This window comes from Schistocerca piceifrons, chromosome 2 (assembly GCF_021461385.2).
Source record: "Schistocerca piceifrons isolate TAMUIC-IGC-003096 chromosome 2, iqSchPice1.1, whole genome shotgun sequence".
In the NCBI taxonomy this organism is placed as follows: domain Eukaryota; kingdom Metazoa; phylum Arthropoda; class Insecta; order Orthoptera; family Acrididae; genus Schistocerca; species Schistocerca piceifrons.
The window spans coordinates 278,419,006-278,491,094 of NC_060139.1; the positions used below are offsets into that span (position 1 = coordinate 278,419,006).

The following is a 72,089-nucleotide window of genomic DNA, read 5'->3' on the forward strand; positions in this document are numbered from 1 at the left end:
AGAAGAAATATTGAATTTAATTGATGAAAGGAGAAAATATAAAAATGCAGCAAATGAATCAGGCAAAAAGGAATACAAACGTCTCAAAAATGAGATCGACAGGAAGTACAAAATGGCTAAGCAGGGTTGGCTAGAGGATAAATGTAAGGATGTAGAGGCTTATCTCACTAGGGGTAAGATAGACACTGCCTACAGGAAAATTAAAGAGACCTTTGGAGAAAAGAGAACCACTAGCATGAATATCAAGAGCTCAGATGGAAACCCAGTTCTAAGCAAAGAAGGGAAAGCAGAAAGGTGGAAGAAGTATATAGAGGGTCTATACAAGGGCGATGTACTTGAGGACAATATTATGTAAGTGGAAGAGGATGTAGATGAAGATGAAATGGGAGGTATGATACTGCGTGAAGAGTTCAACAGAGCACTGAGAGACCTGAGTCGAAACAAGGCCCCGGGAGTAGACAACATTCCATTAGAGCTACTGACGGCCTTGGGAGAGCCAGTCCTGACAAAAATCTACCATCTGGTGAGCAAGATGTATGAGACTGGCGAAATTCCCTCAGACTTCAAGAAGAATATAATAATCCCAATCCCAAAGAAAGCAGGTGTTGACAGATGTGAAAATTACCGAACAATCAGTTTAATAAGCCACAGCTGGAAAATACTAACACGAATTCTTTACAGACGAATGTAAAAACTAGTAGAAGCCGACCTCAGGGAAGATCAGTTTGGATTCCGTAGAAACACTGGAACACGTGAGGCAATACTGACCTTACGACTTATCTTAGAAGAAAGATTAAGGAAAGGCAAACCTACATTTCTAGCATTTGTAGACTTAGAGAAAGCTTTTGACAATGTTGACTGGAACACTCTCTTTCAAACTCTAAAGGTGGCAGGGGCAAAATACAGGGAGCGGCAGGCTATTTACAATTTGTACAGAAACCAGATGGCAGTTATAAGAGTCGAGGGACATGAAAGGGAAACTGTGGTTGGGAAGGGAGTAAGACAAGGTTGTATTCTCTCCCCGATGTTATTCAATCTGTATATTGAGCAAGCAGTAAAGGAAACAAAAGAAAAATTCGGAGTAGGTATTAAAATCCATGGAGAAGAAATAAAAACTTTGAGGTTCGCCGAAGACATTGTAATTCTGTCAGAGACAGCAAAGGACTTGGAAGAGCAGTTGAACGGAATGGATGGTGTCTTGAAGGGAGGATATACGATGAACATCAACAAAAGCATAACGAGGATAATGGAATGTAGTCGAATTAAGTCGGGTGATGCTGAGGGTATTAGATTAGGAAATGAGACACTTAAAGTAGTAAAGGAGTTTTGCTGTTTGGGGAGCAAAATAACTGATGATAGTCGAAGTAGAGAGTATATAAAATGTAGACTGGCAATGGGAAGGAAAGCATTTCTGAAGAAGAGAAATTTGTTAACATCAAGTATAGATTTAAGTGTCAGGAAGTCGTTTCTGAAAGTATTTGTATGGAGTGTAGCCATGTATTGAAGTGAAACATGGACGATAAATAGTTTAGACAAGAAGAGAATAGAAGCTTTCGAAATGTGGTGCTACAGAAGAATGCTGAAGATTAGATGGGTAGATCACATAACTAATGAGGAGGTGTTGAATAGGATTGGGGAGAAGAGAAGTTTGTGGCACAACTTGACTAGGAGAAATGAGGAAATGATCTCAGCGACAAATCTAAACTATACAGTGACAACTATTTACGTGTGCAACAACGAGGATGCAGTGGGAATGCATTTACATCGGTTGGACGTAAGTCACATGCAACGAAAATCTGTAATGCAACCATCTGTATGTGGAGTGTTTATAATTATGTTTTATTTATATTTTAGGACAATTAATCTATAAAAACACACCAAATGTCATAAAGAAAGCGTGTAAACCGTCTGAGGATGAATCACAACAATTCTAAACCGGTAACGGTTTCCTTTGAATAAATAAAGGAACTGAAAGTAAATTTCTGGCTGGTTCCTGTCCAAACACCATCAACATTCGTCTTCAAACAACAGTCTCGGTCTCCATCATGTCATCATATGACAAAATTGCATTTCGGAAAGAGTATTGAAGATTTTGACTGGGTTCACGATTCATTTGTGGAGTCGAAATATCTTCTGAATAACTTAAATTTATGCTTAGTGGAGAAACTGGCAGATTTGAAAGCAGACAGAACATTGAAATCAAATTTTTCTAAAGTGTCTTTGGGTACATTTTGTTGACAATAAGAAGTGAATACCCAGCGATCTCCTATAGGTAGTTAATGTATTATTACGAAACATTTGCATCAACTGGACTCCTCAGTATTGACTGAAATAAAAACACCAATGAGAGAGAGAGAGAGAGAGAGAGAGAAAGAGAGAGACTACAATACATCGAAGAAATGAGGCTTCCACTGTCAACCGTTCAGCCAAATCAGCCACTGCAGATATGAGATGTGTTATTTACTTTAACATTCATATTGGAAATGTGTTTTTTCTGCTGTAAATCAAAGTTAGTAAGTTGTTAATAAATGGTTGAGTCTATTCCTGCGGTATAATGACAACAATAATAATAATTAATTACACAACGATGTAAACAAACTTACGTTGCCTTGTTAGTCTTGGAATTTTATCTGGCAAGAGATGTTCAGAGTGCTGAAGAAAGCAGATCTAAAATTCGAAGACATGCGGGTCATACACAGCTTCTATAAAAGAAGAAGTAGCTGTGAATAGGAATTTTCTTCAGCAACAAATTAGGAAAGAGGTGAGACAGTGATATGCTTTTTCCCTACCTATATTAAATACTCACATCCAGAGCTATAGACAAAAGTTCTTGAAATTGCTGAGTTGGGGATCAAAATTAATGTGCAAAAGATATACATTCTGCGTTATGCAAAAGATATTGCTGTGATAATGGAGGCAAAAGACGATCTAAAGAAGGTCCTCAGCACAATGGAAAGAATTTTCTGTAATCATTATGATATGATAATAAACAGGGCAGGGCTGAATAAGAATATGGCCCTTGAAGAATAAGAATTTGAAGAGAGGAGTTAGAAATGACAGGGGAATTTACCTATTTGGGAAGCGACTTTAGGGAGGTAAATCAAGAGGAAGTTCTTGAAATTGTCAAAGACTTGAATAATTAATACAGTGCAGATATTTTAAATATGATAAATAACCTACTGAAAGAAATAATATATTACACTGTAGCTCCATTAACATGCTCTACAAGCTTATGTCTTACTGAGGGTGTTTTTCCTGATCCTCTCAAATTATCCAAAGTAACTCTGGTATTTAAGCAGGGAAGCAAATCTGAACCTCCAAAGTAGAGGCCAATTTCACTAATCCCAGTGCTAGCCAAAGCCTTTGAAGTCGTCATGTATAAACAAATTCATGAATACCTAAAACTGAGCAAGATGTTAAGTGCATCACAGTTTGGTTACAGGAAAGAGAGATCATGGAGGCAAGCTGTAGAACTCTTAGTTAGATACATTTTATCAGCATTGTAGGACCAGGCTCATACACAGGTAATATTGTATGATCTGAGAAAGGCCTTCCATTATGTTGACTACCTGTTCTGCACTCCAAACTAGAATACTATAGAATTTGTGACAAAAATCTAACACTCATGAAATCATACATCAATCAAAAAAGCAGATGATGACAATAAGAAGCGAATACCCAGCGATCTCTGAGATGGTAGTTAATGTATTATTACGAAACATTTGCATCAACTGGACTTCTCAGTATTGACTGAAATAAAAATACCACTTGAGGTTCAACACGGAGTGCCACAGAGATTAAAATTAGGGCCTCTTCCATTCCTGGTACCAGAAAATACAGATGTAAAGATTTATATGTATGCAGATGATACTACTTTTCTGTCTGTAAACTATATATTTGAAGACTTTGTCAAAAGGATGAATTTGATGAAAGGTAGTGCAGAATCCTGGCTCAGTGCAAATGGTTTACTGTTATATGTAAATATGACATAGGATATATTTTTCGGTCTATCAAAGATTGCAAAAATAGAAAAACAAAATCTAAAATTTTTAGGCATTGCTCTTGACAACAAAATAACATGGAATACCTATGTAGAACAAGTAACAGTTAGGTGTAATACAGGTAATACAGTTAGGTGTAATACACTCGCTAAAGAGACTGATGTCATATGTCAATTTGGATATGTAAGGACAGAATATTTTGCCTTTTTTCAATCTATTATATAACACGGATTAATATCTGGGGAAATACTGAAAAAATAAATGAAATTCTTTTAATTCAGAAGAAAGTAGTTAGAGCAATGCCGAGAGCAGATAGCAGAACTCATTGCAAGCATTTGTTAACTAAGTATAAGATATTAACTGTAATTAATTTAAAATAACCTAGAAAGTTTTAATTACATACTCACTGAACTACCAGATTTAAGCATAACAAATCAAGGACATGATTATGATACAAGAACGACTACTACTCTGCTCTTACCACAAAACAGACTAGCAAAAACAAACAATAGTAATGCCTACATGCAATCAAAACATATAACAAACTGCATCAACATGTCTAAAGCATGCCAATCAAAGCATTTAAGGAAAAACAGGACAGCTTCTTGATAGCAAACTCATTGTATTCTTTAGAAGAATTTTTATAAATGCAGAATATAACATTGTAAAAGATGTAAATATGTATTTTGTAATATTAATAAGTAAGAATGTTGATGAAGTCTGTTATGTGTTCAAATGCTAAACGACTAATAAACAATTTGAATCTGAGGCAGGATTAGAAGGGATGGTAGACGCCAGAAAGAAACTGTGAGCAGAATACAACAGGCGAAAACTGCATTTGGTTTAAGAAAGGACTTACTCATCAGCAGGAACCTAAATCTGGAAATAAGGAAAGGGATTATGAAAGCACTTGTTTGGAATGCAGCCCCATATCGCTATGAAACTTAGAGAATTGCAAAACAAGGGAGAACATGTCTAGAAGACAAGGAGATTTTTTACTGCAAAAGGATGATGAAGATCACCTGGAAGATCTCCACCAGATCTCCATGGAGGCACATCCAAAGAGAAAGACGAAAACTTGTAGGATCCGTTTTAAGACACAAAACATCATTGTAAGAATGGCATAAGGAACTATTAAGGGAAGGAATCGTGGGGATAACTAGGATGTCATACACACAGCAGGTCATGAATGATGGGGGATGTACTACATACATGGATGTGAAGAGGAACGCAACAGAAGATGGTATGATGTATCATGCAGCGTAACTTGCTGTGACAGTGCGAGAGAGAGACAAAGATATTGTTTATTACTCTGTGGTGGTCAGCGCTCACATAATTATTCTTAGGATATAGAGTTGGTTGTTCTTGTTAAGAGTAATTTTAGGAGAGGAGAGCCATTCTTGTGATGTAAAAATTCGACGCCATTGCGAGTTTTTGATTCACATTGTAAAATATATGTGTATATGGAAGGAAATCAGTTAATAGAACAATAAAATATTGTTCATTTCAAGAAGGTACGTCTTATTATACACCCACCGATATACTGCTATTGTGATTTACTAATAAACACCAGCTTGAGAACAGTTCCGACGGGAGCATTCAGTTCTAGTGAAATAGTTCGATGTTTTCTTCGGAAAAGAAGTCGCTTCATGGATCATTCAAATCCACAATAGTAACTGGACATTTTTCAGAACTGAAAACAATCTGATTGCTATGCAACAGAGCCCCGAAGAATATTTCTCCGTACTTTGGTTACCACTTTCAGCTCAACACGGTATCTGCAGTATCCGGAGCAGATTTCTACAACAGCAGAAGCGTGTAATCGCTATCAGTTTCACACACCACCCTGTGTACGCTGTATGTATTTACCCACAACAGTGAACATACAGTTACTCACACACATAGAAAGACAATACTAGGTGGTGTGGGGAAACATTTCAGTATAAAGGCCCTGTAGAGCTAAACAGTAATTAGCCTAGTATGAATGGAGTCTTTATAATGGGAATGACATACTGCTGCAAAGCAACCTCTGGGTTGAATACTAATGGGAGGCATAACCACATAATAGCTCATAATTATATTTCAATTCACACTATCTTGAGGGGTGTGTAGGTATATGATGAAAGGCCTCCAGGGTGCCGTAAAATTTAGATTTATTTAAAAAACAAAAAATGAAAAACTGAGCGACCAGAGAATTGGCAAAGACGTTAATTATGAAAGCACGGTAAGGTGAAGACAAATGAAAGAAAAAACATTCTACTTTTACACAGTTTTTTGTTTTTACTTTTATACTCTCTCGTATGTAGAAAGACAATGAAAATGTGAGATTTTAGATCTATGTATCATATGTGTGTGTGAATAATATTATATTGAACAACAGTATCAAGTATTCTTTTATTTATTGAAATAAGTGAAGAACATACAGGGAGGATTTTCTCGATTACGACAAGCGCCGGTGTTCCCGGAGTCTGCCGCCTGCAGCTGCAATTAAAATGTAGCGAATTCCAATGGGCAAAATATACAGATAAGCACAGAACATTTTAATAATGTAATGGTATTATAGCCTACAAAAATGTGTCTTCATACACATAGTCAGTAATATTTATTAATTTATTTATTCTTTCTTTTTTATTACAGCTGTCGACCTGTGTATCTGGACATCAGGGCACTGGTGGTGAGTAGTGTTTATTAACTACTCTTATAGTAATAAATTTCTATGACATTGTAATAAGTCATAAAAACTAATTGCCTGTATTTTCTGTTTGCATGAATCATGACAGAGAGCAAGGAAAACAAAAACACAAAAATTGAGGAGAAATTTAGGAAAGAAATAAGAATTGGATGCAGGACACGTAAAATTTTCCATAGTAATCTGTTTTGTTCACCATAGCAAAGGTAGGATGGCTATGCAAGTTGTTTGCATAGTTACACTTGGTAGCACCTCTTTTGATGTGGATAGAAAACTTTTCCTCATTATTTTCTTCCTTGAATTTTATTTGCGAAAAATTTACTGATTTTTTTTCAGGTTGAAACATATTGTCAATAAGACATTAAGAATTGTGACTCAATACTTTGCACATCGTAACAGATGTAAAACAGGCTTTGGCATCACGTTGATTGCATTTGTCAAGTATAACGGTTAGCATATGAAATTTTTAACATTTTTGTGAAACTTTTATTTTTTTGCATATTCATGCAACATGGCCGAAAAATATATGCCCATTGTTGATAACAGTAGCGAAAACGCAATCAGCCAAGATGGCGTAGAATTGCGAGATCGATCAATTGAAGTTCAGGCGCCATGCATGCCTACTAAAGAAAATTTAAGTAGATCAGAGATGAGTGTCACAGGAGTGACAAATGATACCGATGCTCCACAGCAGAACAACCTTGATGACACAATGTTTACAACTGACGACAGAATGAAATGCAGCTCCCAGAGCAAAATACCTCTCATGGATGAAACATTGTAAGGCGGTTCCAATGAGAATTTTGACATGCTACAAACACCACTTGATCGCAACACAAACATTAAATAGGAAAGTACAGCTGAAAGCAACCAGAGTGGTACAACTGAAGCACTACTATGGCAGTTTTTATCTAAATAAACGTGAGATTTGATGATATGAAACATAATATGAACACCAGTTTCTGTGATATGAAGCAAGATAAGAATACCAAAATGGATAGTTTGACACACAATCTGAACACAGTCACACAAGGTCTAAATACAATGAAACAAGAACAGAAACAACTATTCAAGGATTTACAAGACACAGTCTCATAGAAATTCGATGACAGCCAAAAATTTTCTCACTGAAATCAATGAAAAGTTGAATGATATGAAAACACAGGTAAAGCATGGAGAAAACACCAGAAAAAGTTAACAGTAACATTACATGAATAAAACAGAAGGTAGATTCTTTTAACAACCATAATGATCTAATACAACAGATAAAGAAAATCACAGACGCAAACACAAACATTAAAGCCACATAAAACCAGTTGTGTTCGACAGTAACCACTGTTGTTAAGAGACTAAATAAAGACTATAAAGGTGTACCTCTAACTCAAGATGAGCTTACTTTAAAGGTAACAAGACGTTGACTCAGCATGTGCTCAGAAGGAGAGAGAGAAGATCAATGAAAATTTGAGCGATATCATTAGTCAAGCTGAAGCAGATGCGTTAGATAAGGGTAATACCATTGCAGAGAAGTTAGTAACAGATTGTAGGTTGTACACAGATGTAGTAGAAAAGGCATTAATCTACAAGCCACGGAAAATAGAATCCGCAATCTTTTAGAAGAAAATATTAGTGGGTCTCGAAATATGCATCTAAATAATACACTGGCTACAGTGAACAAACCACAACCTGTTGGTATTTATCCACAAATTGTCACGAGTCTCACAGTGGATACCAGTGACAGTTGTAGAGTACAAAATTTAAACATACCCACAACTCCAATACCTGAACAATTACCAGGCAGAATTACAGGTAACTACAATAGCCACCTAAATACAACCGAAAATGCCATGTGTCTATCAACCATTTTTGCAGACGAAGGTTTGCTGAGACATCGACAGTTTCCTACATTCATTACCGAAGGTAAAAGAATGAATTCCATAGTACTTTTTGTCATATATTTCCACGCAGCTAGATGGAAGCACAGAAAATTAGGTTTGTCATGGGATATAATCAAGGTAATGTGTTTCATGGGCAACTGAAGTGGGCAAACTTTGCAGCACTTATATCCAATTTGAACGAGCTTTCCTCGGCAAATGCTGGTCTGAGGCAGTGCAAGAAAGACTCAGATGCGAGGTTTTCAACTCTGCACCATTCAGTGTCAAATACAGTAGTCTGCGTGGATACTTTGAAAAATACCTGGACAAGACACACTACTGGACGAACCCAGTTATCACAGGTAGAAGTGCTAAAAATTTTGAAAAGTCGTTTACCATTGATCATTAGAGAAAAATTAGTCACAACATCAGAGCATGACACCGAATGTTTTCTGTCAGTGCTTGATTCTATCGGCTTCATCTGTGAGGAAAGACCTGTACCCAAAAGATAGACAGAAAATCAGACGCAACAACAAAATAGTTACCTAAATCACTCAGTAAAATGTGATCTAAATACACAGCAAGGATGGTACTCACAAAAGCAAAATTACATACCCAGAGGTAATGAGTACAGTAACGGGAATGGAAAAATTAAACGATTTAAAAGAAATTTCCAAAACAACGGGGTAGCAGTGGCTGACGCGCAGCAACAATGCCGTGCCTTACACTGTACTGCAGCTGACCTTTGGGCAGCGAAATAACTGCACAGTAGCTAACGACACAAATTGGCGAAGTATCCACACTAAGGCATCGAAAAGCACCAACCAGTCGTAGTTAAGCCTCAGGCTATTGACCTCTCAGGGAGTGAGGGCAGGGCAGAACTACAGACATGTTTTATATGGTTTGACAAACAAGGTGACAACAAGGATGATTTGTATCAGCTTGAGTTAGATATAGTAGATAAAGTCAAGGAAGAACAAATACAATCATTAAGGTGAAAATATTTGCCATTGACACACAGTTAACTTTAGATATAGGTTCAATTACAAACATAAAGTCAAACGCATTTTGTTGTGAATTGAAGAAGAGAGGCAAGTTCACAACATTTCTTGTTCAAAATTGCAAGGTGCAAAGTGCTACAGGCAGTAAGACTAAATTGGTTAAACATCAGGCACTTATTAAATTACAAACTGAACATTTTACTGTGAAGTGTAACTTTCTTATAATAGACAAACTTTTAGCTAATTGTCTTATTTGCATGGACACGTTTAGAACATGCAAAATGCAGGTTGACATAGGTAATAGTAAATGCCACTTTTCTTGTAAATCATCAGATCCTTTCTGTTGATTTACTCAGAACACCTGATAAAACTAACAAAAACAAACCAGAGTCAAATGTGGTGGTACAATATTCCTTTCCAGCTGTATATTTCACAAACAAATTTGATACTGAACAGGAAGCAAACATTGAGGTTAATTGCGAAATGGTAGAGCAGAAACTAAGTGAATCACAGGTACTAAATGAGATGCAATGACAGAACTTTCTAACTTGTTATTTAAATATGCCAATATTTTCAGTAAGGAGCCAGGAGTAATCAACGACTATGAATATAACTTTGACGTCCATCCATGTGAAACATGTTGTGTAATGTGACATCCCATTCTATGGGCAAAACGAGAGGTAGTAAGGGAAGAGATCGATCGAATGATTGATTGGGGAATTATACAACCTTCATGTGCACCCCACTGAAGTCCAATATTATACCAGTAAACAAACCAGACGGTTCTGTAATATTAGTTCTCAATGCTAGAAGTAGCAATAAGATTATAGTACCCAGTATACATATGACCAGACAAGGTGGACGAACAGCTTCTAAAGTTTTACAATACAAAATATTTCAGTGTACTCGACGTCAAGATGTCCTACTGGCAAATAAAACCCCACAAAGAAAGCTGAAAATATAAAGCGTTTGTTTGTGGCGGCAGAAGTTACAAATTCCGTGTTCTACCTTTTGGACTGAAAATTACTGAAGGAGTGTTTATATCTGCATTGGACAAGATTTTAGGACCATAATTGCTTTGCAAAGTCACTGTTTATGTAGACTACATGCTAATAGCCACACCCGCTTGGTTAGAACATATCAGGCTCATTGAACAGGTGCTTCAATGATTTGCATATTACAGAGTAACAGCCAATTTAAAAAAGTCTAGTTTTGGTAAGCAGCAAGTCAAATTTTTAGGACATCTTGTGTCAGAACAAGGTATATGACCTTATCCGAAGAAACTTGATGCCATACGCAATTGTCCATCTCCAAGGAATAAAAAACAACTAAAAGCTTCTTTAGGACTAGTTCGTTTTTTCCTAAGTTTGTGCCACAACAACTGATAAACAGAGATCCATTACTCAACCTCTTACGCAAAAATAGGCGTCGGTTATGTGACAATAAGTGTCACGAGGACTTTAATAACATTAAGCAGACATTAGTTAATGCAAACATTCTTAGCTACCCTGACATGTCCAAGGATTTTTGACTAAGCACAGATGCCTCATCTCAAGGGCCAGTGGCATGCTTATTGCAGATGCGAGAGGAAGAAGGTGACGAACCCAAGGTCACCAGTTATTCTAGTTGCATATTATAAGAAGCAGAAATATCTTACTCTGTGTCAGAACTGGAATGTTTAGTTGTAATATGGGCATTTAAAAAGATTGAATATTTTCTGTGGGGCAAGAATACCAAAGTTTATTGTGACAATCAGACATTGTCATTTCTTTTAACATGGAAACTATTACACCGTCGATTAGCTAGGTGGTGTGTATATTTACAAGAACTCAATTTTGTAATCATTTATATTAAGGACAGTCAGAATGTTATTGCGAATGCCTTGCCCAGGTTACCCCAAGGTTTAGAGGAATTTGTTGAATTAACAGAGTAGGATGCAGAAATCAGAACGTTATTAATGCAAGGTACAGCTCAACAGTTTGATTACTATAAGTTTTGTAAGAAAATGAAAATTATACAACAGCAAGATCGCAGATGGAGTAAATTCATGCAAAACCTTAAGCAAGATGAAGGTGGAAAGGTAGGTAAATGGTATCAGGAGTACAAGGGCGTTTTGTTTCATAGGAAACATAAAAAATCTGATCAATGCCGTGTATGTGTGTGTGTGTGTGTGTGTGTGTGTGTGTGTGTGTGTGTGTGTTCTGGCAGATTATATCGACGAATTTATAAGACACACACATGAAGTATGGGGACATTTTGGAGTAGGCAAATGTACTGAAAAATTGCAACACTTTGTCATTTTCCAAATTTGAGAAGGCGAGTCCTACAGGTATTAAGAAAATGTGCAATACCGGTATGTCAAAATTTCCAATGTGTCAAAACATATTGAGCTACACCCAATACTTACAAAAAATCGTCTAGATACAGTATCCCTGGATATAGCTGGTCCATATCCAAGAAGTAAAGGAGGAGTAAGATACGTAGTAGGATTATGTGATATTTGCTCAGAAGATATCAAAATGTACGCCATTAAAAATGCAACAGCCACAAATATCAGAATAAGAATTGAGGGAGACTATTTGAGAGGAGTAAGTAAAACAAAGGTACTACTAACTGACGATGCTTCATATTTCGTTGGGCAAAAGTGGAAACAGTTTATGACCTTACAGGGCATAAAGCACATATTACTAAGCCTTTTTCACCCACAAGCAAGCCCAGTAGAAACGTCTTCAAGGAATTTAACCTGTTTATTAGGACATATACAACTCACAAACGCACTCGATGGGTATAATACGTAACTCATTTCATGCAGGTGGTCAATAACCTACCACATTCTTCAACAGGTTTCACACCTGATGAATTTGTGTTCGGACAAAACAAACGAATGAGTGGGAGTCGCCCACATCAAAGGTACCCACTACAGAAATGACACTACAATCCAAAATCAAACAAGCCATAGATACACTACAAAACAGGGCCGAGCATAGACGGAAAATTTAAAATACGAAACTGAAACGTGTTACACAGTTTTTTGAAGGGCAATGAGTCATCTTACGGATGCACACTGAATCTACAAAATTTAGAAAAAACTGAACAAGAAGTGGCAAATACTCTATTCAGGACCATATGTAATTTCCATAATACCATATGATGGGATGTACAGGATAGTTTATGAGAAATCGGGAAGAGACAAGGGTCTCCACCTTCAAAAAGATATAAAAGCCTTTATAGAATGATGAAGTGTGGTCAACATTTTTATTGCAAGATAATTGTACATAGTTTACATAATTCTAAGTGTAATTTTTCTTCAGTAATGTATTTTAAGATAAAGTAATGTGTATAGGCATAAGTAATTCTTTTGATTTATACATTTAGGCATAAAAATTAACAGCAATGACAAGTAACACACCACTTCATGCAAAGCGAAAATATAAACGAAATGAGCTTATGGCTCAGCTGTCCACACTCAACAATACATGCTGATGTCTGTAGCAGGAGAGGAGACATTTACTTGTGCACATGTGCGACAGACTGGCAGAAGGCGCAACCAAACTAGGAATGCAATATGTACATAACTTAAATACAAAGTAAACGGAAATACTACGCAAATACATCTATTATCTAAGAACTAAGGAACCTATTGATATATATACACAGAGATTTAATTAAATACTAAGCTATGTAAACATATTTAAAACCAAAAGGAAGGATTATGAAAAACTATACGCGATGTGTAAGCTAAGGGCTAATGACAAAATATCGTGAGAAATGTCAAATAATTTTCTTTGCAGAGTAAATGATCATAATGGGTAACAGAATAATCGAATGTCTATAATTTACACAAAATATGGAAATATCTGCAGACATATACAATGACCCAATATATCAGTGGCCACTGAGCTACGAAATGCAATTAGTTTTAAGATTTTTTTCCATTGACCACTGCATCGTCATGGTGCAGAAGAAGAGAATTACCTCGAGAGTAGCAGGTACCAAATGAAGAAACGGGTCGCACCTCGAGTAAACAATTTAGTCACAAGGATATGTATACAAAGGTCATAAGGCAAATGAAAAATGAAATATGCATTGTCGCAGTGTGTCTCCACGACAGTTATCAGTATCTATTCGCTGTAGAGTACACATAAACATTTACACATGAGATATTACAAAAACCAGTTAATTTTTATCGTGTCACATGAAAGCTTGAATATTGACATTTCCAGGTATTTGAGAAAGATAAGTCTATGATGGTTAAAACGTCATGTTTCACACTAAGCTACACTTGAATTGAAGTAAATAACACTAACACATGAAGAAACAATATGATACTACTTGAGTGATTAATCGGTACACTTTATTTCATTGAAACAAAAGTTCTTGGCAACTAGTACATCATTGTACAAGTAACATTTCCTCATAAATCCTTGAACCAGTAGATGAGTATTTCCCTTCTTCCCTCCCAAACAAAGGAGGCGGCACCAAGTGTAGTTAGGCCAGCAATGTCCAATGTTTTAGTCCTATTTCCAATGTTTTTCTTCCTCTTCTACCTAAGGAAGAAATAAGCTCCCATAAGTGATTGAAGCCTATTTATAAAATGAAACATAAATGTATCATATGCCTCTATTGTGTCATAATAATGTGACATGTAATTAATTTGTACATTTGATGTGAACAAAGAGAAGTTGAAACTAACAAACAAACTGTAGTAACATAACACATTTAATGAAAATTTTATGATATTTTAAAAATTAAGAAATTTATGTTCATATTATAAGCGATGGATGGAATGTCAGTCATGTTATGTATATTGTTGTAACTTAATACTTGTATGAATTTTCATTGGAAACCAAATTCTATATGAAGAAATGAACTTTAAAGACAAGCATTTTATACAATGTTTTGTACGGCTATATGAATCATTCAACAAGTGGCTGACCCATGTGGCCCAGCAGTTCTAGGCGCTACAGTGTGGAACAGCGCGACCGCTGCGGTCGCAGGTTCGATTCCTGCCTCGGGTATAGATGTGTGTGATGTCCTTTTGAACCATTTTTTTTTCAACAAGTGCACTGTCAAGTGTGGTGACATGAACATGCGTGTGCAACAAAACAAATTCTGAGTATCTTAGCTCACAATGCTTGACACATTGACAACTGAACTATTATTGTTTGAGCCAGTATTTACCTCATCAATGGATGCTACTGGTCAGGGATCTCTCCGCTGAAAATGCGTGTACGATGGGTAATAAGGACGCCCGGGCCAGAAAAATGGAGATCTTCTGCCACAGCATCGGATTTTGATCAATAAGCACACATTCACTGCACCAAGAATGAAGACAAACGCGACAGCAATTCTTCAATATATGACACTCAGGTGAAGGTGTGATACTCAATGTGAAATCAACACTATGATAGCGAGTGCACGGACATGCGACAGTAGCTTCTAGCATGTTGACTGTTCGTGTCTAGCTCTTATCTGCCAAATCGACCAGTGCGCCAGCGCCAAACCAGGCAGCGAGAATGAAACAAACTGAACATTACGTGCGCTAAATTCAATATGTAATGGACTGTCATATTATGCATATAACCTTTTAATTTCTCGTAGAATTCTAACACAAATAGGATAAGATGACGTATCCATTCCATTAAATAAAAAAGGAAGCTGACAATAAAGGGCATCAACTCCTATTGGCAAATGTAAATGCAAACAAACAAACAAAAAAAACCACTGCACATCTCCCATCATATCAACGTACAGTGTGGGGGCAATTGTGTAGGTACATCATGAAAGGCCCACTGGATGCCCTAAAATTAAGATTTATTAAAAAAAATAAAAAAAATAAACAGTGAGCGACCAGAGAGTTGGCAAAGACGTTAAATATGAATGTGCAGTAAGGCGCAGACAAGTGAAAGGAAAAAAATTCGAATTTTGTAGAGTTTTTTTTTTTTTTTTTTTTTTGTTTTTACTCCTGCACTCTCTCGTACATAGCAGGATGATGAGATGTACGATTTTAGATATGAAGTATTGCGAGCTATATGTATTATATGCATGGGTGAATAATATTATACTGAACAACAGTTTCAAGTATATTTTTTGTTTATTGAAGTAAGTGAAGAACATAAAAAGAGGATTTTCTTCATTACAACAAGGACAGTGGTTTCGGAGTCTGCCACCTGCAGCTACAATTAAAATGTAAGCGAAGTCCGATGGCCAAAAGATACAAATAAGCACAGAACATTTTAATAACGCAATCGTATTGTAGCCTACAAAAATGTGTCTTCATATGAATAGTCAATAATATTTAGTAATACTTATTAATTTATTTATTCTTTCTTTTTCATTACAGGAGACAAACAATTTGGTGTGCTTTCTTAAGTCTAGGCTCTTCTTGATGTACCGTGTGTAATAAAAGGTTGTGGAATACTGCTCTAGACCACTAATGTGAATCTGGAATTTTAAATTTTACTGCTCACATGCAGACGAGAAACACTAGACTGCTGACATAAACACGTCTTATGTGCCAGTTTTGCAGTGATCCATCCACACGCAATAACTTATCTGCACAGATGTAAATGGTGCCTACAGATTTGAGCCGTTTTGCCCAAGCCTCCAACCACAAATTCCAGGCTTGGGCACATATATCTGCACAAATGTTCTGTCCACACACTGTAATCTGTCTATGCAGACGTTGTGTGCACAGACACTAATGTGAACAGGCTTGTGGACTGAACACCTCAACCACAACTTTGTGGTCTCTTAGGTTATCCATGTAAATAACTGTGCATAGCTTTAGAACGTACACAATTAACGTTTTGTACTTCACAAATGCATACTAGAAAGCTCGATAAAAGAAAGTTAATGTTAATGCACTGAACTTGAATTATTACAGGAAAGATAACAAAACTAAACATGTAAGAGAATTCACGTGCACGTCTTGACGTTTTCATGACAACCACAATCTAACATATACAATCGCGACATTCACTGCTGTGAAAATCGTTACCATCTGGCAGTTGGTGCTACACTAACGCCCGAAGCGACGAGAAAGCAGCAGTAAAATTAAAGTTTTTTTAATCATTTTTCTATTTAATTATCAAAATAATTAGTAAATTTATGCATTCCAAACATTGATCATGAAATACATGTAAAAACACCCGAATCTCCTTGATTCAGTGACGTAAGTTACAACTGAATGATGGAGAAATACTTTCGAATAATTTTATATAATTGCAGCTTACTCCACTGAACACAAGAGACTATAAAAACATATTTCATGCATGAGAAGAATATATTTCTTTTGTTGTCTGTTCTTATTATGACTGGCACTTTCCTTAACACTTATCAACTTTTTATGGTGCCTAACATTTCACACAGTCTTACTCTTCACTCGACTTTCTAATACACAATATTTTTGTAAATGTAATTACTTTTGTAGATTCGTGCCGTTTATGGCTCAGATTCAGCAATAATTGTGAAACTCGATTCTTCTGTGTTGGAAACAGTTTTATTACTTTCGATCTTTTATTATGACGTCTGTGTGGTTTTTTCTTCAGTTACAGGTCTGGTAAGCTCGTCTGCTATGTTAAATAACGTAGGTACTGCATTCCGTACATGTTGCCTATGTTCCACATTCACTGATTTGACTGGAAGTGTAGCGAAGAAAACTTCACGCTTTTGAAGAGATATACGACGCCTTTCTGCAAAAGGTCAGGTCTTTTGCCGTTCACTAGCTATTTTTTGTTCTTATAAACACGACATTCTCCAGAAGGTTACAAGAAAATCGTACTTAAATTGTTGTGTAATGTAGCGGTTCACACCCATTAAGGTCGTCATGAAACCTAAAAAAAGCCAAATGTGGTATCTTATTCCTGTTGTTGCTCAAATTTATTGCGCTAGAGACGCTTCCACTTGTAAAACAAATTCTACATACCAATATAAAATATTACGATTCGCTGCCGCTTTCACAAGACCTCGCCGAACCCGGTAGTGTAACTACCTGGCCGTTTGGCGCGCTGTGGTCACTCTGGCTAACAAAAACGAGGAGTGTCGCGACTGTTGTGCAAGACTGTACGACAACCAAGTACAAAAGTGTATCACTGCCACAACCGGCTACAATGTCCCATAAAGTACTCATTAATATCTTTGGACTTAGTCAGTGCAAGAACTTTGGTAGCATAGTGGAATGATCGAACATTTGTTTGTTATGACAGCTAGATAGGTTAGTTACGTGTTTGATATATTTTTGTTTTTGTTGTCATCGTCACTCACAATGTCACAAGATCTTAGCAGCAGGTAAGTTTATTATTAATAACATTATTAATAATTTTCTTATAATGTGATAATATAATATGTGTTTCTTGCTATTTTGTATTGCAAGCGTTTTCATTACAGGAAACGTGGTCGAAATAACTGTGAAGAGGAATGCTGTGATTTTATGCCATTATCTAAAAGAATTAACAACTTGCACATCAATGGGACTATTTACAGCACTTGCGAACAACATTCTGAACATGCCATTTTTAAGCAGGTGCTAATCCATTAAACTCAAATTTCTGTGATTGCTGCTAGTTCGTGCTTATTTTAATGACTTGCATGTATTATCTATGTATTGAATACGAAATCATTGTTTGTGTATTCATATTAGCAGATAACAGAGAAAGAAACTATGCAGTAGAGGTGATTATCATTTTGCTTGCTGTTTTTAACAGACTTATTGTGGACAATGGATTAGGAAGCAAATGATATGGTACCCGGTGTAACTGTGGCATGTTTAGTGCATTGGAGGTAGCTCAGCCTCTTTGTGTAGTTCTGTTAAAATTGCATAATATGTTCAGCAGGTAACGTGGTTCTCTGAATTACTGACGTGTGAAGCAGATAGCAATAAAAGGCAGAATTTTGTATGGCACTATATTTGCCAATGTAATATCATACATGGCAAGACAAGAAAAAAAATTTATATTTTCAATTCTGTGGTTGACAAATCACTTCAAGAAACTAGTAATTTCCAGTCAGAACTCTGTGTTTTTGTCATTGACTTTTACAGAAGTGTTGCTCAACTTCGCTTATATTGCATTCATATTTCCATCTGTAGGAGTGATTTCTAGTGCTTGTCATGTCCCCTTTGGTAAGTTGAAACTACAGGGGATGGTGAAAAATATGGGAACGCTGAAAGCACAACACAGTACTATGCCTTGCACAGTATAGGAAAACCATTAGCCTTCAGAACAGCTTCCAGTTGTCTCAAAATGTATAAATACAGGTCCTGTACGGTTGACAAGGGAATCTTACATTATACTTCCTGCATAATAGGCTAGTTGCAAGTTGAGTCAAAAATGGTGGAAGTGTATATATTCAGCAATCGTGCATCCATAGCTCCAAAATAGACTTTGTTTCTTTTTTATGCTGCAGTTGGATTATTTCTTTTTAATAAGTTTTGTGTAGTCCATTATGCTCCACTGAGTGCACTTAGTCAGAATCGACTGTCCCCAATGGACACCTTACGTGCTATACAGCCGAGGCCGCAGGCTCCATTGCCCATACAGCACCTCATGGGAGTGGTGCCCCATGGAGATCTTTTGTCCTCTCTCTTTCTGTAAATGATGGTGGTATTATACTTATAAAACTGTTGTGCATCGTATTGGACATAGGATATATATAAAAGAAAATAAAAAAAAATTATTTAAGAAGAGTGATAAAAGAGGATAGGGCAGATTGAGTAGTAGAGGTCCTTTCACCTGCACTACCCAGGGAAGAGGTCTCAGAATATGACCTCGAGCCTGACATCCCAGTGCATTGCCTCCCAAAGTTAATATCTGAGGTATGTTGATATGCTAGTCTACTTAATTCTAGGTTAGTGTTTCACAGGGTTACCATGGTGACTGGTAAATAACCGGCTACACTATGTTATGCATTCTACATTGTGTCTGTGTACTATGTGATATATGATTACAATCAATGGAAACTCTAGGTAGGAATATCAACTGTGTATGAATGCTACTTTCAGTAAAGATAACGTGCTAAGTTGCTGAAAGACACAACTAAAAGACACTTGCACATAAGCCTTCGGCCACAGCCTTCATCAGAAAACGAGAAACACACACCATTCATTTACACACACATGATTGCAAACTCTGGCAAGTTGGGCCAGAATGCCAGAGGTGGCAGTGGTGTGCGTGAAGTGTGCTTGCTTGTGTGAATCAGTGGCATGTGTTTCTCTTTTTCCGTCAAAGGATGTGGCTGAAAACTTATGTGCAAGTATCCTTTAATTGTGCCTGTCTGCGATTTAGCATTTTATCATTACGGTAAGTAGCAATCTATCTTTTTCTATATTTATGATGAATGATTACTATTGAATGTGTTGTGTATGCTCTGTATTGCATCTCTTCTTTTGTTTTATCATGTGTTAACTCATATTTAATGTATGCCGTGTTTTAAAAACATCTGCATTATTATAGCAACAGCTTTAATGCAGTGCCTGGTACAATAACCGGCCATGATTTTATGATAATATATCTCTCTTGTTTGACCTATGTTAAATGTTTCTATATTTGTGTGGTATGCCCTCGGTGTTGATGTTGGTGAAGTGTGTAGCACTGGAGTGCTCATCTGGACTAACCCAGTCATCTCTTTGATATCTGCTATGGTGCATGTAAGGTCTTATTTGTTTACAGAAGGTGTGTTACACCTTGGAGATGTGGTTTGTTAGTTCATTTAATTGTCCCTGTTTGTGTGAGTCCCCATTAGTGTCTTGTAGAGTTTGTGTTGTGACAGAGACTCAATAATATTGAGATCTGGTGACTGTGGCGGTCAGGAGAGATGCAACAATTCATCCATGTGCTCACCGAATCAGTCCTGGATGATGGAAGCTGTGTGAACAGGGACCGTCTCATCTGTGCACACATTGTCACCATTGGGCAACAAACATTGGACCATGTGGGTGGATCTGATCAGTCAAAGTGGTTACATAATCCTTGGGAGCAACACTACCTTCTGGAGTAACAATGGGTCTCATGGGATACCTCAATATGGCTACCCAAATTGTCACTGAACCCCATCATGTTTTGCTCTTGTAACATAAATTTGTTGCTTAAAAGTGCACTTACGATGTCAGGCTTATCCATCAGATTAGACAAGTTGGTGGAACCAATGAAAATAGTGTTCCATAAGCTTCATCATGATGTGGACTGTATGAAACTACATGGCAGCACAGTATAATATATATTGCAGTATGTTGTCATATAAAACAGAATACAGCGTAAACAGTCAATTTTTGATAGTATAATGTAATTGCATTGATAAAAAAACTGTACTCTTCGGCTCCTGCATAACTACAATCTTGGAAATGACATTTCGAATATACCCCACAAAGTTCTCTAAACAATCATTGGCCTATGATACTGATCAACCCACTACCACAGTCAGTTTTTCTGTCACATTCGTTGGGTTCACCAACTCATGATCAAATCATAACATTGGAGTATGAAACAATATCCCAAGAAATTCTGTCATTCTCCGAGAAACGATTACTAAGAATACATACGAAAACCAGTTACATAATAGCCAGATCAGTAATCACCATTCTCACACTATTTACAACAGAAACAGGAGCAGTCAATTCATATCTCGCATAGAAACAAGTCATTCAGCAATTCTCATTGGCTACTTTATCCCATTACCCGATTGACTATGGCCGCCGAAAATGAATTGCCAACATCAGCATGTAGGTGAACAGCTGCCGACACTGTAAGTACACTGTAACCACTTGACCAAAAATTGGAAATAGTGTGCAAGAAGACTCATCCAACCAATTGACTTCCTTCTATTGCTCAATAGTTCAGATTTTATGTCTTCGGCATCAGATTTTCCTGTTACTGGCATTTGCATCACTGACAAGTGATTTTGGATTCCAGCTCACCCTGCAAGTACCTGCTAATGGTGCTCCCTTCATGTTCTTTTGGTACTGACAGCGTTCACGAGTGCAACGTTCAATTCAGCAGCGATTTTTGCAGCCCTCTTCAATAACCATCTGTCGTGATCACTGAACCCATACACTCGTCTGTGTTGTGACTTACCAGATGATGTTTTCCCTCTTTCACTATATGCAGTATAAGTCTTCAATTTGGTGCCTCGCAAGGCACCAGAACCTTAGGTTTACATAGGTTCAGGAAGCACTCACCATATGAGTGCCAAAAATTTGCCCACATTTTTATAGATACCAAGGCTCTACTTTGTATTGATCTATAAAGTTTTTAGCACACAATTGTCATAACTTAAGATCTACATGAGAACTTTCCTTGGTATTCATTTTATTTCTCTGTTGTTCCACTTTCAGATAGCGAGCAGGAAAAATTAACTATTAAATCTCTTATTTTTATTATTGTTGATGTTGTGGTCTTCAGTCCGAAAACTGGTTCTGGTTTGATACAGCTCTCCATGCTACTCTATCGTGTGCAATCCCTGTTCTCTCTGAATTATTACTGCAATATACACCCATTTTAACCTGCTTACTGTATTTTTCTCTTGGTGTTCCTCTACAATTTTTCCTCCTACGCTTCCCTCCAGTATTAAATTGACAGTCCCTTGATGTCTCAAAATGAGACCTGTCAACCGATCCCTTCTTTTTGTCAGTATGTGCTATAAATTTCTTTTCTCCTTGGTTTTATTCAGTATCTCCTCATTAGTTATGTGACCTATCCACTTAATCTTCAGCTCTCTGTTATAGCACCACATTTCAAAAACTTCCATTCTCTTCTTGTCTGAACAGTTTATCATCCACTTCTCACTCCAGATTAGTACCTTCAGAAATGACTGACGAGCACTTAAATTTATATTCAATGTTAACAAATTTCTCTCCTTCAGAAATACTCTGTCAGTCTACATTTTATATCTTCTTTGTTTAGGCCATTATCGGTTATTTTACTGTCCAGATAGCAAAATTCATCTACTACTTTTATCATCTTATTTCCAAGTATAATTCCCTCAGCATCATTTGATTTAATTCAGCTACATTACACTACCCTTGTTTTGCTTTTGTTGATATTCATCTTATATCCTCCTTTCAAGACACTATCTATTTCTTTCAACTGCTAATCCAAGTCTTTTCCTGTCTCTGACAGAAATACAATGTAAGTGATAAATCAAAAAGTTTTTATTTCTTCTCCCTGAACTTGAATTCCCTTTCCAAATTTCTCCTTGCTTTCCTTCAGAGCTTGCTCAGTGTGCAGATTGAATAACATTGGGGATGGGCTGCAATCCTGTCTCACTCCATTCTCAACCATTGCTCCCCTTTCATGCTTTTTGACTCTTATAACTGCCATCTGATATCTGCACAAGTTGTAAAAAACATTGTCAAATGCTTGCTGTTAAGTCTACAAATGCTATAAATACAGGTTTGCTTTTCCTTAACCTATATTCAAGAGAAGTTGTAGGGTCAGTATTGCCTCGCCCATTCTCGCATTTCTGTGGATCTTCCCTGAGGTTTGATAATATTCACTGCTGTCAACACCTGCTTTTTTGAGAACTGGAATTGGGGTTATCACATTCTTCTTGAAGTCTGAGGTTATTTCACATGTCTTGTACATCTTCCTATAGGTGGTATCTACTTTCCCTTGTTAAATATGCTTCTATAGCCTTGCATTTGTCCTTGAGCCATTCCTGCTTAGCTGTTTTGTACTTTCTGCCAGTCTCATTTTTTAGGCATCTGTACTCCCTTTTGCCCACTTTATTTGCTGAAGTTTTATATTTTCTCCTTTCTTCAATTATATTCAGTATCACCTGTCATATCCATGGATTTCTACAAGCTCTTTTCTTTTTATATTTGATCCTCTGCTGCCTTCACTATTTCATATCTCAAAGCTACACACTGCTCTTCTATTGTCTTCCTTTCCCCTGTTTGTCAGTTGTTGCCTAATGCTCCCTTGGAAACTCTCAACAACATCCAGTTCTTTCAAATTATTCAGATCCCATCTCTGCATACCCTACCTTTTTGCAATTTTGTCTACATCTATGTTTCCGTGGTTATTCTGCAATTCACAATTAAATGCCTGGCAGAGGATTCATCAAACCACCTTCAAGCTATTTCTTTATCATTCCAATCTCGAACAGCACACAGGAAAAACAAACACTTAAATCTTCCCGTGGGAGCTCTGATTCTTTTATTTTGTGATGATGATCATTTCTCCCTTTGTAGGTGGATGCCAACAAAATATTTTCACAATTTGGGAAGAAAGTTGGTGCTTTAAATTTCTTGAGACCATCTTGCAGCACTGAAAAATGCCCTTTTTTGTGATTGCCACCCAAGTTTGAACATTGCATCTGTGGCACTGTCTCCCCCCACTTCACAGGAATACGAAATGAATTGCCTTTCTTTTAACTTTTGCGATGTCCTCTGGCAGTTCTATCTGATGCAGATCACACCCTACACAACAGTACTGCAGAAGAGGGCAGACAAGCAGTCTCTTTAGTAGACCTATTGCATTTTCTAAGTGTAATGCCAATAAATTGCAGTCTTTGGTTTGCTTTCACCACAGCATTATCTATGTGATCATTCCGATTTAAGTTATTTGTAATTGAATCCGTAAGTATTTAGTTGAATTTACAGTTAATTTGTGTGATTTATTGTGTAACTGAAATTGTGGATTCCTTTTAGTACTCATGTGGATGACTTAACACTCCTCATTGTTTAGAGTCAGTTGCTAATTTTTGCACCATACAGATATCTTGTCTAAATAAGTCTGTAATTGGTTTTGATTATCTGATGACTTCACAAGATGTTAAATGACAGTATCATCTGCAAACAATCATATGAGACCTGTTCAGATCATCTCCTAAATCATTTGTGTGTATCAGGAACAGCTTAGGGCCTATAACACTTCCTGTGGAATGCCAGATATTAGTTTGGTTTTAGTCAATGACTTCCTGTTAGTTACTATGAACTGTGATTTTTCTGACAGGAAATCACGAATCCAGTCACACAACTGAGATGATACTCCATAGGCATACTCCATAAGTCACTTGTGAGTAATGGTGCCAAAAGCCTTTTGGAAATCTAGAAACATGTAATCAATTTGACATCCCCTGTCAATAGCACTCATTACTTCGTGTGAATACAGAGTTATTTGTGTTTTACATGAACTATGTTTTCGGAATCCATGTTGGCTGTAAAAACTGTTTTCTACAAGGTAATTTGTAGTGTTTGAACAAAGTTATTGTTCCAAAATCTGAATGCAAATCAACGTTAGCGATATGGGTCTGTAATTCTGTGGATTATTCCATTTTCCTTTCTTGGGTATTGGTGTGACTTGTGCAACTTTCCAGTCATCAGTTTTAATCTACAGTTCATAACCAATAAATTGTGATAAGAGTTCACATCTGCCCCAAGAAATGCCTTTCAGTTTGAAATCTAGTTCCAAAATCTCTGTCTTACCAATATGTAATCAGTCTGAGATCTTGTGTCTCCTGGTCTCTTCCACATATACAGCCTTCTTTCATTGTTGTTAAACCAAGAGTTAACGATGATTAAATTATGCTCTGAGCAAAATTTTACTAGGTGGCTTCCTCTTTGATTCCTTTCCACCATTGCATATTCACCTACTATTTTCCGTCTCTTCCCATTCCTATTATCGAATTCCAGTCCTCCATCACAATTAATTTTTCATCTCTCATAACTATCTCAATAATTTCTTTTGTCTCATCATACATTTCTTCAATCTCTGGCATCTGTAGAACTATTGATATTTAAACTGTACTACCATGCTGGGTGTGGGCTTTGTGTCTGTCTTGACTATGATAATGGATTCACTATGCTGTTCATAGTAGTTTACCCACAATCCTATTTTCTTATTAATTTTTAGGCATACTTCTGCATGATGTATTTGATTTTGTATTTATAGTCCTATATTCACCTGACCAGAAGTCCTGTTGCTCTTGCCACCAAACTTCGTTAATACCCGATATATTTAACTTCAGTCTACCCGTTTCCATTTTAAATTTTCAAACCTGCCACACCCCCAATGCAGAATCTGTGGTTCATACCAAATAAATCAATAAGAAACAGAACAGATCCTCCATGGTACACAAACAGGTGAGGACACTGTTGCAGAAGCAATGAAATAATCAACCCAGATTCAAAAGAACACAAAATCTCCGAGACTGGCCTTGTGTAACAGAAGCTAGAAAGTAATGTGGGCTTTAGGCTTCAGTCCAAGATACATTTAATAGTTTTCATGACAAATTTTATTAAAATGGTCATGTCTCCCTATGTAGGGGAGAGGCAACAAGATATTTTCTCATTCAGAGGAGACTGTTGGTGATTGAAATTTCATGAAAAGATCTCTCTCACCACAATATAAAATACCTCTTTGTTAATATTTGCCACTCCAGTTCACCTATCACATCAGTGACACTCTGTTTTCTGTTTCATGATAATTAAAAATCAACTGCCCATCATTGAACTTTTTTGATTTCCTCTATCAGTCCTATCTGGTAAGGATCCCATACCTCGTACTGATAATCCAAAAGAGAACAGACAGAACAATCTCTTTGGTAGATTTGTTGCACATTATAAGTGTTTTACCAATAAAATGCCATCTTTGGTTTGTCTTCTCCACAAAATTTTCTGTGTGATGCTTCCAATTAAAATTGTTCTTAATTGTAATCCCTACATATTTGGTTGAAACTATAACCTGTAGATATGTGTGATTTATGATGTAACTGAAAGTAACGTATCCTTTTATTTGTCATGGGGATGACCTCACACTTCTCTTTATTTAAGAATCAATTGCCACTTTTTGCGCAGTACAGACATCATTTTGCAATTGGCTTTGATGTTCTGAAGGGTTTTTTGGATGGTAAATAGCAGCGTTATCTACAAACAATCTAAGAGGGCTGCTCACATTGTCTCCTAAATTGTTTATATAGATTGGGAACAGCAGAGAGGCTATAACACTTTCTTGGAGAATACCAGATATCACTTCCATTTCACTCAGTGGCTTTTCGTCACTTGCTATGAGCTATGAAAACAAAACACATGGAACAAGGTAAGTAAAATGTTTATTATTTCAAAAGTAATCGCTATAACTGTTAACACATTTATCCCACTGTGATGCAAGATCGTGTCGGTGCCTTGGTGGACAAACGTTTGTGGTTACCTGTGGAGTCATGATTGTACGCTGGCGTGCAACCCTTCATCCATAACCAATCGATGGCCGTGACTGTATTTCTTCGGGGCACAAGAAACATAGAAATCGCATGCGGAGAAATCAGGACTGTATGGAGGATGTGTAAGGGCTATCCAGCGGAATGTCTGCAGCATAGTTGAAACAACCGTGTGGTGATCTCTCCCCATATAATTTCCATATTTTTGGAGCCCTGAAAAAAGATATTCATGGCCATCAACTTGCTTTAGTCGAAGATGTGCATCCCTGGAAACAATGGTGGTTCCATGGGCAGCTGCAAACATTTTTCATTGAAGACATTGACCGTCTTGTCTCACAGTGCGGTTAATGCATTAACAGTTACTGTGATTACTTTTGAAGTAATAAACAGTTTATGTACTTTTTTCCACCTGTCTCATTTGCATTTGACTGGTCCTTATAATTGGTATAAATTCTCCAGCAGAAGATTTGCCTTTATTAAATTATTTAAGTGGCTTTGCTACAATGAGGTATCTTCTTCTAAGTTACTCATGATGCCAGCTGTTCTTGATATGAATTCTGGAACATTTACTGCATCTTCTTTGGTGAGGGAATTTTGAAAAATTGTGTTTAGTAACCCCACTTTAGTGGAACTATTATTAGCAACATTACCATTTCTATCATACAGTGAAGGTATTGATATTGTCTTGCTGCTGGTGTACTTTACATAGGACCATGTCTTTGGATTTTGTGCCAATTTTGAGACATAGTTTTGTTGTGGAAAGTATTAAAAGCACCATGCTTTGAAGTACACACTAAATTTCGAGCTCCTGTTAAACATGGCCAACCTTGGAGATTTTGCATTTGTTTGAATCTGGGATGATTCTTTCATTGCTTCTGCAACAGTGTCCTGACCTGTTCTGTGTCTTGATGATTTACTTGGTATGAAACTCTCAATTGCTATCAATACTATTTCTTTGAATTTAAGCTGTATCTAGTCTACACTTACGTACTTAATTAGGAAGGAATGCAGACTGTCTTAGGAAGACATCAAGGAAAGTTTCATCTGCTTTTTCCTCCCTCTGTTGAGACTTCAGTTACTGATATGCATTTTCTGCCCATTTTTTGAGTGAGTTAACAGACTGATTATACAGCACTAGCACCCACTTTTGAAATATTAATGTCTTCTACGGATGTTTTCTGGGTGCCAGTGGAGTTCAGCATGCATAGCTTTCCTGACTGGCCAGGTTACGGATCCCATGGTCAGGAACTCAAAACATTTGTAGGTCTGTAAATCAAAACTTGGATGAAAAAAGTGTTGCAGCAACCTGTGTTAGTGCTAATCAGAATGAAGACTTTACTCCGAATATGTGCAGACAGAAAGCAGTGACTTGATTCATTTAGCCCCTTTTACAGACAAAATTCCGCTGTTTCTTTAGCAGTAAAAATTATGAAGTTGATGAAATGATCGTATGGTATTGATGGCCAGGAGTCACCACCTGGGAAGTTCGACCACCAAGTTGCAAGTCTTTTCAGTTGACGCCAAATTTATTGATTTGTATCTTGGTGATGATTGGTTGATGATGAGGATAACACAAAACCCATTCCCCGAGCAGAGAAAATCTCTGATACAGCCAGGAATCATGACAGTCAGACATGCTGACTTCTCAGCTAAAGAGGTGGACCTGAAGTTGATGTGATGGTATTGGTACTGTTATACACCATAGAATGGCCAGTTCAGTGCAGTTTTTATACTGCATCCAGTTTATCTGTCTGTAAGGAGTTGGTGTATCATTTTGGTCCAGGACATCTTAACGCTGTCTGCCCAATGTATGATGCACCACTCTTGGAAGGAATTGTATAAACACCTGTTGATGGAGCATGAGACCATTTTTTGCAGAATTAAGGAGTGACACCATGAGCAGTATATGGAAAAAGATCTTGGAGGATAGACTACTTATGTATTATGAGAAAGACATGGATTTAAACATATCTCATTCAGCTTCCCAATCATGTAAAGCGACATTTGGTTGTATCTTTACTACCTTACAGCTCTATTTTAGGGAACTAATATGTCCTTCAAAAACACCTCTAGATGCTTACTGTGTTTTATAGGTACTGGAAAAGTGAGGCTCTGAGATGGATCACATGTCATGACTCCTTCATTAAGAGATGTGTGCAAAACAGGCAAGGTTCTCAGTTCGAGTCCCAATATGTCGTACAGATTTAATCTCTCAGAAAATCTTCATTGTTATCAAAATGATAAGGTATCGGGTGTTTCTTCAGAGGATGAAACATGTCAGGATTTTGAAAGGGGCATGTGGAGTGAACAGAGGGGATGGCTGACCAGTTCACTGTACAGGAACTTCAGTCTGGTGACTGAAGTTGGAACGTGAGCAAAGGTGCTTTGTCCTGCCACAAAAGGATCCCTTTCGTTGGGTTTCCGCAGCACTTTATCTTGGTTGTCTCCAATGGCTGGTCAAATAGGCTGGAATTTTTGTGGTACTTTATATCTTTAAAACATTTTACACTGAAATGTAAAAATTAAAAGAACTTATCAATAAACAAAGAGCAGCAGCTGGACAACATCCTGAAGTCATTTACCTCAAAATCTTTGGCCAGTGTGACAGGTGTAAAGTCCTTAGCAGTCAGACTTCTGTCTGTCACCGTAAATTATTAATATTGAAATTAATTCTCCTCCTTGAGATAAAATGACAGAAGGATAATTCTGGTGCCATGTCTTGTGATTTGGGTGACTTTTTTAAAGCATCTCCATGAGAATGAGATTTTCACTCTTCCTCGCAGATTAAAAGTGTGTGTTGGACCGAGAGTCAAACTTGGGACCTTTTCCTTTCGCGGGCAAGTTCTCTACCAACTGAGCTACCCAAGCACGACTCACAAGCCATCCTCACAGCTGTACTTCTGTCATTACATCATGTCCTGCCTTCTTTCAGGAGTGCTAGTCTTGCGAGTTTCACAGGAGAGCTTCTGTGAAATTTGGAAGGACTGACTCTGCTCCTCTCTTCACAACTGCAGCAGCTACTCCTAAACTCACTTCACATCATCCTTACTAAATGTTGATATCAACCTACGAGAAGACTCCAAGAAACATCCATCCATATCAGTTGTGCCAACCAGCAACAGTACCTCCAGTTTGACTGCTGTCACCCATTACCTCATAAAGCCCCCAGGTACCTATAGGTGCCACATGTGCAGTGGAAAGCAGGAGTTCCACAAATGTACTGATAACCTTGCCTTTATGAACAATTTCCTGCCTAGAAACTCTAGAATATATTTCTCACACCATTTTTTCTTGTGACGCCAAATTTATTTACACTGTGAAGCAGCCACCAAGTGTACCCCCTCTCATCATGCTGACCTTGAAAAACTCAACCACTGTTCACCATAGCTCCGTCTACTTTCCAAAATGCTGTGACATGAGAGTTATCCTACCCAAAATTCTACCACCATAATACAGAATCTGTTTAGAAACGTATTAATGATTAGATCATTGTTCTATTCATGCCAGTTGGGGGTTGTGCATGAGTGGGGGATGAGGGGGAGGGGACTTACTATCACCACAGATAAGCCTCCCCGTTGCCTATAACCTAATTCACTATCTTGGTTTTGTACCTCTTTTTACATTTCATGAAATTGCTTTTAACTCTTAGTAGAGTTTGTGTTCCTGACATCTCTATCCTAATGTTTTCCAGCACTCTTAAATGGCTTTTACTTTTAGTTAGCAACACTGGACTCCATGGACTTGTTTCATGAAGGAGCGACTGATGACCTAATAGCCCCATTCCTTAATCCCCCTACAGCGAACAAATCAGTCACGTAAAGCAGTATTTTGTTACGAATGCAACCTATGTGTTATCCTAGTCTTTTCTTATGCCACCCAAGTCCCCAATAATTCCACCTGACAGGTCATTTCTTTTTTTTGTGGTCAGTTTATAGTGCAAAGTCTGCACCATAAAATCATCCAAAACAGCCTATTGCTGTTCAGTAACAAGCATTTCCTATCCATTTGAAAGTAGAGTCATGTGATTGCAGTGTGTTGCAATTACTCTGTGAGTTTTGCAAAGGTGTGACAACTAACTAGCTTTCTACCCATGTGAATGGCCACTGCCAAACTGTAGCCAACTTCGCATTAAGCTTACTAATTGCAAAACATACTGCACACAATGATGCTGATGGGAGACAGGTGCTTCAGCACCTGCATCATTTCAATGCTTGCTCTTGCACACGGCTGTTTTGAACTGTGTGCGTGTGTGTGTGTGTGTGTGTGTGTGTGTGTGTGTGTGTGTGTGTGTGTGTGTGTTGGGGGGGGGGGGGGACTGTCCCTACAGCATATCCTCCATTCTTGCAAATATGGAAATATCTCCACGAATCCCCTTCCTGAGCTGTCCTCTGTCCATTTTAGTGGTTCTTAGTTTATTCCGTCCTCATTTTACACTGCTATTGAGGTCTCTTCTATTGCCTCACATTACCTCTTCACCTGCTCCCCATCTGCACATCTTGCCATCCCTCAGTGTGATGCTCTTCCTCCCCAGCCATCCCTTCAGCCTGAAAAACCACTCATAAATTCTTAAGAGTCGCTGTAGATGAGTGTAGGTTATCATTTTTGTTTTGTTTTTGTCCTCAAATTTTGATTGTTTCACAATAAGCCAAGATACATTTCCCTGCAGAGCACTGATAGATGTTAGAAAGATTTAACCTTCAAGTACACGCGCTGTTCCTGGTAATGTATAGTCACGTGTGGGGTCTAGAAGTACCCCAACAGTGTTTAGGTGTGCTTGCAAGTAATTACTGGAAATAACTTGGCTATTTTTATATTTACATAATAAAAGGCAACGTATTTATTATTTCAGTCATTTATTGTGCTTGTATTAATCAGTCTTTTCAGAAACTTTAAACCATTTACAAAAACATGTCATTTTGGTTTTCTGTTTGTATAGCTCAATTAAAATGACATAAAAATCAACAAATCCTAACTTCTAACTAAACTTTTTTTTATATTTTGTACAGAATTGGAGCATAAAATCAAATGAAAAGTATAAAACAGAAAAAACTAACAAGACAAAAAAAAAAAAAACACACCACATTATGTGCCTACAAAATCATTCGTTTGCTTTGGCTTCACAGGACAAACAAAAATTGATTGCCTTTGAATGAGGCCTACAAATAAATTGTTTGCAAGTGTTACATGTTAGAAAGCTCTTTTTATCTTTCGACCTTGGGCAAATATAACACCTTCGCTTTTTAGAAGCACTAGGATCAGGCTCATCTTCATTAGGCGTTGAAAACATTTGTTCTCTGCCAACCAATTTGCACATAATTTCGCATACATCTTTGGCCAGCTTTGGGTTATTTTCTAATCTCCTGCAAACGTATGGTTTTACAAGACTCATTGCAGTGGACTTTATGTATTCTCTTGTGGACTTTTTTATTTGGATTAGAACCAACGCAAAGAACTTATCCGTTAGCAAGAGAAATATTCAGCATTGGAGCAGAGGTTGTGTTCGGCCATCTTCTTGTTCTACGTGAGCAAGAGTAATTTGACCATTTCAAATCCAGGGCATCACCTCCTCCCTTAGTCACATTGCAAAAGTCTATAATTGCTGGTTTCTTCGATTGTTGATTTACAGACACTTCGTGATGCATGGAAGACGGTAAAACTACACTTATATACTTCTTTGGAACGAATGATGCCGAGGTCTTGTCCCGGACAAATCCAAATAATGATGATTCAGTGGCTCTTCTTTTATCAGGCAAAAACTGACGACGAATTTCTCGTTTGTTTTTTCGTACAGTACCCACGTATGTTAGTCCTTGTTTCAATAATGCATCTACTAACTCAACAGACATAAACCAACTGTTGTTGTTGTTGTGGTCTTCAGTCCTGAGACTGGTTTGATGCAGCTCTCCATGCTAATCTATCCTGTGCAAGCTCCTTCATCTCCCAGTACCTACTGCAACCTACATCCTTCGGAATCTGCTTAGTGTATTCATCTCTTGGTCTCTCTGTACGATTTTTATCCTCCACGCTGCCCTCCAATGCTAAATTTGTGATCCCTTGATGCCTCAGAACATGTCCTACCAACCAGTCCTTTCTTCTTGTGAAGTTGTGCCACAAACTCCTCTTCTCCCCAATTCTATTCAATACCTCCTCATTAGTTATGTGATCTACCCACCTAATTTTCAACATTCTTCTGTAGCACCACATTCCGAAAGCTTCTATTCTCTTCTTGTCCAAACTATTTATTGTCCATGTTTCACTTCCATACATGGCTACACTCCATACTGTCTCCAGTGATATTCCTATTAGTTCCATAAAGTGGCTCTGCAAGTCTTAGCATGTCCTGCATTGGCACTGCGAAAGGGATATTTTTTTGGGTAAGCGGTTTTACAGAGTATATAAACGCATTACATAAGTAATGAGTTTTCGCATCGCAAATATACTGCATTTTCAGGCCATATTTTCCAGGTTTACTTTTGATAAACATTCTGAATGAGCACCTTCCTCGAAATTTTACCAACATTTCATCAACACATAAATATTCTGAACAAGAATAGTTAACACTACAATTGCTGATAAACTTTTCAAAAATTCCTTGTATCAAAGCCAGTTTATCTGTAGATTTTCTTTCTGCTCGTGTGCTAATGTCATCAAAGGTTACATTGAAATGAATGAATGAAAATCTGTTTATCCCCGTTACACCTCAAAAAATGTCTCTTCCAGTAAAATCAATCGCCCATTGCGATCTAACATTTTCATGATTTGACTTGAATATCGACGTAAACAGAAGTAATCCAAGGTAAGCTCGTAACTTAACAGCAAGCAATGTTGTTGGCATAATACAGCCGTAATAATGGCGGTGAATATTTGTCCTCAAGTTTTTTGTTGGTACAGTGCATGATAGTCTCAATCACATCATTGGTAAATAATAGTTAACTCTCTACAGGCGACATTTCACGTTTACAAGCAGCAGGTCCTTTTAGTCCCGCGCGTTCTCGTACAATATTGTGCTGTCGTACATGAGATGAATGTGGGGCAGATTTACTCCATTTGAATCTGTTCTTACTGTAAAAATAGTTCCCTGACCTTTCTTCGTCTTCTTCAGTAGAAGAAGAGCCTTCACTTAGCTCCATCTCTGAACCAGAAAGGCGTTCACTGTGTATCGTAATTATGATCACTGATGTCATCAACATCTTCATCTGGGTCATTTAGTTCTGTGTCTTCAACTTCTGAGTCAGGGCCTACTACCAACAATCGTGCAATATCCTCATCACGAAGAAAGCGAGTCATTGTTGTAAATATACTGAAATAAGAGGAAGTTACTGTATTAGCATATTGTAAATAAATACGTAAAAGCACGCGTGGGGTCTACAGGTACCCCAACAATGAAAAACAGGCACTTACTGTTGCGAGAGCACGGCGCACGTCCACTTATTGCAAGCGTCAGTGGCACACTAAGAATACCTACAATGACGAGTCTGTAGTGCGCCAACAGTGGAAATTATAAACCAAAAATGTAGCATGGGGTCTGCTGAGACCCCACCCGTGTAGTTAAAGGTTAAATGAGTTTGGTGATGTAAGAGTGCTTTGTTTCTTTTGACATGTGTTACGGGATATTGCTTCACAAAGACATATGCTTTATTATTTTGGAGAATTTACATTAAACATTTTTAATGTGTGTGAAATAAACACACTAGTCAAAAAGTTAGGAGACATCACTCTAAATACCGTGTAACACTGCCTCTAGCCTTGATAACAGTCACAATTTGGCGGAAAAGAGAATCCGGAAGTTTCTTAAGGCACATCATACCTAACTGATGCCACTCATCGACAGAGCTCCCAAATAGTCCCAGACAATTTCTGTGTGAACCATATTGGGTGATTTAATGACCAAGTGGAGGAGCAGTCTGTGTTGGAGTGTTTATCAAGCCAGGAACTTGTGTGTACAACCCTGTGAATTTGGCTGTTGTCATCTTCGAAGATGAGATTATCCACAGTGTACTCACCATAAAACTGTAGAAAGAGGGTAGTACCTGACCACAGAAAATAATGGAATAAACATGTTGGTTCATGTTCACAAAAAAACTGTGCAAATGAGCCCCAGTCATGATATTGAAAACATCCCCAAAACATCATAGAAGCACCTCGGCCTGTACTACACCTTCCTAGCACTGTGAGTTAAGTCCCTCAGTGGGCCATCGGTGCACTCAGTGCTTTGCATCATTTGAAAAGAGGCGAGAGTGTGATTTGCTGTGCACGACAGTATGTGCCTCCAGAAAGCTTCTGTTCAGTTTCTGTGTTGATTGGCCTATGTGAGGCCTGTATCTTTATGTGCTGCTGTGAGTAATGGCCCTTTGTGAGATACCAGGCTCCAAATGTCAGTCACATGCAGTTTCCCTTCAAAGTATTTGCTTGGAAACTGCTTGAGATGACCTAAATTCACTGATGGCAGGAATTCCTGTCTGGTCTGAAAGTGATTTTCATTGGCAAGGTGTGACACCTATCTTGGATCACTGTAGGTTAGGATCTATTTATGGTCACTATTCTTATACTGCACTAGCAAAGCCCGCAATGCTTTGCAATTGCTGAATATGTATTGGAATTGTATATAAGTCCTAATCTCCTCCCCCACCCCCTTCTCTCTCTACCCATCTCCTTCCCCCTTTCTATGTCCATATCCTCCACCCCCCCTCCCCCCCCTTGCCAATGTGTCTGACCGTGAGCCGTGTTTATTATTACTGCAAATAAAATCTTGATTCGCAATTGAAGTCCCTAAGGTGAGATCAGACCCCCTATATTGACAATGCAAATTTCTGCCAACATTTAACCCATTATTGCTCAAACTATTGAAGATATCACTACCAAATTTTTATCAATTGAACATCTGAATGTATTTAGTTCACTGATACACAGGGCGCAGCGTGGGGACTTCCTTATTTGAAATGCGCAGCACATAGTGGCTGTTACTCGTTGTTGCGTGGGTTTCGGTGCAGTCAAAAGTGCGAGACTGTAACCTTTTCTTTCCCTTAAGTTTAGTTTAGTAGCGATCATGCAGTGAGCAAGAGAGGAGCGCACGTTCGCTGTTGCGGCTTACTTTTCGAATAGACGTTGGGTCATCAGAATTCAGCACATATTCGGGGAACAATTCAACATCATGCCTGCAGGCATGTTCCTGATGGGAAATCTATTGTTATATGGGTAGACACCTCTATGGATACTGGAAGTGTGCAGAAAAAGAAAGCAGGACCTTCAAGAACCACCATAATACGTGAAAACATCGAGAGGGTAAGGATGAGCTGTCTCATGACGCCTTAGTGTTCTTCAGCGATGAGGCACATTTTCATTTGTCTGGCTGTGTCAATAAGCAAAATATGTGGTACTGGAGTGGCACAAATCCCCAAGAATGAGGTAACTGCACCACATACACCTTATCTTAAATGTTTTATGCCTGCAAAGACGTTTTTTGGAATCTGGGTCCCCAAGGTATTGTTAAATGCCTCATTAACATTCTGTGTCTTACCATGGAGCCATTTCCTTAACAAGTCAGGATTTGCTAACATTCTGAATATAGGCTTAATGGTCTTCATTACTGCTTCAGGTACTGAATGTTTATTTTTGAATTCATCTAGTTTGCCTACTGCCTCTGGTTTTCTATATGTGCACCATTTGTCTGGTGCAGGTGGGCACAAGTTACGTACATGGTTAGTATCTGTGGACAGCCTGTGAAAATATGTTGCACACTCTGCTCTTTTCGTGCATTCCAAATCATGTTTTTTTTTTTTTTTTTCCTTTCTCTAATGGCTTTGCCACAGTATTGATAAAGAACTTCATCAGTAAGCCTTCCAGCGTATTTGATACTGTTTCCATCTGATAATTTGGTGTTGCCAAGTTTCTTTTTCACCTAATGAAGGTGGGCTCTCATCCTTTTCATTACATGGCTTGCACACTCAAGATTTGTAATAGGTTCAATATAGGGTTTGCTTTTTAAAACAGTGTTGAAGGATGTACAGTCTCCATCTCCCTGATATTTCATATATCAAACTCCTCGATCTGATTGTGAGTGATGAAAAGTAGCCATAGCTGCTGCTACCTCCATACTGCCTCTTGAGCCCTCATAGTTCTTTATACATGAGGACCTGTGAGCACTCTTTTTCTCTTCATTATCACCTACTAAGTTGCATCTTTGGCAATATTTAGTGAGAACTTCAAAGTCTCACACCTTACTAGTATCAATACTTGTTGCAGTAGCAAATCTATTTTTGGAAGTGTGAATCCTTTTTTGCCATGACCTGTCAAATGCTGCATTAATATCTGTTACTCCACCGTTCTCGTTGACTGCTTCTGCAGCTGCAGTTTCACTGGAGTCTATGCAGTTGCCAATAATTTCAGTATACTTCTCATATTCTGTGGGTGTGGTTGGTAGATCCAGGAGAGCACAAAGTAGTATACCATCACTGCTACATTTCCCAATGCACCTAAGTCCATAAATAACCTCACATTGGCTTCATATAGTTCATTAATTGAGCATTTGACAAAAGTTAGAAATGACCAATACCACAATGTGTGCATGTAGTTTTAAGTTTAGAGACTAATCCATTTCTGGCAGTTACAGCTTCAGAAAGCACTATATCTTCGACACATGACTTGCATGCTACAGTCTCTTCAACAATGATGTTGAAATATTCGAATCTGTAATTATATTTACTCCATTTCCTTCATGGGAGGGTAATATATCTCATACACAGTGAGCTTGCAGATTTTTTATTTATTTATTTATTTTTGGTTTTGTTTTTGTTGATGTGCTGGAAGGAATATCAACAGTCTTATCACCAATACAACTATTATTTTGCATTATTTCACTACTATCCACAACTGATGTAGTTATATAGTACCTGTTTCCTCTGTTCTGGCATCTCTTGAAGATACATTGTAGTTTAGTCATTTTAAATGATAACGGAGAGCAACAGCACACAACAGCAAGCTACCAAATATTAAAATAATTGTTTTGTTTTCTATGATTTACAAGCATATGAGCAAAGAATATTTAAGAATCAGTACAGCCAATTGGTGATAAACAAATCCAAGGAGAACATAGAAAACAGCCTTCTAGAGCATGTAGTTTCCAGGATTTGCATACTAATCTGAAAGGATGTTGAGATCAGTGTGGACATGATGATATGTCAAGTAAAAGTTTAAAAAAATATTAAAAATACACTTACATAGATTTTTTATAAAAATTATGCACCAATTTGTTCAGGAAGTTTGAATTTTTAAATAGTAGAAAAATAAGAACTTTTTAAATTGGGGTCTGATCTCACCTTAAAATGAGTAGTGATTTGGTTGGGATCATTGGTATACAAGGTATGACAGGGACCTCTCAGCTACTGGACCTGTGAGGATGGTAGCTCCAGTGACCGTGTCTCACATAGTTTCAATCTTTGAACAAGTGGGATTATAAAGTGACAAACGATTCAGATTCCTTAGTAGTCTTCTAATCATAAGTTGATAAGCTGTTGGTTTTAACAGGAAACCTGTGTAATGTTGTTTAAAAGTGTATATAGTCTGTGTCTATCTGAATGTCTGTAGAGTACTGTATAAAAATTTGATGTAAATAAGTCGAGAACTTTTTGAGATTTTTGCTAACAGTGTTTGCCAGTTACGTATTATTTATATTTAAAAGATGTGTAGCCTATGTCTGTCCATTATTTGAGTATTGTGTAAAAATTTGAAGGAAGTGGTCAAGAACTTCTCAAGATTTTTTCGTAACACTGACAAACAACTTCTTGGCTTCATACAGGGTGAGTCAAGAGGAAAGGTACATGCTGTGAGGGGAGGATGTGATAGTATTGGTGTTTCTGAACAAAAAACTTCATATAGACATCTGCCCTATTCCGAATGATTTCCAAGATGGAACACCTTGATGTCGGTTTTGTATATTTTTCTTGAATGACTCGAAAACCACGGCCTCTAGTGAAAACATTTCACAGTAAAAACTGAAACCATATTAAATTTCCTGCAACAATGCTCCCATTAATTTTTTTCTCTTGGACGAGTAGTTCGCATGAAGAGAGTGGTATACTATTGAAATTATCACTTGCTGTGCATGCACTGTAGTGTAGGTAATTTTTGTTGGCCAGTTTGAGGAAATTTCCCTACTCACTAGACATCATGTGTCCTATACCAAATTGTTCATCTTGAATTCCTTTTCATTAGTGTGGTATGTTGTAAACAATGGCAATGTATTGATTAATATTGAAAATAAATAACAATGTACATTAAATGTGTCCTCTGTAGGACACCATTCAGAATAGGGCATATGTCCATTTGAAGTTTTTTGTTCAGAATTACCAATACTATCTCCTCTCAAAGCACATACCTTCCTCCTACTCACCCTGTGTGGTAGTATACATTACTTGGCTGCAAGTGCTTCACAAATCCTTGTAGTCACTTTGAACAGTCCACATTGATACTACATCTTCATCTATACTCTGCAAACCACCATGAAGTGCACAGCAGGGACTGAGTCCCATTGTACCACTTATTGGGGTTTCTTCCTGTTCCACTCGCGGAAGGGACATGGGAAGAATGATTGTTTGAATGGCTCTGTGCATGCAGTAATTATCCCTATCTTATTCTCACGATCCCTATGTTAGTGGTATGTAGGTGGTTATAGTATACTCCTAGAGTCATCATTTAAAGCCGGTTCCTGAAACTTTGTTAGTACACTTTCTTGGGATAGTTTACATCTGTCTTCAAGAGTCTGCCAGTTCAATTTCTTCTTTCTCTCTGTGACACTCTCCCACGGGTCAAATAAACCTGTGAACATTCATGCTGCGCTTTTCTGTATACGTTCGATATCCCTTGATAGTCCTTTTTTTGGTAAGAGTCCTACATAGTTGAGCAATATTCTAGATTTGGTCACATGAGTGATTGAGTGATTTTTAAGCGATCTCCTTTGTTGACTGATTGCACTTCGCCGGCATTGTACCAAGAAACCAAAGTCTGCCATCTGCCGTACCCGTGACTGAGCCTATGTTATCATTCCATTTCATATCCCTACAAAGTGTTACACCCACGTATTTGTATGAGTTGGCTGATTCCAACAGTGACCCGTTGATATTTTTTTTGGTTTGTGGTGTGCACAGTTTTATATTTTTGAAGATTTAAAGTGTTGCCAGCCTTTGCACCAATTTGAAACCTTTTCAAGATCTGACTGAATATTTATGCAGCTTCTTTCAGACAGCACTTCATTATAAATAACTGCATCATCTCTAGAAACTCTAAGGTTACTATTAATATTGTCTGTAAGGTCATTAATATATGACATGAACAGCAAGGATCCCAACACACTTCCCCTGGGGCACATCCAAAGTTACTTCTACATTTGACAATGACTCTCCATCCAAGATAAAAACGTGCCGTGTCCTTACTACCAAAAAGTCCTCAATCTGTTCACAAATTTCACTTGATAGATCATATCCATATGGTTGTACTTTTGACAATGTGCATAGATGTGGTACTGAGTCAAATGCTTTGCGGAAATTAAGAAATACCACAGCTACCTGACTGCCTTCATCCAAAGCTTTCAGTATGTCATGTGAGATAAGTGTTAGTTGGGTTTCACATGATTGATGTTTTTGGCCATTCTGTTCAAGATACCTCATTATGTTTGAGCTCAAAATATGTTATAAAATTCTACAATGAATTGATGTCAAGGATATTGGATGGTAGTTTTGCGGATCACTTTTCCTACCCACGTTACAAGTGGGTGTGACCTGTGCTTTTTTCCAAGAACAGGGCATGGTTTTCTGTTCAAGAGATCTATGATAGATTATAGTTAGAAGAAGGGCTGCCTCAGCCACAAATTTAGTATAGACTGCGATAGGGACTCCATTGGGCCAAGGAGCTTTCTTCGGTTTTAATGAATTCACCTGTTTGTCAACACCACTGACACTAATGTTTATTTCACTCATCTTTTCAGTGGTAAAAGGATTAAATTGGGGCATTTGTTTGGGTTTTCCTTTGTAAAGGAACATTTGAACACTGCTTTTGCTTTACCACCCTCAATTTCGGTTCCTGCCTCATCCACTAGGGACTGGGCACTAACTTTGGTGCCTCTAACAGCCTTTACATATGACCAGAATTTCTTTGGGTTTTGTGAAATATCATTTGACAGTATTCTGCTACGGTAATCATGCATTCTCTTGACAGCCAAACATCTTTCATTTAGTGTATCTATCTATCTATCTATAGTCCTACACTTTCTTTTATGCCGTAATCTCTGCTTCTTTAGAATTGTCTTCAAGTGACTATACTATGATGTTTCCATCCACTATCAACTATTCTACTGGTACAAATCTATCCAGTGTATGGTCAACTATTCCTTTAAACTTCAGCCATATATACCATTTAACACCACCTCTGGCCTTGATAATAGTCACAATTTGATGAAGTAGTATGTTATATTGAGCTGAAGCCACTCATTGACCAAAAATGAGGATGTTGAGTTCTATGTTCCATCTGATGTTCCAAATAGTCCCAGACATTTTCTGTGTAATTAATATCAGGTGATTTAGTGGGCAAGTGGAGGAGCAGTCTGTGCGTAAGTGTTCATCGAGCTAGGAACATGTGTGTGTAACACTATGAATTGGCTGTTGTCATCTTAGAAGATGAGATTACTTAAGTGGTCATGATAAAAATGTAAAAGAGAGGAGAGTACATGGCCACCAAGAGTATTGGAATAAACATCTTGGTTTGAGTTCACAGAGAACCTGTACAAGTGCGCCGCAGTCATGATGTCACCACCAAAATGTCATAGATGCACCTCTGGCTGGAACTACACCTACATCACTCGGTGTGCATGCACTGTAGCACAGTTAATTTTTGCAGGCTAGTTCAAAGTAGTTTCCTGACTTGATAGACCACAAGTTCCCTGAACCAAATTGTTCCTCTCAAATTCCTTTCCACAACTGTGGTATATTGTAAACGATGACATTGGGCCATCGGTGCACTTAGTGCTTTCCATCATTTGAAAAGAGGCTAGAGTGTGATTTGTTGCACCACAGTGTGCGCCTCCGTACAGGTGCTGTGCAGTTTCCATATTGATTGGCCTATTGAAGACCTGCATCTTTATCTGGTGCTGTGAGTAATGGCTCCTTGTGAGATACCAGACTCCAAATGTCAGTCACACACAGTTCCTCTTTGCAGTATTTGCTCATAAACTGCCTGAGATGACCTCCATTCACTGATGGCAGGAATTCCTGTCTGGTGTGAAACTGATTGTCATTGGCAAGGTGTGACATTTATCTCGGATCGCTGTAGGTTAGGATCTTCTTATGGTCACTCATCTTATACTGCACTAGCAAAGTCCACAGTGATTTATAATTGCTGAATATGTATTGGAATTGTACAGGGGATAGGCAAAATAATGTGAACACCTGTACTTACTTGGGAATAGTTTATTAATAACGGGTTGGACCCCCATTTGCCCATAATACAGCTGCAATTCTTCGTGGAATACTGGCATGTAATGATTGTATAGTCCCCAGTGGAATGTTATGCCACTCTTTGATCAGAACTTCTAACTCCTGTAGTGACGAGGGAGGTGGAAATCTGCTCTGGAGTCTGTGCTCCAATACTGCCCATAAGGGCTCGATAATGTCCAAATCCAGGGGCTGCACTGGCTGCGGAAGACTACAGTTCAGTTGCATGCTCCTCATACCACAATTGTATTGTCCTGGCTGTGTGAATAGGTGCATTATTGTCCTGAAATATGACATCATTGTTGGGAACAACATTTGAATCGTGGGGTGCACCTGATCACCTAAAATGTTCACATAATTCTTCTCTGTAACATGGCCTTTGAGAATAATGATAGGACCAGCAGAATACCATGATATGGCTGCCCACACCATCACATCCACCTCCATGCTTAACCGTTGGAATCAAGCAATCAGGATTGTTGGCTTCTTTTGGCATTGTCCAGGTGTAAATGTGGCCTGATGTTGGAAATAATGAAAACGTTGACTCATCGGACCATGTGACATGTTCCCACTGATCAGCCATTCAGGAAGCATAACACCATGTGTTATGCTTCTTTCTGTTGTTTGTTGTCACTAATGGTTTTGGTATAGTAGCTTGTCCATGAATATTCACTTTATGGAGTTCTAGGCAGAGAGTGCTGATAGATTTGGGGTCTCAAAGATGGCCATGATTTTGTGTTGTTTTGACACAATTCGTGTTAGCGTACGACGATTCTGTCATTTACTTTTGCTGTGTGCTCACAATTATGTTTACATGATGATGTCTTTTAATGTTTTGTGTAGGCTTTCATAACTGTTGAAACAGTTGGCTGTCTTGGTTACTGATGCTCCAGCTAATCAGGCCCCCACAATCTGTCCTCTTTGGAACTCTGTTAGGTCTTTCATTACATGTCAATCTTAGTCTCTGAATGAAAATACAAAGTGTGCACTACTTGTAAACAACTGCACTGATGCTTAGTCCATACTGAACACACACAGTCCAGAGTGACACATGCCTTACCTGCATTGTTGACCGTCAAACAAAACCTTCCAATTACTACCACTGTTCACATTATTTTGCCTACCCCTGCATGTACACCCTAATCTCCTCCTCCTGCTCTCTCTCTGTCCACTTTGTTGTCCTCCTCCCTCTCTCTCTCTGTCTCTCTGCCCACCTCCTCCTCCCCCCTCTGTGTGTCCATATCCTCCTCCCTTCTCTGTCCATCTTCTCTTCCCCCTTCCCCCCAGTGACCTTGAGCCTTGTTTATTGTTATTGCAAACACAACCTTGATTGGCAGATGAAGTCACTTAAAATTAGTGGGTAAATGAGTTTGAATTGTTTGTATACAAGGTATGAAAGGAACCTGTGAGGGTGGTAGCTCCAATGACCGTGTCTCGTGTAGTTTTGATCTGTGAGTGGGTAGGATTACAAAGTTAAGGACAATTCAGATTCCTTAATAGTCTTCCAATCGTAAACCGATAAACAATGAATACAACTTTCATGTTTCTCTTAAAACCGACTACGAAGAAGAAAACGAAAGAGTGCATTGTTGTGTATACAATTTTTGTGTACAATTTTATACAAGTAGAAGGCATGTATATGGGAGAAACAATTTGTCTAGTGGTTTAAATGCCCTACTATTGTAGGTAAAACTCACTGCAAGAAAGAAAACTAAACCACCCATTTTACAGCACAGCACAACATTCTCTCTCTTGCAGTTGTTTTTAACAGGACACCTGTTCATTGTTGTTTAAAAGCGAATATAGCCTACATCCGTCTGATTGTTTATCAGCATATTGTGTAAAAATTTGACATAAATCAGTCAAGACCTTCTCAAGATTTTTTTGTAAAATGACAAACAACTTCTTGTCTTCATACAGGAAGAGTCAAGAGGAAAGGTACATGCTGTGAGGGGAAGGGTGATAGATATCGGTGTTTTTGAACAAAAAACTTCATATGGACGTATGCCTTATCTCAGTGGTTTCCGAGATAGAAAACGTTGAATGTTAGTTTTGTACATTTTTCTTGAATGACTCGAAAACTACGGCCTCCAGTGAAAACATCTCACAGTACAAAGTGAAACCATATTAGATTTCCTGCAAAAAAGGTCCTATTCATTTTCTTCTCCAGGATGAGTAGTTTGCACGAAGGGAGCGAGAGACTGTTGAAAATCTCACTCGGCATGCATGCACTGTAGCGCAGTTAATTTTTGTAGGCCAATTCAAAGTAGTTCCTGACTTTATAGACCACAAGTTCCCTGTACCACATTGTTCCTCTCAAATTCCTTTTCACAACTGTGGTATTTTGTGAACAATGACAATGTACTGATTAATACAGAAAATAAATAACAACGTACATTGAACGTGTCCTATCTAGGAAACCATTCGGAGTAGGTCATATGTACATTTGGAGAATCACAAATACTATTACTTCTCAAAGCATCTACCTTTTCTGCTTACTAATCCTGTATAGTAGTATAGATTATTTGCCGCAAGTGCTTCACCTTCCCATGTAGCCACTTAGACCAGTCCACATTGATACTCTTAACAATTCAAGCAGCTCTTCATTCACACTATGGTTGTGGACATGTCCAAATATGACAGTTCCTTTCTGCCATTGTGTCATTGTGACTAGCATTTGGCCTTGTGAGCTTCTCATGAAAATAAATGTCTATACATAACTTTTTTCTTATCTGTTACCATCACTTTTGTGTGGTGCTTGTCAACTGTTACCTGTATATTTACATTTCAGGATGGAACAGTGGAAGAGTGGAATGGTTTGCAAAGTATGAAAGATGAACGGCTGCAGTCAACACATTCACTGGGTCCCACATGTGCCACAGACAAGAATAGTGGCACTAATTTTCACAGTGTTGATGGCAACTTCATAGAAAACAATTGCGCCACAAGCCAGGAATACCCATGGATGTCAGAGCACGTACTCAGCCAGTATGCACCATCTCTCACCGCTACTGATAATCCGTACTATTATGAAAACAATAAACTATTGTTTGCTCTGTACATGGAACGGTTACAGAGAGGTGGAATCCCTCTTTATTAATGCTAGTGTTCACAAACTTGATGTTGCTGCAGCAGGAACAAATTTTGTAGTTCTTAAATAGTTTTCACGTGAATATGTAAGTAACAATTTTTTCAGCTTCTGTCTCTTACTGGACAATACATTTAAGCACCCACTGACAAATTTGACCTTATGCATTTTTATTAAATTATAACATAGAGCAAAGTTTTAACTATGAATCTCGCAAAAATACAGAAATATTTAGAAGACCCTTAGAAAATATTGGTGTATTCATTATCCCTGTAACTTGTTTAATACTGCCAAACGGTATGAAGAAATGAGATGTTGTGTCATTCACAATGTATAATATATGTATTAATGTGTGTTTGTGCACTAGTTTTTGAAAAGTCTATTGTTAATGTCGTGTCTTTGTCCAAACCAATGTTAGCCCATCATGTAAAATACGGAGAGCACAATGTCATTTTCAAATAAAGTCTAGTCATATTTTTTGTGTGAAACACATGCAGCACGCAGATGGCTCATTTTTTTTTATCAATGTCTATATATCCATGTGTTCTTAATTGTATTATCCCAATGCAAAGTACCACACTAAGTAAAATATGAAGAATTAGTTGGTAAAAATTGCTTCACTTGTCTCATTGGTGTCCAGGGCCTGATAGTAAATGAACTGAATTACACACAAGCACAGAGGAACACTAATGGGCACTGTATTGTATAAAATTGAAGAAGTGGGTGGTTAATTGGAAAAGGTAATGGAAATACTTCACTCCTGTCTTAGAAGCCAGAAAAATGTGGCTACATATATGTCTGGAGTGTGGTTAAACAGATAATGGATGATCACATAGCATGTAAACGTTAGGGAATATGCTTATATATGAGCATGTTTCCTGATTATCCATAAGTTGTAATCTGTTTGTGGAAAATTTCTTCATTTAATTCCACTTATTGCAGCTTAAATAATTTTAAAGATTATTTTTTTAACAAAGTTGAAAGTATTTTCAGTTACCCACCTTTGTTGAAACCACAGTGAATTTATTTTTTGGCATATGGAACTATAATTTGTTGACATTTCTCAAACAAAATATACATTTATCCACTGCATGATTACAGTTTTCTTGTATACAGTACATATTTCTTTCATGAATGCATTTGTTGCATGAATGTTGGAGTGTGCTTGTGCTGCAGTCTTGCTTCTATCCATGACAGTTTATGCAAGAGCAGTTCACATCGCTCTCAAGTGGGTGGTTTATCTTGATGGTCTGCAGAAAAAAGTAGCCATGTTCTCTGCATGTCTAACTGCAGTCATACAGATTTGTAGCCATAAAAATTTTGTTATTGATAGGGAGAGAGAAAAGGCATTATGGGCTGCAATCTTTGAATGCTGAACTTGTACATGCTCTATCAGTAGCTGTTTTTGAGGCAGTTATTAAAGTCTATCTAAAATCCTCTCTCAGTTCGCACTTTACACTTGTAATCTATTACTGAAGTACACAACAAACATTAATCTCTATGTAAGGTGCCTAATTTGAGAGACATCATAACAGTGAGGAGCCCAGTGAACAGTGACACACCTAGAGTGCCCTTGAAGTTACCTTTCACAGCCCAGTGGATATTTTCCGTCACTACCAGGCAATCATGGCAGTTTGTGAACAGTGAAGATGTAGCAAAAACATTAGAGGTATGACTTTCCAAATTTAAAATTCTATGATTGCACATAATGAACTTCTGCCTAAAACTCTCAAAAATGTCACCCATTTTGTTAAATTGTGAAAAAACCTCCCACACTAAACAAAACATAGCTTTACATGGGAGTATCTAAAACAAATTTAAACAACTTTCATTTGTAAGTGGAGTATGGTATACAATAAATTACCAGAAAGTTTGAAATTTATGAATTACTTTTTATGAACTTGTTGTTAAGATATTTGTCACTTCTGCTGTGCTGTGAAGCTTTTCCATTAGCTTTACAGCTCACTCAGTCACCACATTTGAGTGAAGCACATCAGGCACGGATCATTAATTTTTCCAGTGAATGGAAAAAGATTTTAGAGCCTTAGAGCACTTCAGTTTAGATCCAGCAGCATAAAGTTCACTGTATGTGTCCTCTAAACAGTGCTGATTTGAAAACCATACCATTTCCCATGCAGTTACAGTGAAGTCACAAGTAACTTTGAGCTGATCTCTCCTTTTCAGAAGGATAAAACTAAGCAGCTAGTGTAAATATTGCCCTTCAATTCCACCTGGCACAATGAAGGGGAGGTAGCTTCTGTCATTTGATCAGAGGCCTATTTTTCTCCTCATGATAGGTAAACACTTCACAGAGCTGAAAAAGAAATCTGATGTCATATCTCCATTCTGAGCTTTCATGTGTTGGTGCCTTTTCTGAGCCAGAATAGCAGTTTTGTAAGTCTTCATATCCTGCCAAAATGTCTTCATTGAATAGGTACTTGACGGTGGTGACCTTGATTTTGTTGGCAACAAGGACTATGATGTCAGTAGTGTATCCCACTAGGCCTCCTGTTTCAGTTTGTTTTCTGTGAAGTTCTCTGTCTTCACTGCAAAGCCAGTTTCCACTCAGTTTTTGTAATATCAAAAATATGAGTAAGATTGTTTCAAACACTTCATTCCTCTGCTTTCTAAAATTTTTGAACACTTTTGTGAATTTGTGAACCTTTGCATAAATTTTCTTTGTTGAAATAAAAGGGAAGCTCAGCTTTTCCCAGAGTTCCAATAATTCTTGTGATGTGATGTCTTCTTTATATGGGCATTTCACTCCTTGACGTTGTCTTACAAGCCAGAAATCTACCAACAGTATCTCTTTTCAAAGGTGCTTTGCACAGAATCTCATTCATGTCCTATATCGCTTCTGGTATGTTGGGATGGGCACTTTGTAGCTGTTGTCAAATTTCTCATCCATATCTTTCCAAGTGACTTTACTGCTGATTTTAATTGGCATATGTAAACCAGAGAATAAAATAAATGCTGTCAGAAATGATAACTGAGGAAGCACTGCTCCAAACAGATGTGTTGTGCTATTTTTGTGTACCACATAAATGAAATTATATTGGGTGTGGGAGGTTTTTACATGGCCAGATAAAAATATACCAAAAAAGTAACAAATAGTCAAAATTTCATCAAGTGCAACAACAGGAAATTAATATTTTGAAAAGAGTTAAAAAGCCATAACCTTAATAGCCATAACCATAAGTCTAAGAATAATAATAATTCTAGCAATTATATTTTTTAATTGTGAGTGCTGGCATTTCATATGAGATGTTCAAGTAGTCAGTAATAAGTTACAAAATAGTTGTTATTTTTTGTATGTAATATGTCTGTGTAAATTTTTGTCTTATCAGAGAAATTAAAATACTTGACTGTCATAAAAAGAAGAAATATTTTTGTGTGCTTGGAACAACTTACAGACCACTACTAATTGACTTTACTGATGACGGTATTAATGTTCTTGTCTCCTGTTAACTGTAAAAATGGCTTGTCGCCTTTTTTGTCTGTGCATTCACATAGTTAACCAGTTTGCACATAGATGCAACATAGTTCCCTTTTACTGCTGAGTGTCAACCACTGATCAAATAAAATGTGACAGAGACATATCACATCCAAAATCCAACAAAGGAGTGGAAAAGACAAGCATTCCCAGGAAGCTGAATAGAGTGCAAACACTAGAAGCAGCAGTGGGTAGCTATATGAACATAAATAAGGTGCAATCAAACAATGGAAAATCCAGAATGGAATGTAACAGTATTATGAAAAGGATAGTTCCTACTCACCATATAGTGGAGATGCTACGTCACAAATAGGCACAATAAAATACTGTCACAAAATGAGTTTTTGGCCAACAATGCTTTTGAAACTTTCTGGCAGATTAAAACTGTGTGCCGGACCGAGACCAAGTTTGAGTCTCGGTCCGGTACATGGTTCTAATCTGCCAGGAAGTTTCATATCAGTGCACACTTCGCTGTAGAGTGAAAATTTCATTCTCGAAACAATGCTTTTGTTGAACACACACACACACACACACACACACACACACACACACACACACACACACACGACCACAGTCTGTGGTAACTGAAGCCAGGCTATGAGCAACAGCACATGATGGGAGAGGCAACCAAGTAGGGTGTAACGAGGAGGCTGGGGCGGGGAGGGGGAGGGATAGCTGCCTAGTGGTAGGGGACAGTAAAGTGCTGCTACTGGGAGTGTCCAGGGGTGATGTGGAGAGAGGGTAAGGCAGTAGGTGCAGTCGGGAGGTTAGATGGAGGGTGGAAGAGAGAGGGGTAGCGGAAAATGATAGAAGTAAAAAGATTGGGTGTGTTGGTGGAGTAGAGGGCTGTGTAGTGCTGGAATGGGAACAGGGAAGGGGCTAGGTGGGTAAGGAGAATGAGTAACAAAGGTTGGGACTGGGAGGCTTATGGGAACGTAGGATGTATTGCAGGGAGAGTTTCCACCTGTGCAGTTCAGAATAACTGATGTTGGTGGGAAGGATCCAAATGGCACAGGCTGTGAAGCATTCATTGAAATGAAGAACGCCATGTTGGATGGCCTGCTCAGCAACAGGGTGGTTCAATTAGCTCTAGGGCATAGTTTGTTGGCCATTCATATGGCCAGACAGCTTGTTGGTTGTTGTACTCACATAGAATGCAGCACAGTGGTTGCAGCTTAGCTTGTAAAACACATGACTGGTTTCACATGTAGCCCTGCCTTTGATGGGAGAGGTGATGGTTGGACCAGACTGGAGGAGGTGGTGATGGGAAGATGTATGGGACAGGCCTATTATGGGGATATGAGCCATGAGGCAAGGGGTTGGGAGCAGGAGTTGTGTAGGATGGATGAGGATATTGTGTAGTTTTGGTGGGTGGTGGACTACCCCTGTGGGAGAGCTGGGAAGGATAGTGGATAAAACATTTCTCATTTTAGGGCACGACGAGAAGTAGTCAGAACACTGGCGGAGAATGTAATTCAGTTGCTCCAATCCTTGGTGGTAGTGAGCCACGAGGAAAATGCTCCTGTGTGGCCGGACAGTGGGGCTTTGGGAGGTGGTGAGTGACTGGAAAGATAAGGCACTGGAGATTCATTTTTGTACAAGGTTGGGTTGGTAATTACAGTATGTAAAGGCCTCAGTGAGACCCTTGGTAATATTTCAAGAGGGACTGCTTGTCACTGGGTGGCTAGACTGTATGGAAGGACCTTCTTGGCATGGAATGGATAGCAGCCATAGAAGTGGAGGTATTGCTGATGTCGGTAGGTTTGATATGGATGGAGGTACTGATGAGATGGAGATCAACATCTAGGAAGGGAGTTTGCTGGATTAAGACCAGGTGAAGCAAATGGGGGAGAAGGTATTGAGGTTCTGGAGGAATGTGGATAGTGTGTCCTCACCCTCGATCCAGATCACAAAGGTGTTGTCAATGAATCTGAACCAGGTGAGGGGTTTGGAGTTCAGTGTGTTTAGGAAGGATTCCCCTAGATTGCCCATGAGTAGGTTGACATAGGATGGTGCCATGTGGGTGCCCATAGCAACTCCCCAGATTTGTTTGTAGGTAATGCCTTCAAAGGTATAGTTGGTCATGGTGGCTAGGAAGAGGTTGTAGGTTTGGAATCCATTGGGTGTTGGGAAAGGTATTGTTCAATTGCAGTAAGGCCATAGGTATTACGGATGTTTGTGTAAAGGGCAGTGGCATCAATGGTATCGAGCAGGGCACCGTTTGGTAAGGGAACAGGAACTGTGGAGAGTCAGTGGAGGAAATGGTCGGTATCTATTATATAGAAGGATAGATTTCGGGTAATAGGCTAAAGGTGTTGCTATATGAGAGCAGAGATTCTCTCAGTGGGGCACAGTAACCAGCCACTATGGGGTATCCTGGGTGGTTGGGTTTGTGGACTTTAGGAAGCATGTAGAAAGTAGAGTGTGGGGAGTGGTAGGGAGAGGAGAGAGATGGTCTCTGGGGAGAAGTTCTGGGATGGGCCTAAGGATTTGAGGAGAGACTGGAGGTCCTGCTAGATTTCTGGAATGGAGTCATCATGGTAGGGTTTGTAGGTGGATGAATCTGATAGCTGGTGGAGTCCTTCTGCTAGATAATCTTTGTGGTTCAATACAACAGAGGTGGAGCCTTTGTCAACAAGCAGAATTATAAGGTCAGGATCAGTTTTTAGGTGATGGGTTGTGGTTCTTTCTGCAAATGTAACATTAGTTTGCATGTCTAGGGAATTAGGGAATGATGAGGAGGCAAGGTTCAAGATTAAGAAATTCTGGAAAGTTAATGGTGCTGGGGGGTTGATCACTGTTAGATGGAGGAGTGAACTGAGTCAGACAGGGTTCAATATTGGTCTTTGGTTGAGTCTGATTGGTAGGTTTGGTGATGAAAAATTGTTCCAATTGTAGGGGTCTGGAGAAGAAGAGAAGATCTTTAACAAGTCCTGCATGATTGAATTTGGGAGTGGGGCAAAAGGAACAGATGGAGGTCATTGTGGAAGGAAGGATGGCAGCCAAAGATGGGTAATTTGATCGTAAGGCCATTTGGGGGGATTCCAAGAGCCAAACAACATTGCAGGAACAGTATGTGGGACTGGGTTCTGGCTTGGGATAAGGAAACTTTTCTGTGTTGATGCACATGGGAGGAGCAAGGATTCAAGGCAGTGGAAAAAATGCAAAAAAATACACAAATAACTTAGGTGCTGATTACCACATTCATTTCTCTGCCACTTTTCTTGACACCTGCATTACACACAAAGATGGACACCTGCATTACACACAAAGATGGCAAGGCTACCATCAAATTCAACTGTTCCCAATTTTTTGCTGACTCCGAGCCCAATATTTCATTCTTCACAAATATCTCCAAGTCTCTACCAGCTTATAACTAATTACGCCTTGTTCCCTTGATGTCAAAACCTCATAGTCCAATTCTCATTGGAAGTAGAGCCATATGTATAAGAGCATTGCAGTTTCGCCATAGTTCTTCCTTTGGATTGTCACACACATGCTGAAATTATGGAAAGAGGTAAATAAATGTGGTATTTAAAATCAACTAAACTGCTCAGTAGAGGAAATGTCACACTATCTGATGATGTGATACCTGTTTGACTATACACTCCTGAACAACTGAATTAGAGACAGCTGTGGAACTAGAGAGATAGAGATAGAGAGAGAGAGAGCGCTTTGAAACTTCCTGGCAGATGTTTGCCGGGGAAAGGTTCCATGTTTTCGTTCCAATGTGGGACACAGTTTTAATCTGCCAGGAAGTTTCATATTCATAATAGTACCACATTTGATTATAGACAGGCTGCTGGTGCCCAATGCATTGGCGATGCCATCTCCAAGGTCCTGCAGGCACTGGCCTTTCCATGTGCATCTAAGTAAGGGTGTACTGTGATTAGAATGACTGAGAAGAAAAGCTTCCTTTGAGAATCAGCTGCCGTGGCCACATGCTGATGATAGAGGTTGTATCAGCTGTCACAGGCACCTGCCATTTTGCATTGTATCACATTTACATGTCTGCTCAATGCTGGGTAACAAGAACAGATGAGCAAACATGCCATTAAGAGCCACCACCTCACCAAACATTATAGAAGCCACTGGCCCATGTGTGTACTTTGCTACCACGTATCACAGGATACAGCTGTTAGCATGGGAACAAAAACACCACCATTGGATGAGCTGAGGATGGAAACTGATTGCCCAAACTGACAGGTATCACTAAGCTGTGGTACATTCTGACAGGAGGATATGAGTGTGTCATTGTTCTCTATTGGTGCAACGTGCCACAAGGGTGCAGCAGCGACCGGACGCTCGCTGCAGGTAAGGATTTTTTCTGCCCGCCCGTCCACACAATGCACGGCCGAACTGGCTGGGACAAGGGGAGACAGGGCGTGACCGCCAAGCAGTGCGCACGCTTCTGTAACTGTTTTCCTCAATGTAGTCTACAAATACAGTGCACTTTTACCAATTGTGTATGTACTTAATTTTTACCACCTTTCCTTTGCAACGAGTGATATGCATTCGTTTGGACTGTGGAAGGAGCGAGGCAGCACAGAATTTACCGCGCGTTTTGCAGCTGCCTACATTTTGGTCCTCTGGGCCAGATATAACTAGTCGAACATATTCCAGTACAAAAGTTATGTGTTTTGATTTGCATGTACCACGAATTACGAGTATCCAGTTATTGTGGGTTTTTGTGTGATTCTTCGAGATTACCGTACGCTCCGCATGTGTCTCAAGCATCAGCAATGATAAACATCTGTGCTAGAGCTCTCCACGGTACAAATGCTGTGAGAATCATGTTGTGTAGTGCACCTCAACCCAGCAGACGTCGTGACACAGTCAAGCAGTTCCGACAACACGACACCAGTGCATCAGTAAGCGCCATCCGTCACTATCTCCGCCAGCCGCTGCAGCCCAGTGAGTGCTCTACAGGTACCATTGTCCTGCTCTGTGAGCAGCCTGGCTCTGTTTCCTTAATCTATCATCCTTTGTGCTAATTTCCTGAAGCATGGATCCTGTCGAGAAATGAAATTTAGTTAAGAAAAGAGCAGTTATCAAGTCACGAGTAACTAGACTCTCCACATTTATTAATAGCTTTCAAGAAGGATCCAATCTCAACGACATCAGAGTAAGGCAGTCACTGCTAAATACAAGCAAGGATGAATACAACAACATCCAAACTCAGTTAGAGATTAACGATGTAGAAGAGTCTCATGATGCAGACAGACAGTCGTTTGAAGACTTGTGCTTAGATGTAGAATCAAGGATAGCAACACTGCTCCAGTCAAATGTTGTGTTACCACCTAAGTCTGCAAGTTTATGCAGTGCACGTGAAATAAAGCTCCCAGCAATTTCATTACCATAATTCAATGGTAACTAGCAGAATTCATGCACTTCTTCGATACTTTTAAGGCATTAATTATTAGCAACGAAGCCTTAACTGATGCCCAGCGATATTATTATTTATTGTCATGTGTGTCTGGTGAACCTAGTAAGCTGGTTGAAAACTTGCCAGTTACAGAAGGTAACTTTAAGGTTGCATGGGATTTGATCGTTCAAAGGTATAACAATCCCAAGTTAATTGTTGATTTACATGTAAAAGAACTTCTGAATCTGCCTACCATCAAAGTTGAATCTGCTAAGGACCTACGGATGTTAATTAATCAGATAATGAGAAATCTGAACGCGATTGACATAATACAGGTTGGCATTCCATTACATGAAATACTGCCCTCGCACATTTTGTTGGATCATATTAGTGTGACTCTGAGGAAACAGTGGGAATGTAAAACAGCTGACACCACGTTTCCGCGTCTGAAAGATCTGGTGGCATTTCTAGATGCCAGCTGTCAGACATTAGAGCTTATTCATCCAGACAAAATGCTGCCCCAGTCCCAGCAGCCAGCAGCGAAGCATACTAAGGCAGAAGGGAACAGTTCTTGACATCCATTTCTCGCGACTGCTCCCGACTGTACGTTCTACAACTCAACGCATCAGCTAAGTAGGTATCTTAAGTTCAAAGAGAGTGACACTGCTAGCAGAATAGACTTCATGAACAGACAAAAACTTTGTTTCAACTGTCTGGGCATGAAGTAGAAGCTGAAGGAATGCTGTGCTGGCAACTGCCGCATTTGTAACAAGCACCACAACACATTATTGCACAAGGAACAAGCCAGTAATAGTGACAGTAGAAACCAAGAAACGGATGTACAACATCAGCAGACATACTGCACAGTGAAAGGAGACCACCAACATGCATAAGTATTATTATCTACTGCACTTGTAAACATCGCCAACAAAAATGGGAAATTGTACAAATGCAGGGCACTTCTTGACAGTGCCTCACAAATGAACTTTATATCTAGGAGCTTAGCAGATTGGATGGGACTAAAGCTCAGTCGGCATTCGATACCAATAAGTGGCATCAGCGACGTTCAAATGGCAGAATCGTCGCACATTTGCAGTGTGTACATTTCCTCAAGAGTTGCTGACTATGGCACACATGCTGTCTGTGCATTACTGCCGCGTATAATAGGGCCACTGCCAACAACATCTCTTGAAACCACCTCCTGGCAGCTTCCTAAGCACGTAAGGTTAGCAGACCCATCATTTAACAAACCTGTTGAGATTGCTCTTCTGCTTAGAGATGCACTGCAGCCTGGTCAACTGAAAAGAGATAACCACCCAACCTTACAGGAAACATCATTTGGTTGGATTGTGTCAGGAAAGATACCTCTTCATTCAGTTAAGTCCAATGCTCGAAGAGTACTGTCGTGCCTTGCATGCAATACCAGCCTTAACATTCAGGTTGAAAGGTTCTGGCAGCAAGAAAAAACGAAGTCTGTTTCTGTGCACAACAAAGAAGAAAGTGAAGAAGAGGACGGTGGTGAGGATGACGAGGATTTTGACGGAGAAAACGGCAAGTCGGGGGATGAAACAGTTCCATTGCTGTATCAAACCCTGGAAATATCAGGTGCAAGAGAGAGAAAAGGTGGAAAGATTCACAGAAGAATTCAATGAGCTTAAAGAAACGGAGGCAATTGAAATACCAAAAGGCAAAGGAACTCCCCTGGGTGAAATACCAAGAACTGATGCATTTCTCAAGAAATTCAAGGCTGATGCTCTAAAGCAGCTTCACAGAATTCTGTTCAACAGAGTTGGGAAGGTCGCTCTTGTGGGAAACAACATACGGAAATTCTATTGGTTTGACTTTGAAAAATGGTCGGACCAGTATGAAAAGAAGAAACACATTCTGAGTAAGATTGAAGTGAGTGTCTTGAAAACAATTTGTTGTATTTTAGACGTTGAAAAAAAAAAAAAAAAAAAAAAAAAAAAAAAAAAAAGGAAAATGTGATGAACTTGTACAGAGAATTTTAACATTTTTGTTAGAGCCCAAAGGCCCTGGAGCACCTGTTCCTGACAGCAGACCAAAGCGCTCTACAGCCCAAAAGGCCAACAACGAGAGATATTCAGAATCGGAAAATGAAACAGAGAAACGAACACCACGTTCAAAGAGGGCTAAAGCGCATAGAAAGAGCTTAAGGGGAGATTCATCAGATGGCGAAGACAACATGGATTAAGAAAAAAGGACCTTCCGAAATCAGAAAATAAAGTAACAGACAAAGAAAAGGAAAGGGATAAGGAAGATGTAAAAGATGAACCTGATAAAGAAGCTAGCAGTGATGATTTAGAATCCAAATCAAAATCAAAGGAAGGTCACAGAAGCCAATCTAAAAAAGACATCCAAGAAGGCCAATGCTAAAAAGACTCCAAACAAAAAGGCGGAGAAGAAATATTCAGCTAAAAAACAGAAATCCTCTCTTAAGAGTGATGTCGGGTTGATCTGAAGACGAACCCCTCTCAGAAAAGACAAAGGCACCACCTACAGATGAAGAAATAAAGTTGTATGTCAAAGAATTTTTGGAGTGAGCTAACCTCGAAGAAATAACAATGAAGACTGTTTGTAACCAAGTATATGCTCATTATCCATGTTTTGACTTGGCACACAAGAAGGATTCATTAAAGTAACAGTAAAATCATTGATATCTACATGAAGAATATGCTGCTGCAAGTTTTAGTGATTATTGTACTTGCAATTCATATACATCTTGCAGAATATTATGCAATTTTAAATAAAAATTACCACAGAGAGAGAATGTTATTTGACTTGGTTATTTGATTTGGTTTATAAAGTAACAATAAATAATCTCTTGCAGCTATAAAACCAAAAAACTTTAATAGAAATACCATGGGAATGAGTCCAGGTGCCTACTGAAGTGTGCATGTTTGTTTCAATGCTTCAACATTCTACATTAATAGAACTGTATACTTTTAAGAGCAATTTTAAACTACTTTTATTAGCGGAAGCTTTTTCATTTTACTGATAAATTTTAGAAGCTTATTATTAATGTAATATTCCAGAGAAGTTATATCCCATCAGTTTCTTCAGACCTTGATGTTCCATACAAAAGCACCCCATGATTCTTCTTCATAAGCGTCATGTCACTAAACTAATAGTCATGAACGAGCATCTTCGTTTGTTTCATACAGAATCTCAGCTGCTGTTAGCAAGCCTCCTGACAACCTAGATGAATTCTCGTACCTTACTCCATGCCATTTTCTTATTGGTGAACCGTAAACAACTGTCCCAGAGCCAGGCTTGCTTTCAGAGCCATCATCCAGGTTGTCAAGATGGCAGCTCATCCAACAGTGCAAGCAGCACATCTGGAAATGGTGGTCAAGGGATTACCTATCACAACTACAATAGAGAACTGACTGGTGATCAACAAAGGACAATCTACAGCCAGGTACATTGGTTCTACTGAAGGAAGACAATGTGCCACCTGTCGTGTGGCAGTCTGGGGTCATTGTTGGTGCACATCCTGGTCCTGATGGTATGGTATGAATTGTTTCAGTGCACACAGCAATGGGAACTTATAAACGACCACTGTCGAAGATCTGTGTTGTTCCACAAGAAACATAGACTCTAGTGCACATCAATATCAAATTACTAACTGAAGTGTTTCTTTTGTTTACATTGGACAATTTCTTCATTTTATTTCCTTGTTTGTGCTGCATGTGGCTATTTGTATTTAGTGTAATTTATATGCGGAATGCTCTCTATTGGTGCAGCAGCGACCGGACGCTCGCTGCAGGTAAGGATTTTTTCTGCCCACCTGTCCACACAATGCACAGCCGAACTGGCCGGGACAAGGGGAGACGGGCCGTGACCGCCAAGCAGCAAGCACACTTCTGTAACTGCGTTTCTCAATGTAGCCTACAAATACAGTCCACTTTTACCAATCATGTATGTACTTAATTTTTACCACCCTTTCTTTGCAACGAGTGATATGCATTCATTTGGACTGTGGAAGGAGTGAGGCAGCACAGAATTTACCGTGCATTTTGTGGCTGCCCACAGTCATAAAACATGAGTTGATGCACAGTGCAGACTTTCACTCCCCATTTTTTTGTATCTTTGGCGTTATCCATTATATGGACATACCCCGCACATTTACCGGCAAACAGTGTGATCCTACAGGATCAAATAAAATTCAGTGCACTGTTTTTGTGCCTCATATTTTGTATTCTAGTGCTGGAGGCATCATCAGAGGCTATAGAAACTCGATGGTTCCAAACTGGAACAAGCTCAGAAAGCCAAATTGTTTATACATATCCATGCAATAGTCTGGTTGTGACATTGTCAGAGTGATCCCTAAGACTGCGGAATTATGCCAGTGTGTTTTGTGGAACTTAAGTGCAGAAGAATTGATGATGTTTGCTTTACATAAAACTAAAGCCATTAGCTTGTGTAATTTCAGTCCTCCTCCTTTTCTGTTAAAATTGTTGTTGTAGCTTTGAATTTCTAGGGCCTCTATGTACATACTAGCATAGTAATAATCGGACCTTAATAAAACTCTGGGATTGAAGAAACATAGTTGATGGTTCAATTGTCCCACTGTATGATCTACTGCCGATTTGTCTGTGTTGCTCAGACAGCAATTATTATTATTGTATTTTTGAAAGCAAACATCAATAACTTTTCCACTATACAAGATTCATGGCACTTCAGTGTGACTCAGAATATTAGGAAGCTCTGTGAAGACATTATAACCTGACTGTTGTATTATAAGTATAAACAATTCAACTTACTGAACTTATTTAAAATTAGAATTGCTAACTGAGATCTTGTAGCATCTGATGAGGTCTCCAGTGTTAGGAGACAAAACAGTAACCACAGAAATTTGCCTTAGCACACACCATATTGCCTACAGGACAAAAATCACTCAAGATCTCATTTTTCTAGCACCATCCCAATGTAAATTTGACCCTTGTCCTTTCTCTCTGCACTCCAGGGGACTCAGAGCTCTTTTGTGAGTAAGTTCCTCACTACCATGGGGCCCCAGCCTCTGCAGGATTACTTACTTTCCGTGCTGCAAGTATATACTTCCACTATCTCTCTGCCTCTCCATTGGATACTTTTCTTGATACAGACCCCTCTTGGACCCGGTTTATGATTTGGTACTCAAGTTGCCACTTCTGGCATTTTAATGGTCCCCATTATTGGGTTTGACTTGCCACAAATTTTCAAAATGCTCCACAAGTGTGGATCATGCAGGGGAGGTCGCTCAGTGCAATGTATGCTCCACCTTTGTGCCTTTCCATCTTTGCACCCTTCCCTTTAATACGGGAGTACACCCAAAACCCAGCACAGTAGCCATCCCATTTTGTGTGTGTGTGTGTGTGTGTGTGTGTGTGTGTGTGTGTGTGTGTGTGTGTGTGTGTGTGGGTGGGTGGGTGGGTGGGTGGGTGGGTGAGGGGGGGGGGGGGGGGAGGGGGGCAAGTACCGGCATGGTGGTAGGCCCCTGATCACAAAGGAATCACACTGTTGGTGCCTGAGCTGAAAGCTCTCCATGTATGCCAGGGAGTATGTGCCCATCATGACCGGGTCATGGGGACTCTGAGCAACGGATTACTGGCTGATTTGCCGTTGCTGAGACTGGGTGGAGCCCATGGAGAGAGCCCCTATCTGGAGTGGGTGGCACCATGGCATATGAGCAACTGACAAAGCAGATGAAGTTATCTCCCACTGGTGGTCATGTGGCCCCAGCAGTCTCTATGGAAGGAAAGTCCTCATTTAATACAGAGAGATATGACCCTAAAATGTTCTCTGTCCTGGGCACACTGTGGGAGGAACATAGGGCTAAGCAATAAGCAGAGAAATACTCCCCCCAATTCTTGGTTTACACAAAGACTGATGGGGATCCCCCGCCCAGTCATGGGTGCCACTCACTTGTAACAAGCTGGGCAACATACTGGTGACTGTCATTTCCCATAGTAGTCTGAATATGGTTTAGGGTGTCATTTTCCACTGAAACTTGCTCTTGCAAGCTGATGAAGAGCTACGTGCGAACTTGAAGCAATGGGATGTACACTTTGTCTGTTGTGTCCACAAGGGGCCAAAGAAAAATAGGGTTGCTACTGGCACCTTTATCTTGGCCTTTCAGGGTGATTCAATCCCTGAAAACATAGCTGTGATGGTATACCGACGCAGTGTGAAACTACGTCACCCTCCCTTCCCCCCACCATGTGGTGCTTCAAGTGTTTGAAATTCAGGCACATGTCTACATGTTACAATGCTAGCCCCCATCTGTTGAGATTGTGCACGACAGATGCATGTGAATGCTCCATATACCCCTCCCCCCCCGTCTGTATCAATTGTGGAAAGAGCCACTCCTCCCTGTTTGCCAGATTACACCATTTTCCAGAGAGAGAAGAAACTACAAGAATATAAGACTCTGGACAAACTAACTTACAGCCGGCACGGTAGCTCAGCGTGTTCGGTCAGAGGGTTAGCTGCCCTCTGTAATAAAAAAAAAACTGAGTTAATTGATCAACAACGAACTTAAAAGGATGTCTTACGACATCCGCCCCGAGCAGATGCAATGAACAAAAGCAAACAAAATGAGATTAAAAAAAAAAAAAATCTTACTAAGAGGCCAAGAAGTAATACAAGATGTTGCACACATCATGTGTAACAGTGTCGTTTGCTACAGCTATGATGACGTCGCCCCCTTCGCCAATTGCACTCATACCTGTTATACCTCCTACAGTGGGCTCTGATGGCTGGTCAACCGTGGCTGCCCCCCTGATGGTTGCGGACTCTCCTCTTGCTGCTTCCCCCACACCTACTTTAGGTTCATTGGTTTCCCACCCATTGGGGACATTATTCCCAGTTTCCCAGCCAGAGACAAATCACCTTCCTCTGGCTTCTCTGTCCAGGAAAGGGTCCCTTGGGACATTTCCTTGCAAGGTATCTCCCAGTCTCCAACTGTTCACCAAACCAGTGGCTGAAGGAGCCACAAGCTGCTGGTCGCAGGGCTTCACAATCATCATCATTACCCCTCGAGGCCCCAGGTTGTACCACACAACAAAACCCAGAACCTCTATGTGTTGATGCACTAACATCTCAATCAGTGGCAGCAAGTGACCCTAGGGCATGCCTGCCTCCTGGATCCTTTCATGGTCTCACAGTGCACTGACAACATTATTCTTCAGTGGTATTGTTGCAGTGTTTTCCACAACCCAGCTGAGCTTCCCTTGCCTTCTGTATAGCCCTTTAGGAGACTTGGTTTACAGCACCCTGGACCCTGGCCATTCGTGGATACTGGGGATATTGTAAGAATTGTTCTACCTATGGTGGATGTCGAGCAGTGTTTGCCCGTAAGTTCTGGACACACTACATAATGAACTTGTGCCTCTTAATACTGCTTTAGAGCCTGTGGCTGTTTGGGTAAGTGCATTTCAGGATATTACAATCTGCAATGTTTCTTCCCTCCCAATGGTGAAGTGTCTCAGAACATATTGACTACAGCGGTTTACAGCTTCCCCCACCTTTCCTAATCTTGGGTGATTTCAATGCCCACAATCGTTTGTGGAGTGGAACAATAATCACTGGCCATGGTAAAGACCTCAAAAACTTTTTGGCACAACTTGACCTCTGTCTCTTGAATGCTGATGCCCCCACATGCTTCAGTGTGTCGCACAGAACTTTCTTGATCATTGAACTGTCCATCTGCAGCCCTTGTCTTCTCCCATCCATACACTGGAGATGCCACAATGACCTTTGTGGTAGTGACCATTTCCTGTCACTCCCTGAGCATCACTCCCTGGATGCCTGCCCAAATGGGCTCCCAACAGTGTTGACTGGAGTCCTTTCACTTCTGCTGTCGCCATTGGCTCCCTGCCACATGGAGATTTCGATTAGGCAGTCCAGAACACAATTACAGCTATTCTTTTGGCAGCTGATTTAGCAATCTCCTGTTCCTCGGGACAGCCCCGACAGAAGACAGTACCTTGGTGGTCATCAGAAATCGCAGAGGCTATTAGAGATCGTAGGCGGGCTCTGCAATGCCATAAGCGGCACCTGTCGATGGAGCACCTCATTGCCTTTTAGCAGCTTCCTGTCTGGGTCCACTACCTAATAAAATGATGGAAGCAAGAATGCTGGGAATGGTACATTTCAATCACTGGACCACATAACTGTCCTTCGCCCCCTGCGGGTTCAGGAGTTAGAATAGGCCCGAGGTATTCCTGCCTGTCGTATAAGGCGACTAAAAGGAGTTTCACATGTTTCAGCCTTCATGTGATGGTCCCCTGTAGGGTTTGACCTACATTCTTCAAAATATTCCCGAAGAGCAAGCCAATTGGGGAAGGGCCCCTTACAAGGTGCATCGTGTCCATTGTGCATTGAGATCTTTAGCCCACTTTCTCATTATCGCATTGCAGTCCCAACCATTCTCCATCTCTTGGGTGGGGACACCTTCCTGGGTGAATTTTCCACGATGCACTGTGCAGTGTCGATTTCTGTGTTGACAATGACCACGGATTTCTTTGCACCTGATATCCAGCACGGTAGCCAGTCCATTGTGATGGGGCCGTCATGTACCCTGTTGGTTGTGGCCCCCTGACCACACAGGGATCGCTCTGCTGATGCCTGTGTTGTTAACTTGTAACACTGCGCTTTGGGGCACGATACTCATTAAAGCCTGTACTATGGTAAGTTGACGGGCTTCACCTTATGAGAAAGGATTTTTGTATAGAAATTGACCACGTGTACCTGAATGGAGGCAAATCAGACTTACACCCACTCTGTAATAACTATGATACGTCAAGCAAGTCCGAAATGCAACTACATGTCAGAATGGACAAGAAACAACACAGAATATGCTACCAATTTGCTAATAATATGGTCGCCAGCCTAATTAGGCATTAACTGAGTTTCTTCCCTGTACAAGTTGATGTACGTTCATACAAAACAACATGTAATAACACTGCATAATATGGTAAATTTTAGAACCAGAAAATCTACTGAACTGATAATTTCACTTTCTGTACTAATATGGATAAACCATAAATACATAACATTACACTATAATGTTTACTACAAAACTCCGTACTGTCTATTGATCTGATTAAAATCGGGCATAGGTTACCCTAGAAATAGCACTTTCGAAACACACACACAATGTCAATTTTGATAAAGGTAAAACACTGATAAATTTTGGTTTCTATTTTGGCTTTGACTTTGCTGGTCAAATCAGTTTAGAACACTTCAGAATTCAAATGAATAAAAAAAGGGGAGGGGGGGGGGACCCTGAAACTGTTATGATCACTGTATTAAAACAATTAATTACTGAAATCATTATGCCCTCAAGATTTCCAATATATGATTTACTACTCTTTTTGTCTTATTTCCTACTCATTTAAATACCATTATATCTGTCTCGAAATAATTAAGCTTCATTACTAAATCAATATCAAAATTATCTTCCAACTTTGTCAGACCTTTGTTATTCGTCTATTAGTTCATTAACAAAAAAAGTTCTTTAAACATCATTCTAACATAGCTAGGTCTGCAGGTAATTATTATTAACATAAACTTTAATTCTTCATTTCGGGACACTCGGATTGCGCAATGTTTGGAAAGGACCCTGTCTAGGTTAGTTGTGAAGATAATTAAATGATAGGACTGCTCTGGTAAAATTTAAGTTGTTATTGAACAGTATGGAACAAAAGTAACACTGGTCCACACGAATACAGTACTAAAAGTTTCAACCTGTTTGTATCGATGTGGCGGTTGGCGGGCGGCGAGGTGGTGAGGCACAGAGCACGCATGCAACCACAGCAATGGCTCTTGATGTATCGGCACTTTACTTCTTTATAGCGTCGCAATACTTTTTCATTTAGTGCCTATGGAATTTTGCCATGCTGTATAGGCATCGGAACGGCATATCCGAGGCTCAATGAAACTACGTCTTCCAGGAGAGCCTCCTCGATCCAGAACGTGTTGCTCAGACCAATGCCCAACTCCGACTACTACTGCTGAGCCCGTTATGCCATGCAGTGCCCGTGTGCATTTTCCCGCGCTTGCCTGCCATCCACCTTTTACCGCACCCCTACAGACAGGGTATTCACCCGAGGTTTTGCATTCTACATATCCTAATACATTGCCTATGTATGGACCAGACGCACAATTACAATTTTAACATCTTACAATAGTTTCAACGTTTCTTACATTTCAATTCTGTTATAATATTGCTTGAAATTTGACATAAACATTAATATTCACATCGAAAATTGTTTACAGTTTCTTTAACATAATGACATTAGACAAAAAAGAAATGAAATCAGAACATCGATTACACTAATTTATCAAAAATCAGAAGAAAAAATTATTATATGTACAATAGTACAGCGTTGTTGTTGTTGCAAACTCACCATGTACGCCAAGGGGTAGATGCCCATCCCCCTGGGGCATCGGGACTCCCAGCAATGGCCATCATGCCAGGTAGCCTTTTGCTGCGGCTGGGTTGCGCCCATGGGGAGGGCTCCTGGTCAGAGTGGGTGTCATCAGGGCGGATGACGCACAATGAAGCATAGTCCATCGTCTCTTGCTGGTGGTGAAACACCAGCAGTCTCTACGCGATCATGAGCTCAATTCAACACACAGAAGTATGACCCCAAATCGTTCCCCTCCCTGGCCAAGCCATGGGAGGAACGTCAGGCTAAGGATGGCAGCAGATCTTATTCGCCCCAGTGCCTTGTATGTTCGAGAGCTGATGGGGAATCTTTCGTGGCAACGAAACCTCAGTCTTTTGTTGAGCATTTAAAGGACAAGTTCGCGGAGGTGGAGTGCTTGTCCATAATGAGATCTGGGTCAGTCTTGATCAAAACAGCATCCTCCACCCAGTCACGGAAGTTACTTACTTGTGACAAGCTGGGGGATGTTTCTGTAACCATCACGACCTATAAGAGCTTAAATATGGTCCAGGATATCATATTTCACAGAGACCTTCTTTTGCAGTCCGTCAATGAGCTGTGCACCAATTTAGAGCGGTGAGGTGTACATTTTGTCCAGCGTGTCCACCGGGATCCAAATGATAATCATGTTGCCATTGGTGCCTTCATCTTGGCCTTTGAGGGAGATACATTGACCAAGAAGGTCAAGGTGATGGTCTATCAATGTGATGTAAAGCCCTATTTCCCTCCCCCAATGTGGTGCTTTAAGTGCTGGAAGTTCAGCCATATGTCTTCCCACTGTACTTCCAGCATCACATGCCGAGATTTCAGATGCTCATCACATCCCAATACTCCATGTGCCCCGCCTCACATCTGTGTCAACTGTGGAGAGCACCATTCGCCTTGCTCGCCTGACTGCAGGATTCTCCAGAAAGAAAGGAAAATCATGGAGTACAAGACCCTGGACTGACTGACCTACACCCCCTGTGAGTTCGGGGGTAAGAATAGGCCCGCGGTATTCCTGCCTGTCGCAAGAGGTGACTAAAAGGAGTCTCCAACGTTTTGGCTTTAATGTGATGGTCCCCTCTTGGGTTTGACCTCCCTTTTTCCAAATTTCTGTTGTTAGTGTGTGCCATTTGGGGAAGGACACCTTACGTAGTGTTTTTCTCTTGGTCTATCATGCACCACCATCTTGCTTGCTACCTATTGTCGTGTGGCGGGATTTACACCCAATGTCTTCTGGGTTGCCTCCTTCTCGTCTTGTGCGCAATCCCCTTCTTAGCGCCCCCGACAACAGTGGACCCTTTCAACACCTAAAATCCAGCACGGTAGCCAGTCTGTTGTGGTGGGGTCGTCATGTACCCTCTTGGTGGTAGCCCCCTGACCACGCAGGGATTGCACTACAGATGCCAGAGCTGTTTCCTCCCCACGCATGCCAAGGAGTATGTGCCTATCTTGTCTGGGGCACGGGGACTCCGGGCAACGGGATATTGGCCAGGTACCCGTTGCTTTGGCTGGGTGGCGCCCTTGGGGAGAGCCCTCGTTCGGAGTAGGTGGCATCTGGGCGGATGTGGCGCAATGAAGCGCAATAAATCACACCAAGCTGGTGGTCGCACGGCCACCAGCGTCTCTAAGCGAGGCAGAGTTGACTTTGATGCTGCGCAATATGACCCTCGGTCGTTCCCTTCGTTGGCTGCGCCGTGGGAGGGACGCCGATCTAGTGCCAAGCGGGAGCCTTATGTCCCTCAATACCTTGTCTGCAGCAGGACTGATGGTGACTCCTTTCTTATGACGAAGCCTCTGTTTTTTGTGGAGCACCTGGAGGATAAGTTTGGGGAAGTGGCGGGGTTGTCTAAAATGAGGAATGGGTCCATCCTCCTCAAGACGTCCTCCCCAGCCCAGTCACGAGCGTTGCTCTTGTGTGATAAGCTGGGTGACTTCCCTGTTACCGTCGCTCCCCACAGTAGCTTAAATATGGTCCAGGGGATTATTTACCATCGTGACCTATTGTTACAATCCGATGACGAGCTGAGAGCCGACTTGGAACGACGTGGTGTACATTTTGTCTGTCGTGTACACAGAGGACCCAAGACTAACAGGGTGGCCACCGGTGCCTTTATCTTGGCCTTCGAGGGTGATGTCTTGCCCGAGAAGGTCAAGGTAATGGTTTACCATTGTGACGTCAAGCCATACGTCCCTCCCCCGATGCGGTGCTTCCAGTGCTGGAAGTTTGGGCATATGTCCTCCCGTTGCCCATCCAGCGCCACATGTCGAGATTGCGGACGCCCCTCTCATCCCGATTCTCCATGTGCGACTCTGCCTATGTGTCAACTGTGGGGAGCACCACTCTCCTTGCTCGCCGGATTGCCCCGTTCTTCATAAGGAGTGGAAGATAATGGAATTTAAGACCCTGGACCGACTTACTTATCAAGAGGCCAAACTGAAATTTGAAAAGTTGTATCCTGCTTCCCTTCGAACATCTTATGCTGCAGCCACGTTATCGTCGCCCTCGTGAGCGGCGGTTGTCGCCTCATCTGTGCCGCCTTCAGTGGGCCCTCGGGGCCGTGCATCTCTGTCTGCCCCCATCGTGTATGGGGGCAAGCCTTCCTCTGTTGCCCCCTTAGCAGTTGGGGGCAAACCCTCTTCTGTCGCTCCCCCCACGCTTGCTTCGGGAGTGACATCTGCTCCAAAACTGGGGGGCTTGATCCCTTCCCCTTCTTCTCCACCGGCATTGACTCTGCCGGTTCCTCTCTTGCGGAAGGGGTCCCTAGAGGCTCTCCCTTCCTCCATTTCTTCTCCTACTCAGCCGGATGTCTGCCAGTGGCTGAAGGTTCCGCCACCTGCAGGTCGTAGGGCTTCTGCGTCGTCGTCAGCTTCCAACGCTCCTTCAGAGAAGCTCTCCCAGCCCTCTAACCCTAAGGACAGATGCGAGAAGAGGGAACAGAACGTGTCCAAGAAGAAGGACGTTCCGGCGGTTTCAGTACCGCCTGCTATAAATAGTTCTGGTTCCGGGGATGGGGTGGAGATCTTCGCCTCTGCCGCGGATCTCGCCCTCACAGAACCCTCGGGGGCCTTTTCTATGGACACAGCTGTCTCTCCCCCGGTGGCGGCAGTTGGCTCTGAGGCGCCGTCTGCCTCTTAGTCGCCTTCACGCCCTCCCAGTCCCTTCCTGCTTCCATTCTCCAGTGGAACTGCGGCGGTTATTTCCGCCACCTGCCTGAGCTCTGGATGCTTCTGAGTGTTTCCCCTGTTCTCTGCATTGCTCTGCAGGAAACTTGGTTTCCAGCAATGCGGACCCCCGCCCTTCGTGGTTATCGGGGATACTATAAGAACCGCGCTGCCTGTCAACGAGCGTCTGGTGGGGTTTGCCTCTTTGTTCACCACTCTGTCTGTAGCTCGCCAGTACCCCTTCTGACACCTTTAGAGGCAGTCGCTGCCAGGGTTGAGCTCTCGCCGGCTATTACTGTTTGCTCTGTTTACGTTCCTCCAGATGGGGAGCTCCCCCGACATGTCTTGGCTGCGCTGCTGGCTCAACTCCCGCCACCATTGCTGCTTCTGGGCGATTTCAATGCCCGCAACCCTCTATGGGGTGGGACTGTCTCTGATGACCGTGGTCGTGCTGTGGAGCATGTGTTGGCTCAGCTCGACCTTAGCCTCTTGAACACCAGTGCTCTCACGCATTTCAGTGTGGCCCATGGCTCGTTCTCGGCCATCGATCTCTCTCTTTGCAGCCCCGGACTTGTCCCATCCCTCCACTGGAGAGTGCATCCTGACCTGTGTGGTAGTGACCATTTTCCCATCTATTTGTCACTGCCCCAGTATCATTCTTCTGGGCGCCTGCCCCCCTGGGCTCTCAACAGGGCTGACTGGCCGGCTTTTACTTCCGCTGCAACCATTGCGTCTCCCCCACAGGGTGACATTGACGAGGTGGTCCGTGTCTTGACCACGACAATCATTTCTGCGGCCGAGGCTGCCATCCCCCGCTCTTCTGGTCTCCCCCGGAGGAAGGCTGTACCCTGGTGGTCGCCGTAGATTGCTGAGGCTATTCGCAACCGTAGGCGGGCTCTCCAGCGTCATAGGCGGCACCCATCTCTGGAGACCCTCATCGCCTTTAAGAGGCTCCGTGCCTTGGCCTGTCGTCTTATTGCACGGCGTAAGCAGGAGTGCTGGGAGAGGTATATCTCATCCTTGGGCTCCCGTGTCTCTCCCTCGCTCGTGTGGTCCCGGATCCGACGGATTTATGGATACCGGACCCCTATGGGTGTCCCTGGGATCTCCCTGGATGGAGCTGTTTGCACGGACGCTGCCGCCATTGCTGAACACCTTGCCGTGCACTTTGCTACGAGCTCTGTGACTGCCACTTACCCCCCCGCCTTTCGCTCTCTAAAGGGGCGAGCCGAGCAGACGCCGTTATCATTCCACGCGCGTCGTTCTGAAAAATACAATGCTCCTTTCAGCGAGAGGGAATTCCTCGCTGCCCTCGCCGATTGCCGCATTTGGAGCGAGGGCGTGTTCCCGTCACAATGGCGAGAGGGTGTTATTGTTCCCATCTTGAAGCCCGGTGCTGACCCACTGGCATTGGACAGCTATCGTCCCATTACCCTCACCAATGTTTTGTGCAAATTGCTCGAACGTATGGTGGGGCGGCGTTTGTGTTGGGTCCTTGAGTCGCGCGGTCTCCTCGCTCCATCCCAGGGTGGCTTCCGTCGGGGCCGGTCTGCTGTGGACAATTTGGTGTGGCTGGAATCTGCTATCCGTACGGCCTTTGCCTGACGTCAGCATCTCGTTGCTGTATTTTTTGATCTGCGGAAGGAGTATGACACCACATGGAGGCATCACATCCTTGCTACGTTGCATGAGTGGGGTCTTCATGGTCAGCTCCCGGCTTTTCTTCAAACCTTTTTATTGCGCCGCTCTTTCCGGGTGCAAGTCAGTGCCGCCTCTATTTCATCTTATATACAGGAAAATGGGGTCCCGCAGGGCTCGGTGTTGACCGTCTCCTTATTTCTAGTGGCCATTAATGGTCTGGCTGCAGCCATGGGGTCGTCGGTGTCTCCTTCTTTGTATGCCGACGACTTCTGTATCTCATTTACCTCAACGACTACGGGCGTCGCCAAACGCAGGCTGCAAGTCGCCGTTTGCAAGGCAGCATCATGGGCTCTGACTCATGGTTTTCAGTTCTCTGCAGCCAAGACTCGAGTTATGCACTTCTGCAGTCGTCGGACGGTCCACCCTCATCCTGAACTTTACCTCGACGGCCACCTCCTTGAAGTGGTGGACACTAGCCGCTTCTTTGGACTCGTCTTTGATGCCCGGCTCACGTTGACTCCACATATTACTCAGCCGAAGCAAAAGTGCTGGCGGCATCTCAACGCCCTCCGCTGCCTGAGCCACACGTCTTGGGGTGCAGATCGCTGCACGCTGTTGCGATTGTACAGAGCCCTTGTGCAGTCCAGGCTTGATTATGGGAGCCTGGCCTATGGGTCTGCATCACCCTCAGTGTTGACGTTGTTGGACCCCATACACCACTGTGTGGTTCGGCTTGCAACTGGCGCTTTCCGTACGAGCCCCGTGGATAGTCTACTGGTGGAGACTGGGGTTCCCCCGCTGCGGATTCGCCGCCATCGACTGCTCGCCGACTATGCTGTCCACGTGCATTGCTCGCCGGGCCACCCCAATCATCACCTGCTTTTCCCTGCCATGGTCCTCCATCTGCCCGACCAGCGACCTCGGTCTGGGCTTTCCATAGCTGTCCGCGTCCAGCCCTGCTGTCAGAACTGGGGTCATTCCCTCTTCTGCCTCCCTTCCGGGTCCGTGCACCTATGCCTCCCTGGTGTTTGCCCCAGCCGTCCATCCGTCTGGACCTGGCACAGGGACCCAAGGACTCGGTTCTGCCTGTGGCCCTCCGTCGCCGTTTTCTTGCGCTCCTCACCTCATTTTCGTGCTGTGAGACTGTTTACACTGATGGTTCCCTGGTTGATGGTCGCACTGCCTATGCTGCCCATGTTGAATAGCGCTCCTTGCCGGCTGGCTGCAGTATTTTTACTGCAGAGCTGGTGGCCATATTGTGCGCTCTTGAGCATATGCGTTCCTGCTCAGGTACGTCCATCGTCATCTGCAGTGACTCCCTGAGCAGCCTCCAGGCCATCGACCGCTGCTATCCCTCTTCTCCTCTGGTATCCTCTATTCGGGAGTCTGTTTCCGCCATTACTCGCTCTGGTCATTCGGTGGTCTTTGTTTGGACGCCAGGTCACGTTGGCATCCCGGGGAACGAACGTGTCGACAGGCTGGCCAAAGGGGCGATCGACGCTCCAGCTTTGGAGATCGGCCTCCCGGCTCGTGATCAGCAGTTGGTGTTGCGCTGTAAGGTGCTTGGGATGTGGTATGTTGAGTGGCGTGGCCTGACATCCCCGAATAAACTGCGGGCTGTTAAGGAGACGACCGATGTGTGGCGGTCCTCCCTGCGGGCTTCTCGCAGGGACTCTGTTATCCTGTGTCGGCTGCGCATCGGCCATACCTACCTGACGCACGGCCATCTTTTGCATCAGGAGGATCCCCCCCCTGTGTCAGTGTGGGTCCCGGCTGACGGTCGCCCACATTCTGTTGGAGTGTCCCCGACTGCGCACCCTCTGGCAGTCTTTTAATCTCCCAGGCACTTTGCCTTTGGTTTTATGCGACGATGCCTCCATGGCTGACGACGTTTTAAATTTTATCTGTGGTAGTCCTTTTTATGGTTCCATTTAGGGAGGTCCTGCACCTTTCCCTTTCTGTGTCTCTTGTCCTCGAGTCTCTCATATTTGGTTGCAGATTTTAGTGTGTAGTCGGCTGGTTGACTCTTTCCCTTTTTTTGTTCTCGTGGTCAGTCAACCAGTCTCCGGCCATCTTCTTTTCTTCTGTTTCTTTCTGTCTGGTGTTCATCTGTACTATTCTTGTCTGTAGTGTTCGTTGCCGCATTTGTGTTCTTTCAGTGCCTGGGGGGGAGTCTCCTTCCCCTTGGGGTTTTCCCTGCTTTGCAAATTTATGTCTCACCTGTTTTTGGAATGGGGGACTGATGACCTTCGCTGTTTAGTCCCCCTTAAACATCCCAACAACCACCACCACCACCACCACCACCGACTGACCTACACTGAGGCTAAGAGAAAATTTGAACGCCTGTATCCTGTGCAGATGACATCATCTTACACCGCCACTACAACAGTCCTGGTACCACCAGCTCTGCCAACCCAGGTCACCTCTCAGAGCCGGAGGACTACACCTGCCCCCTTGATGGAGGGGACATTTCCCTCCCTATTGCTCCTGCACCATCTAATCTACCTCAGGAGCAGCCTCCCCCCCTCCCCCCCCCCCCCATCAACAATCAGGGACCTCCATCCCAACTTTTAAGCCAGAGAAGCGCAAGTCTTCTTTGGCTTCTCTCACTAGGAAGGGGTCCCTTGGGTCACTCCCTTCCCATGTTTCTTCTAGTGGGAAAGACGACACCCACCAGTGGCTGAAGAGCCCAAAAGCAGCTGGTCGTAG

The 72,089-nt window shown here is 40.8% G+C and overlaps 1 protein-coding gene and 1 pseudogene across 2 annotated transcripts; both read left to right on the forward strand.

Annotated features, from left to right (window-relative positions):
• The first annotated feature begins 17,596 nt into the window (after positions 1-17,596).
• On the forward strand, positions 17,597-45,770 carry LOC124776802. Of its 2 annotated transcripts, XM_047251951.1 has the most exons (4): positions 17,597-17,851; positions 17,951-18,086; positions 26,477-26,595; positions 44,984-45,171. In XM_047251951.1, the coding sequence occupies exons 1-4, from the start codon at positions 17,829-17,831 to the stop codon at positions 45,021-45,023; spliced, it is 318 nt and encodes a 105-aa protein (XP_047107907.1). In that variant the 5' UTR covers positions 17,597-17,828; the 3' UTR covers positions 45,024-45,171. The 2 variants fall into 2 exon arrangements, with proteins under 2 accessions (XP_047107907.1, XP_047107906.1); XM_047251950.1 differs by lacking the exon at positions 26,477-26,595 and having other exon boundaries at positions 17,610-17,851; positions 44,984-45,770.
• Positions 45,771-55,208: 9,438 nt separating this feature from the next.
• Positions 55,209-56,824, forward strand: LOC124775324 (annotated as a pseudogene).
• The last annotated feature ends 15,265 nt before the right edge of the window (positions 56,825-72,089 follow it).

Excerpts from the sequence above, each read along its gene's own strand:
- LOC124776802 (XM_047251950.1), top strand. The coding sequence starts at position 17,829 with ATGTCACAAGATCTTAGCAGCAG. Across the intron at positions 17,852-17,950 it reads TCACAAGATCTTAGCAGCAG|GAAACGTGGTCGAAATAACT; the intron begins GTAAGTTTATTA and ends TTTTCATTACAG. Across the intron at positions 18,087-44,983 it reads AACATGCCATTTTTAAGCAG|GATGGAACAGTGGAAGAGTG; the intron begins GTGCTAATCCAT and ends TTTACATTTCAG.